At 41.1% G+C, this 72,089-nt stretch overlaps 2 protein-coding genes across 18 annotated transcripts; both read right to left on the bottom strand.

Moving 5' to 3' along the window:
• Positions 1-21,797: 21,797 nt before the first annotated feature.
• Positions 21,798-22,701, bottom strand: LOC143712099 (NAD(P)(+)--arginine ADP-ribosyltransferase 2-like). The gene is made up of 2 exons (XM_077204316.1): positions 22,654-22,701; positions 21,798-22,577 (listed from the first exon to the last, which is right to left on the bottom strand). The coding sequence occupies exons 1-2, from the start codon at positions 22,699-22,701 to the stop codon at positions 21,798-21,800; spliced, it is 828 nt and encodes a 275-aa protein (XP_077060431.1).
• A 16,692-nt stretch (positions 22,702-39,393) lies between these two features.
• LOC143712228 (E3 ubiquitin-protein ligase DTX3L-like) lies at positions 39,394-71,859 on the bottom strand. Of its 17 annotated transcripts, XM_077204544.1 has the most exons (16): positions 71,337-71,404; positions 70,658-70,743; positions 68,354-68,428; positions 60,985-61,095; positions 60,721-60,798; positions 60,132-60,215; positions 59,917-59,955; positions 59,686-59,763; positions 59,068-59,172; positions 50,384-50,428; positions 49,518-49,631; positions 48,980-49,208; positions 45,789-45,943; positions 41,312-42,745; positions 40,378-40,595; positions 39,394-40,230 (listed from the first exon to the last, which is right to left on the bottom strand). In XM_077204544.1, the coding sequence occupies exons 4-16, from the start codon at positions 61,015-61,017 to the stop codon at positions 40,161-40,163; spliced, it is 2,682 nt and encodes an 893-aa protein (XP_077060659.1). In that variant the 5' UTR covers positions 61,018-61,095; positions 68,354-68,428; positions 70,658-70,743; positions 71,337-71,404; the 3' UTR covers positions 39,394-40,160. The 17 variants fall into 17 exon arrangements, with proteins under 17 accessions (XP_077060659.1, XP_077060649.1, XP_077060651.1 ...); XM_077204534.1 differs by lacking the exon at positions 60,985-61,095 and having other exon boundaries at positions 59,917-59,958; positions 71,337-71,752; XM_077204536.1 differs by lacking the exon at positions 60,985-61,095 and having other exon boundaries at positions 71,337-71,456.
• Between the last annotated feature and the right edge of the window lie 230 nt (positions 71,860-72,089).

Below are 72,089 nucleotides of genomic sequence, written 5' to 3'. Positions count from 1 at the left end.
GTATCGACTGGCCAGCTGATAGACAGGTTTCTAGAATTAAAAGCAATCTAGATGATAGATTTCTGTCTGCACAACCTCAACCTTCTAGCCGGTGCTTACCGTTCTTCCCAGATCTTCATGCTGAGGTTTCAAAGACCTGGGTTAGACCGGTTTCAAGCTGAATTTACACAAATCAGTCCAATGCTTATGGTAACATTGTTGGTGCTAAATCTGCTGGTTATGTGACGATACTGTAGGCGGAGGAGACGCTCGCGAGCTATCTCTCTCCTGCTTCATTGTCTTCACTTAAAGCACCGGCTCTTCCACCAAAAAATACATAAATAAATAAATAAATAAATATATATACCTCTGTGCTGGTGGGGAAGGCTTACTCGGTGGCTCGGCAGGCGGCTGCATGTTTGCATACGATGACTTTTATGCAGGCTTTTCAGGCCGACCTGCTCAAAGGAAATCTGAGGGGGGTCCCCGCCGAGAGAGACTTGCGTTCACCTCCCTTAAGGCTGCCCTGTCTCTCCCGGCGCCCTCAGGGGCCCGTCCTAATAACCCTGCCGAAACAAGGCGTAGAAGGGTCTGGCGAGTGCTTTCCCGAGGGACGCTCGCCGCCTCTAAGGAGGGTTCTAGTGTGTTCAGACCAGTCGTTCCCTGCCGGTGCGCCGTTACAGGGCACTGTGTCTGTCACGCAGAATGTTCAACCAGAGCAAAGTCTTTCGTCGAGTTCGTCTTCCAAAAGAGCACAGCAGAAGCGGAGTGTCACGTCTCGTGCCCCCCTGCAGAGAAACTGGAGGGACGAGGCGGGGCGCTCTCCGGCGCGGCCTTCTCGGGGCAGGACTGATCTGAGGACAGTCATTGTCGCCAGAAAGGCCGCGTCGAAAAAGTCCTGACGGGCTGAACGTCAGGACTCTGAGGGTGGTCCCCATCGGGAAAAACTTGAGTTCACCGCACAAAAACACGGTGCCCTGTCTTTCTCGATGCCCTCAGGGGTCTGTTCTACTAACCCTGCCTATACAGGGCGTAGAGAGACTCGGCGAGTGATTTCCCGAGGGACGCTCGCCCCCTCCAAGGAGGGTTGTGGAGTGCTCAGACCAGCTGTTTCCTGCCAGTATGTTACAGGGCGCTGTGTCTGTCACTCGGGATGTTCATCCGGAGGCCACCCTCGAGAGGCTGGTTCCCTTAGTAGAGTTCCTGGCGGAATGGGTCCCCCACCCAGCAGGGAGTTAGGATACTACTTCATCGAAAAAAAAAAAATCCTGACGTGCTGAACGTCAGGGTTCTGAGGGTGGTCCCTATCGTGAAAGACCTGAGTTCACTGCACAAGAACACGGTGCCCTGTCTTTTCCGATGCCCTCAGGGGTCTGCTCTACTAACCCTGCCTTCACAGGGCGTAGAGAGACTCGGCGAGTGATTTCCCGAGGGACGCTCGCCCCCTCCGAGGAGGGTTGTGGAGTGCCCAGACCAGCTGTTCCCTCCCAGTACATTACAGGGCGCTGTGTCTGTCACTGGGGATGTTCAAATCAGATCCGAGGACTGGTTTTTCATGATAGATCTAAAGGACGTTTACTTCCATGTATCTATCCTCCCTCAACACAGGAAATTCCTGAGGTTCGCTTTCGGGGGCGAAGCGTACCAATATCGGGTTCTTCCGTTCGGCCTAGCACTGTCACCCCGAACATTCACGAAGTGTACGGATGCTGCTATAGCCCCGCTGAGGTTACAGGGCATCCGCTTTCTGTACTATATAGACGATTGCTTGATTCTAGCTCAATCGGAACAACAGGCGGTTCGGCACCGAGATGTCGTTCTTGCTCATATCAAGTGACTGGGGCTGAGGCTCAACGCCAAAAAGAGTGTTCTTTCTCCATTACAGAGAACCACTTTTCTAGGTGTAGTGTGGGATTCAACGACGATGCAGGCACGATTGTCACCTGCTCGTATTGCTTTGATTCTCGCTGCAGTAGATCAGGTCAAGCTAGGCCAGTCATCCACTGTAAAACAGTTCCAGAGACTGCTAGGTCTCATGGCAGCTGCGTCCAACGTGATACCTCTTGGCCTCTTGCACATGAGACTGTTACAGTGGTGGCTCAGGACCAAGGGATTCTCCCCGAGGGGAAATCCGCTTCGCATGATCGTGAGTTTGCGACGGTGTCATCACGCCCTGATCATGTGGAAAGATCCTTGGTTTCTGTCCCAAGGCCCTGTGTTAGGAGCTCCTTGTCGTCGCATTATGCTAATGACAGATGCCTCTCTCACGGGTTGGGGGGCGATCATGGATGGTCGCCCGGCTCAGGGTCTGTGGGAGGACCATCATCGTCTGTGGCACTTAAACTGCCTAGAGATGTTGGCGGTGTTTCAGGCTCTGAAACACTTCCTCCCAGACCTAAGGGGCCACCATGTTCTTGTCCAGACAGACAACACATCGGTGGTTTCTTATATCAACCATCAGGGGGGTTTGCGTTCTCGCCCGCTTTACAAACTGGCACGTCAGATCCTTCTATGGTCCCAGGGGAAAATTCTTTCTCTGAGAGCTTTTATCTCCCGGGGTATTTAAATCAGGGGGCAGACATCCTGTCAAGACAGGGGCCGAGGCCCGGGGAATGGAGTCTTCACCCCGAGGTGGTGGAACTCCTATGGAAACATTTCGGTCTTGCCGAGGTAGACCTATTTGCTTCTCGAGAAACATCACACTGCCCGCTTTGGTTCTCTCTCAGCCATCCAGCCCCGCTGGGGTTGGATGCGATGGTACATCCGTGGCCGAGGTCACGCTTGTACGGTTTTCCCCCGATCGCTCTGCTCCCAGGAGTTCTGGAGAGGGTTCGCCGGGACGGGCTCAGTCTCCTGCTAATAGCCCCGTTCTGGTCGGCCCAGGTATGGTTTGCGGACCTAGTGTCTCTCCTCAACGGCTCTCCCCTAGAGATACCGATCAGGAGAGATCTGCTCTCTCAGGCGAGTGGGTCGATCCTTCACCCCCGTCTAGAGCTAGGGAGGCTGTGGGCTTGGCCTCTGAGGGGGCCCAGCTCATAGATTCTGGTCTCTCGGCTGAGGTCGTTGAGACCATCCTCCGATCCAGAGCTCCCTCCACGAGGAAGTTATATGCAGCGAGGTAGAAACTTTTCTATATAGGCTATCATAAAAACAACAAACGATAAGCCTATGTTATAGACGAAATATGAAAGACATCATTTTGTTGACTAGTTTTGGATAGATTATAAAGTTTTTACGGTAAAATAGACTAACTTACTGCTACATCAAATAAGCTTTTGTTCACCAATTTCTGCTCAAATGTTAAATATATTAGGCTAGGTTTGTTTTGTCAAAAATAAAAAACGTGCCGGGTTACGTATGTAACCCTAGTTCCCCGAAGGGACGGACGCTGCGTGTCCTGCCATACTCTCGGCATCCCCTTGGGTCGCTGCTTCAGTAACTTTTAAGCTGGTGTATTGTGTACTCAGGGGATATTTATAGCTTCCTGGTCGATGACGTCACTCGCCGTACGCTCATTCTCTCCATTGACTGATTTCATTCATGCTTCAGACGCGTCACGCTGAGGGCGTTCCCACTGCGATTTCACGCAGCGTCCGTCCCTTCGGGGAACTAGGGTTACATACGTAACCCGGCACGTTTTTTATTTTTGACAAAACAAACCTAGCCTAATATATTTAACATTTGAGCAGAAATTGGTGAACAAAAGCTTATTTGATGTAGCAGTAAGTTAGTCTATTTTACCGTAAAAACTTTATAATCTATCCAAAACTAGTCAACAAAATGATGTCTTTCATATTTCGTCTATAACATAGGCTTATCGTTTGTTGTTTTTATGATAGCCTATATTAGGGGATATAAATATTAATTTGCAGTTTAATACGTTGCTTATACAAAGACATTTTATTTCAACATATTTCAGTCAATTTTTACTCATCTCAGTATAGCAATATAGTTTGGTAAAAGCTGTTCAGTTCATTCATTCACACACAGACGCGATTCATATTCAAACAGTCTTTTTGCGGTTTACATACACTAGGATATCGCGATTAGAACAATAATAAAAAAAAAACTACTTCTCAGATGGATCCGTTGCTCCTCGAAATGAATTTCAGGGAGAATATTTGTTTTTATTATGAATTAGATCATTTAAAAGTACAAACTTAAACTATTATAAAGATAAATTGCTCATGCCTGGGTGAATAGTAGTCGCTGAGTTTTGTTTAAGTTTAGAGACGTGCTCAAAAAAAAAAGCTCACTGTGACGGAGAACCAGAAAGCACACCCTGTTTATTTTCTTTATTTTACAAAAGCACAATTTTTTATTTCAATTATAATTGGACACATAAAAAAGTAGACATTTAACAGTTAATTTTTTCATATTTCTTAAGTCTGTATGACCAAAAAATGACTGAGTATTTTAGGCCTATTATGCTGCTATGTGAAAAAAATCGAGCAAAACGCACCGGCGCGTTTTCAGACCCACGAGGGTTAAACCAGGTACTGGTAGCTTTGGCACTGTGAGCAGGTGCCAAGTCCTGTTGGAAAAAGAAATCTGCATCTCCATAAAGTTGGTCAGCAGCAGGAAGCATGAAGTGCTCTAAAACTTCCTGGTAGACGGCTGCGTTGACCTTGGACCTCAGAAAACACAGTGGACCAACACCAGCAGATGACATGGCACCCCAAACCATCACTGACTGTGGAAACTTTACACTGGACTTCAAGCACGTGGATTCTGTGCCTCTCCTCTCTTCCTCCAGACTCCGGGACCTTGATTTGCAAAGGAAATGCAAAATTTACTTTCATCAGAGAACATAACTTTGGACAACTCAGCAGCAGTCCAGTCCTTTTTGTCTTTAGCCCTGGTGAGACACTTCTGACGCTGTGTCTTGTTCAAGAGTGGCTTGACACAAGAAATGCGAAAGCTGAAACCCATGTCTTGCATACATCTGTGCGTTGTGGTTCTTGAAGCACTGACTCCAGCTGCAGTCCACTCTTTGTGAATCTCCCCCACATTTTTTGAAAGAGTTGTGTTTCACAATCCTCTCCAGGGTGCGGTTATCCCTATTACTTGTACACTTTTTTCTATCACATCTTTTCCTTCCCTTCACCTCTCTATTAATGTGCTTGGACACAGAGCTATGTGAACAGCCAGCCTCTTTAGCAATGACCTTTTGTGTCTTGCCCTCCTTGTGCAAGATGTCAATGGTCGTCTTTTGGACAGCTGCCAAGTCAGCAGTCTTCCCCATGATTGTGTAGCCTACAGATCATACTCGGTTACTAATGTAACCTCGGTTCTCTCTAGAGAGGGAACGAGTACTGCGTAATATCTTACGCTATGGGGAAAACCTCTTTTCCTCGAGATATTGAAGCCAAAAATTATCCTTAATTTTGAATTCATGTAAAACGCTGTGCGGCAGCATGCAGACATAGGCAAGACGGCTCGCACGCCTATTGGCTGCCCTGCGGCAACACCTATCGAGAGAGGCCCTGCGTGACACCATATCCAATGGGGGCACATCACGCCCATTTCGTCACGTCCCGCCAGAAAGGGCGGGGCCTCGTCCTATAAATATAGCTCGATTAGGCTGATACAACTGGTTTTCATCGCCGAAGCGAACCAGAGCTGTTGTATGCACGGCAAGATACGCAGTACTCGTTCCCTCTCTACAGAAAACAGAGGTTACGTAAGTAACCGAGTTTGTTCCCTTACGTGAGTATCTCTCGTACTGCGTAATATCTTACGCTATGGGGAACACACTGTAAGGAACTCAGCTTTTTGGAAATATTAATAATCAGTAATATCTTGTTATTATTAATTATAAATATTTGGGTCAGTTAATTGGATTAACTTGATGTGGCTGAATTAATATTACAATCAATTAATCAGTTCTTCCAACGAACTCTTTTGATTATTAATTTATTCTAAGAAAAGGGTATCTTCCCTGGCCACAGAAGAATAATTATTTCTTCGCCTGTACAGTACTTTGAGCCAGTAGCAAAAACCGTGATCGTAAAGTGACTTGTATTGCAAACAAAACAGAACCAAATACATATTATGTACAAGTTTTATTAACTAAATATAGATATTTATATGAATATAAATAAACTAAACAACATACACACATGAATACATAAATAGGTTATTGATAGGATGAAATTGGAAACCGGAAGAGGGTCTATGAGAAGAACCATCAGAATTTAATTTTCACATTTCATTGAATTGAATACTTGCATTTGTAATGGGAACAATTCTTGAAGTTGTTGAAAATTGAAGTCGTTGATGGTTCCGGTAGTGTCAAGTGGAAGTTGGTTGAGCGTTCTCTTTCTCCAGGAACGCATGGCTGGTTTGGGCAAGGCCTGGGACTCGGTTGAGGCCACGCCGAGCACCCAGGAGAAGTCAGGAAGTCGGAAGGATGGGTGATTGGAGTCGTTGTTGGTTGGAGTCTTTGTTCCAAAACTCTTGAGATTGTCCTTGGTTCTTTGTGAGAGAGTCATCTCTCTCCTGCCTGAGCCCATATCTGGTTGGAATCGAGGCCTGCTGGGCCCTGGGGCCCCCGTGGAGGGGGAGGGGGCTCCCCAGTATCACCAGAACAGTGTTGCGGCTGGATGAAAGAACTAAGAGAGGGAGGTCACATGTGGACTGTCTCTAATAAGGCCTGGAAAAGATCCTCCCCTAAGGGTTGAACTCGACCAATCAGAAAGGGGGCATGTCTGAGAGGGAAAGTGGCTCTTAGTTGATTTACGGATCTTTGTCCCTAGCATGATTATACCTTCATTAATGCTCAAATAGCTATAACACATCCACACTGCAATCTAGAAGAAGGGGATGTACATCAAAGTGTGAGTCATTAAATGAGGATTAATTAGGTAGGAGGCATGATACAGGTGAGGTTACATTGATCGTTAGTTGGTTGTATACCAGGATACATACCATAATATATACCTAATAGTACACGAGCCAGTAAACCATTTACACTGTTTCTTTCACAGTTTTATGCATGTTCATTTATAGATCAGTTAGTCTATGATTAATGCAGCAAAGTCTGTTTTAAAGAGGGTTTCTGTCTCATAGTCTCTCTCTTGAGTATGTGGCCACATTCCTCGGAGGTCGTAAAATCTCCTTATCATGCCCTGTAACATGACACTGTTTCTGCCCTTGTGTTTGTTCATTTGGGCTGTGTGAGGAGTTTCATAAACCTTTGTATATAATGAATAATTAGTATGTGTCTGATTGGTCCATACCCTACAGATCCCCCCTTTCGATCGTTGTTGTCCCCCCTCAAGGACAACCACGAGCGAAGTTGGAAGTGAAGAGAGCTCAGTCACACACTTGTCATAGAAGGCTGGAAGGCCATGGTGGCCTCTGGTTGCTCGTGTCTTCTGGAGCGGTGGTCGTTCCACGGCTGGTGATGTGGACAGTAGCCAAGTCCAGGTCTCTGCAGCAGGTGTTCAGGCAGCAGGTGTTGGGGCATTCTGAAGTTCATTAGTTTTGGGGCAGGTGTTTCCTTGTGGTTGCAGGAAGTGGTTAGGCCTCTATGTAGCATAGAGAGGTTTTCAAGCTGACCTGGTGCTGGTGGCCGGGGGTCAGAAGGTGGTTGTTAGCCTCTCAGTCACGAGAGGTCTGAAGGATTGAAGTGTTGTTCTGTCCTTATGGTGGTGCCGACACAAGCTTGCCTAAGCTGGGGTGGGCAGGGAGTCGGAAGCTTGTACCTTACAGGACTCCTCGGGTGAGTCCTGTGCAGGGAGCTATTTTGCGTGTGTCAGCGGCTCCAGTAACTCTGAGGCAGGTGCGTCCAGCTGTCCTTGCGGAGCCTCAGATTGACACCTGTGTGAAGGGTATGGAAGAGGATGCTGTCGTTGACAGCCGTTGGTCCTCCTGTGGTGTTTGCAGGTTGAGGGTGCTGTCCTCCATGGCTTCTCCAAGGGGCTTGGCTGGTACCTGGGTTGTTGCCATGGTGACAGTTCTCTGCTGGTCCTGGGCATGCTCAGTCCAGCTGCATTGAATCTGGTTCGAACCTCAGTCTCTAGCTGGTCTGTAAGGCTTTGGGCACAGGTTTGCTCCTTGTGGGACGCTGTGATCTATTATGTGAGGTTGTTTACCTTCTGTTTTATACCCATAAGGTGGGGTAAGGAGATGAAAATCTTGATCACCCTGGTGTGGCTGTAACTCTGGCCGGGGTCATGGGTCGTTTGTCCTCTTCTCTCATGGTGCAGTTCCGTTGGCTCTGGTGCCGTCGGATGTCAGCAGCCATGGGTGGAACAGTTTTCCTCGCGATGGCTTGTCAGTCTTTTCGGTCTCCTGTCCGGTTAAGGTCAGGTTAAGCAGAGGATCTGCAACATTTTGGCACACTTGTGGAGAGAGATTAATGCATGACCCTAGAAAGTTCAGAGCCACGGTTTAATGGGTTCGCTAGATATGTAGCATAAAGCTAGGTATTTCATGTGTAGCTAGCTAGTGAAGTGTGTATTGTATCCTTATCATCTTAGCTGTGGATGTTAGGAGGCTAAGACTTGTGTGGTTCCGAGAGTATTTCCTGGAAAGGGCATAGCCGAGATGAAATAAATGACTTAAGATGGTTCTTATGACTAAAATATTTCTCTGGACTTAACTGGTGGTTCACTACGGCTTGACGAAGTGAAGAATAGGAGGAAAAAGGACAGCTTTCCTATTCAAATTATGCTTATTATCAATCCTCAGGACTATAGTTATGCCCTAGTAATCGTTGAAATTACTTGTGTTGCAGGGTCATAAAAATTAGTGCACTTGTTGAAAATAAACAAAATCACAAATAAAGGTGTCTCTGGTTCCTTTCTGGGCCCTATGGGAAATGGAACCACATTTGAACAAGAGAGGAAATGGAAATAAATCATATACATGACAGAATAGACAAGTGAATAGCTGACTGCTATTATTATCGAAGTAAAATAAAAATAAAAAGGACTTAAGTAAGTGATCAAAACAGCGGGAATGATCTGAAATTGAGAATAATCAATAGCACTAGTGACTAACCTTTAGATTTGCCTGGACCAACACTCCATAGTGGGTCACAGCTGTTGCGTGTTTAAGACCACACCGTGTGTGTCCCTCCAAAGGTTTAGTCAACATGCTGATGAAAATTCTCATAACTATAAGAATTCTTCTCTAGCTACACAGCTTACATGTTATTAAACTTGGGTTTAATTGACAGGGCATCTGCAAATTTAGCCTACAGCGCTCAGCAAGGACTATGCCTAAACTAGTGAAGGTGAAATTCAGCTGAGAAGAATTGAAAGTAAGGAAAGAGAAAAATTAGAAACCCTAAATGGGGTTAAAGAAAGTATTTTAGAATACTTTGCGCTGTATACATTAAAGCTGTAATTAAGGCTCCAAGTAAATGATGCTAACCGCTAACTGTAGAAGTTATTATGTAGCTTAGCCTAAGCTGGATGGATGCTAGGTTAGCTTAGCTTAGCCTAAGCTGGATGGACGCTAGGTTAAGTTAGCTTAGCCACCTAGGCTGGTTTGTTTACAAAATGACGTCACGAGTTAGCACTTCCTGTTACAAGTCGTTGTCATGGGAACCAGTGCATGTCAGAACAATTCCACAGTCCATGAAGAATGTCTGCACATTTTAAATGAGTTATGCATGTTTAATGAGTTATGCATGTTTAAAGTTATACACTTAGTTCTTTGCATGTTAAAAGGGGGCGCCTATACTTTAAGTCTTTCAAGAACTTGATGTTACATTCAGTAAAATGCAAATGTGGTTTGGATTTGCAAATTTTACTCATGGAACTCTTCTCTTTACTTTACGCAACTTATTCTATTTGTTTACAGAGTAAGGAAATAGATTTGCTGTAAGTCAAAGCTTGTCTAAGCCTATATAGTTACTTCCATCTCGTGCATAAATACTGACTTTTCAGCGATTGAACAGTTTTGATCGCTAGGTAGCTCTCTGCTTGTAGATGCAGCCAAAATTTAGGTGAATTACATCAATCTAACAATAATTTGTAAGGTCTTTACTTTGTAGAAAGGGGAGCATCACCCAAGTCTACGTGTATATAACACTGTTCTGTGATTCCTTCGTCAGAAACAGATTAAGCAATACTGCAATTTGGATTCCTTCAACCAAAGCAGACTAATAAATACCGGTACAGTTTGCATGCCGCTGAGATGAGATTCCTTTGTCAAACAGACTTACGCTTTAATGCTGAAATTACCGATACCAGTTAAGACCCCTTTTTTTTTAATTATTATTATTTTAAGTAGAGATGTCAATTCCAGCTATCGTTTTATCTGCATTTAGACAAGCCAGCAGCTAGTGATCAAAATGTGTATCGCATATCATGTCCCATTTGGATCGGAACGATCAAATAAGCACTTTTAGGATAACAGTAGTTACGAAGGGGCTCTAGGTCATGCTAGTTTTCCCAGCTTAGGTGGTTTGCTTACTATCTGGCATTAGGGTGACGAATGCCCTATTTGGAGTTTGTATTTCCTGTAACAAGTCATTGTCATGGAAACTAATGTGCAGCAGTGTATATTTCAACCAGCGGGTGGCACAATGTCTGTATGTTTCAAAAAGCAGTGCATAGTCTGTTGGCACATGAGGCTTACACCTGCTTTCAAGATTTTCTTTAAATCAGTAAAATTCAAATTTTACTAATGCAAACTCTTGCTTCCTTTTGAGCACACATTTTCATCTACTTTAAAAGTTTTATGTCCTATGCTGACTAGGAACTTTGTAGCAGAGTCGTGCATTGTGGTCATGCCGTGTGTCTTCTGGGTTTTGAAGTTCAGAGTCAAAAGGTTCTTGAAGCTGGTGTCTTCCTCCATCACAGGTTCGTTGCACGCTCCAAGATAGCTCGCTTGATGTCTGTTGTAGTAGCACAGGGACTTTCAGGGTTACCCTGGTTGGTGTCTGGGACCGCGCCCAGTCTACATTCAGACTCTTAAGTCTGAGAATCCTGTTGTGATGGCTTGTTCCAGCTGCTGGTAGTTAGACTGGATATTTTCTGGCTGCCGAGCCAGAAAGCGTCGCAACTCTGGGCTGGATGTGATCCAGATCAGATAGAGTCTAGCAAGCTCTGGTGTAAATGCAGGGATATGTCTGGCCATTCGGTTGAGGTCTTTGAGTGTCACTACACGCGTCGTTTCAAGATTCTTCTGAATCAATCCTTTTCCTTCCACGGCTGCAGAAGCTTTAAGGAAATTGTCTGATGACATGTTAAGCAGAGGGGTTTGTCTCCCCCCTCCCTTTTGTGCAGGGCTGGGGAAGCCTACGCTGCTGACGTGAAGTTCAGCAGGGTACATCTTTCTCGTGGGGTCCATTTGCAGTTGGTTGGACTGTTTCAGTTCTATTTGGACCACATCGAGCTGGTCTATAATGTTGCAGCATCGCTGAGTCAGTGTTGGGACTTCAGCTCTGGCTGCAAGCCGATGGCTTCAGCGTCTCTCTCTCTTTGAGTTCAACCAGTTCCTCTCTCGTCTGTTGGCAGGTGCTCAGCAGCTGTCAGAGCCGCTTGAAAACTGGTGATCTCTTTCAGTTGCTCCACGCTGTCAGGGTCTCTGCATCTGTCCTGTGCCTTCTCCCGTTAAGCAGGGTTCGTTCTCTGTGGAGTCCTGTGGCTGGCAGCGTTAGTTCATTTACCTCCTGTTTGAGGCCTGCGGGAGCATGTCCAAGGAGAAGATAATGCTGGTCAGCTCTTGGTGGCTCAGGCTGGGTGTCAGACGTCTGCTTTCGTTGTTGCCTAACTGTTCCTTCCTCTGCCGTGGCAGGTCGTTGCCTGCTTCAGGCTGAAGGATGTCCATGACACTGCTCTGCCGGGTCTTCAGGTGGTCCTGGTGGCAGGGCCGGGTGTCTGAGGCCTACTGGCACACTTGTGGGAACACGAGAGAGAAATGGCAAAGGCAAATGCAAGTTTCTACAGAGGTGGTGAGCTATCTGTGTGGGAGAATGGCTATGTGGAGCAGCTACAATTTAGTGTTGGTGAGCACACACAACAACAAAAAAAAGTTTTGAGTATCTTAGTTGACGTGCTTTAAGCAGCATCGACTGATGACTGGGCTCTTACATGTCATAACCTATTACTCAACAATGCTGATGGTTCTTCCCACATGTTGTGCTACGAGAGTAACAGATAGAGAAAAACCAAAATAAAACAATAGGATGAAACCAGAAAAGAAGAGGAAGAAAGGAGTGTTTTACCTATTTAGGTTTAGCTAGGAGACATAGGTAAACAGGAGTCCCTTATGGGTTATGCTGCTGTTAGACTAAGCTACCAGGGACACATCAGACATCTCTAGGTCGAAAAGAAGAAGAAACAATGGGAAGTGTTTCCAGTTCTGTCTGGGGCCTACTGTGCGTTTGTGTTTAGCCGTACTTCATGTATTTAGCTTGGTGCTAAGGAGTGAGGATGGGTAAAACACAGACAGGAAGTAGGATATTAATGACCTGTGTAACTCACTATGGAGTTACACAGTCGCTAGATATTGTAATCCTATAGAGAGAGAGAAGATGAGGATAGTGACTAGTGATCTAAAATAAGGTAAAGGTAAAGTTAGAACGTTCTTATAGCTCTAAGAAAACTAAAAGGAAAAGGAAGCGTAACAAGTAATTTAATTAAATTTCAAATTTAGTTAAGCCCTTTTTTTTCTTTAGCTGAATATAAGAATTTAGGCTGAAACAAAAGTAAATAACTAAATTGAAATAAAATTTAAAAATGTATGTAAACATTGTGTGTTCTCATAGCTCTGGTAACTAGGGGGGAACTTGAATAAGCAAATTGATTTAATTAAATTCCCAATTTAATTAAATTCAACTTAACTGAATAGGACGATTCAGGCTCAACAGGTGTAAATACACAAAATAAAATAGGGGTAGATTTAAGTAAAAATAAAAGAAACACAAATAAAAACCCAAAGTATCTGGGTTTCAATCTGAAAATGAAACCAAGAGGAAGGGGTCGAGAGAGAGAAAGAGAGAGAGAAGAGGGCGGTTTAACCCTCTTATGAGACGTGCTTCGTGAAGCTCTGACACCAGGGTGAATCATTCGTCTCAAATCATTCGAATTGTGTAATGTGTATCACTGCAAAGGTCACGTGATTTTATTAAACTGGGCTCCGTTACGCGTCATAGCTGTTTCGAAATTGTTTTAAATTTCAACGGTTCGTGAACCAGTGTGTATCTGATCTCTATGTGATCTCGTATCACTTTATAGATTCGTACACATTTAATGACGCATTTGATAAAGGGTCTGATTGACTTTCAAGTCAAGCTTTCATAAAACGAGCCCTACAGTTTACTAAGATATTGTGCCTTGAAAGACACCTCATATTAAACAATATTAGGTAGCTCGCGGATTGCCATTACCTGATTACACCTTTTGATAAAACCTTTGCGATTGGTTTGTAAAAGGTGTTCCGTTGATTTGAGATTCCGCTACACTTCCACTGTTTTGACCAGCAGGGGTCGCCAGCGAGGGCGCTTCAAACAAAGAATCATTTGTGACGCAGTTGACTCCTTTGATTCAAAGCCTCGAAGAGCTTTGACTCTCATTACTCGTGTTCAAATCACTCCGTTCAAATCATGCAAAATCTATAGTCTTTGGTTTAAGGTTACACTTTACGCTCTAACGTGTCTAAGTTTTTAGGCGGTGCTAAAACTATCACTCGAGGTAGAGGGTTTTACTTGTAAGTAAGGATTGAGGGAGCTATTGGCTACAACCGTCGCTTGTTTACACGAGGGTCTGTGAGATTGGTGCTGTTGTCAGAAAAACTAGATAGGAACGCCTGCTCGCGTTCCGGACGCAATGCCAACCAACAACACAGATCGGCCGGAGCAGCGGGAGAGCTGTGCTGACAGTTTGCACTGAGTCTCTCGCTTAGACACGACGTTGCGTGTGAGTGACTCTTTTTAACAAATCAAAACAGCACCGTTCTTTCACAGACAATGGCAAATTACTAGTTAGCTGATTGTTCTAATACGAATTCGACGCGATTGTTTCATATGAGCGCTTCAGCGGTTTAATATGAATACAATGACGTAACGCATAGTAAGGCCTTAATCGGTGATTGAGGAACATCGCTCAGTTCACATTCAAAAATGCTGAAAATGGAGATTTCTTCGTCCATATCAGGTTAATTTGTTCTGGTACCATTTATGCGCGCGGCTAATCTGAGATTTCTTCGTCAGAGAAGGCTTATGCTCGATTTATATATGAAATTATGCTTTCTTCGCTAATATCAGGAGTTTCCTATCGTACGATTTAAATATGCATTATAGCATTTGTGAACTTTCTGCCATTCGTAGGAAGGCATATTCAAGCTATAGTTTTGCTGATTTACCCAGAAACTTGTACGTGCATGTATGAGATGTTAATAAAAACTTATGGGTCAAAATATGATTGATTACTGTCTGCTTGCATACAATGTTTAATACGATGCCTTAAAATTCTCCACCATATATGTAAGGAACTCAGCTTTTTGGAAATATTAATAATCAATAATATCTTTTTATTATTAATTATAAATATTTGGGTCAGTTAATTGGATTAACTTGATGTGGCTGAATTAATATTACAATCTATTAATCAGTTCTTCCAACGAACTCTTTTGATTATTAATTTATTCTAAGAAAAGGGTATCTTCCCTGGCCACAGAAGAATAATTATTTCTTCGCCTGTACAGTACTTTGAGCCAGTAGCAAAAACCGTGATCGTAAAGTGACTTGTATTGCAAACAAAACAGAACCAAATACATATTATGTACAAGTTTTATTAACTAAATATAGATATTTATATGAATATAAATAAACTAAACAACATACACACATGAATACATAAATAGGTTAGTGATAGGATGAAATTGGAAACCGGAAGAGGGTCTATGAGAAGAACCATCAGAATTTCATTTTCACATTTCATTGAATTGAATACTTGCATTTGTAATGGGAACAATTCTTGAAGTTGTTGAAAATTGAAGTCGTTGATGGTTCCGGTAGTGTCAAGTGGAAGTTGGTTGAGCGTTCTCTTTCTCCAGGAACGCATGGCTGGTTTGGGCAAGGCCTGGGACTCTGTTGAGGCCACGCCGAGCACCCAGGAGAAGTGAGGAAGTCGGAAGGATGGGTGATTGGAGTCGTTGTTGGTTGGAGTCTTTGTTCCAAAACTCTTGAGATTGTCCTTGGTTCTTTGTGAGAGAGTCATCTCTCTCCTGCCTGAGCCCATATCTGGTTGGAATCGAGGCCTGCTGGGCCCTGGGGCCCCCGTGGAGTGGGAGGGGGCTCCCCAGTATCACCAGAACAGTGTTGCGGCTGGATGAAAGAACTAAGAGAGGGAGGTCACATGTGGACTGTCTCTAATAAGGCCTGGAAAAGATCCTCCCCTAAGGGTTGAACTCGACCAATCAGAAAGGGGGCATGTCTGAGAGGGAAAGTGGCTCTTAGTTGATTTACGGATCTTTGTCCCTAGCATGATTATACCTTCATTAATGCTCAAATAGCTATAACACATCCACACTGCATTCTAGAAGAAGGGGATGTACATCAAAGTGTGAGTCATTAAATGAGGATTAATTAGGTAGGAGGCATGATACAGGTGAGGTTACATTGATCGTTACTTGGTTGTATACCAGGATACATACCATAATATATACCTAATAGTACACGAGCCAGTAAACCATTTACACTGTTTCTTTCACAGTTTTATGCATGTTCATTTATAAATCAGTTAGTCTATGATTAATGCAGCAAAGTCTGTTTTAAAGAGGGTTTCTGTTTCATAGTCTCTCTCTTGAGTATGTGGCCACATTCCTCAGAGGTCGTAAAATCTCCTTATCATGCCCTGTAACATGACACTGTTTCTGCCCTTGTGTTTGTTCATTTGGGCTGTGTGAGGAGTTTCATAAACCTTTGTATATAATGAATAATTAGTATGTGTCTGATTGGTCCATACCCTACAACACTGTAACATGCCGTGCGTACTGGGATCCAACACCAAAGTCCCAAGGGCAGTAGCCCGGGGCACGTATAGTGCACAATCACCATAGACTCACAGAGAGTCGGAGAAGAGAGGCTGCAAGCATCATTCCCCATGAAATAGCATCCCACAGGAGCTAGTTATGTTAACAGTGTTTCACGCAGACAGGGTGAACGTGTTCAGCCTGAACTGGGTATAAGTACCGGTTATTCAACACCCATGGAGCTGTTCTATCGATCATGATCCCTGGGAGGTTAGCGGGTACCTGTTGATGGCCCATGCTTGTAGGGATCATAAATCCGGGCGAGAATGCCAAATCGAGCCCTTTGCCTGAGAGAGGAGGTCTCTCCTCACCTGTATCGGCCACGAGGCAGTGCTGGTCAGCCGCATCAGGACTGGGAACCAATTCTGGTTCGTCCAGAGCGGAGCCACGAGCAGCAGTGGGCATCCGTTTTCCCTGATTCGTTCCAGCACTTGAGGCAGGAGCGAGACGGGGGGAAAAGCATAGAGGGGGCAGCGGGGCCATACGTGGGCCAGCGCATCCCTGCTCTTGGAGAAAAAGTTCGGACAGTGAGCGTTTTCTTGGGACGCGACCAAGTCCACCTGCTGAATGTCTCCCACAGCAGTTGGATCATCTGTGGGGGCAGCGACCATTCCCCTGCTGGGACATTGTTTCTGGACAGACAGTCTGGTCCCAGATTCAGGCAACCAGGCACATGCGCTGCTTTCATTGAAAGCAGGTTGTGCTGAGCCCAGACCAGGAGGCGTTCCGTCAGCCTGTAAAGGTTTCGGGACCTGAAGCCACCCTGGCGATTTATGTATGCCACCACTGACATGTTGTCCCACCGGACTAAGACGTGGCGGCCTTTTATCTGGGGACAAACACGCCATAGCTCATTGTCGACTGCCAGCATTTCCAGACAGTTTATGTGCAGGAGCTTTTCCCGTTCTGACCACTGGCCAAAGAATGGTCTGCCCCTGAGCAGCGCTCCCCATCCCGAGCTGGAGGCGTCCGTGGACACCACCGTCACACTCGAGGGAGTCCCCAGACTCACTCCTGACTGACACCAGTCGGCTATTTTCCAAGGTTCCAGAGCCGAAACGCATTTCATGTCGACCCTGAGGCGAAACAGAACAGAGGTCCATGCCCGGGGTGGAACTCGTGCTTTCAGCCGTAACTGCAGTGGGCGTATGCGAAGCAGGCCCAGCTGAAGTACCGAAGATGCCGAGGCCATGAGGCCCAGCATTTTCTGAAACCTTTTGAGCGGGACTATAGAGCCACAGCGAAAGGATTTCACGGCGCGCTCTGGGACTCTGGCTCTGGGACCCGCTGAGTACGCCGCTTTACGGCGCGGCACTACAGCGGGCGGGAGTGCAGACTCGGAGAAAAAATGCCAGGCGAGTCCTCAGAGACACCATGGCAATAGCTCGCTCAGCGAGCGCGAGAGCTGCATGATCCTTACCCAGGCTGGAAACGCAGATGAAATGGCGGTCCCCGTTGCTGAGTGCGGCTCGGCACGAGCCACACGAACGAAGCATCTTAAAAAAGACGCTGTTCTTTTAGATAAGAGAGAGAGAGAGAGTGTGAGTCGCGACGGCGAACACACACTCTCAGCAGAATGAATATAATATCCAAATTTCACTTTTTGAATGGAATTACTGAAATAAATCAACTTTTTGATGATATTCTAATTACATGACCAGCACCTGTATATAAAAAAGTGAAATCAACTAAATGTCAACTAAATCAACTTACTGTTAATCCAATTTATTTGTTATTTTATTAGTTTACAAGCCCTGCGCTCGGTAATTAAGCAACACATTGTTGTACCATTACAGAGGCACACAATTGCTTTCAAGGACGTTTTGATCCACTGTTTCCTGCAGGTGGAATGATCTTCCCAACCCTCTCTGGACTGCCGAACCCCTGAAAATGTTCAAGAGGCATCTGTGAGCACTTAACAGCAAACAAATAATTTCACTATCTACTTCACTATATTACTTTGTCTATGCTAACTATTTCATAATCCTTAGCTTGTTCTATTTTGAGTGATGGCTGAAACTGTGTATTACAAGCACTTCTCGTGTTTATTGTGTCTTTGAGATGATTCAGTTGTATTCCTCAATTGTAGATCACTTTGAATAAACGTGTCTCCTAAATTAATAAATGTAAATGTGTTTGTTAACAGAAAAATTAAGTTTTAACAAAAAATGTAACCTCCAAGAGTATCAAATATATAATTAGGAAATATGATTCTTCATAAACTCTTATCAACCATTTAATTTTGAAAGTGTCATTAAGTGTACTATAAGGCCTAAAGTCCTCTGGCTATTTTGTACCTCCTTTTTAATGTGTCTTTTTTTCCGTTATAGATTATCCTTAATCACCACAGGAGGCACATTTTTGACTGATCTTTGACAATAATAGATATATCCCTCATTAACCACAAATTACATTTCTTTTTTGTTTTCTCAATAATCTAAAATTAACTTGAACTTGCCTCCAAAATGATGCAGTGATGGATCATGTGGGCTCCACAGACTCCACTACTATTGGTTGTTGCTCCTGAAAGTGCCCCTCATTTGCTTAAAGGTAACATTTCTCAAATGTGTTGTTATGTGGGTGGCTGATGAACCCAGGCGCAGACAGTATGCAATCAAAGAACGTTTAATGTAGACAGAAAACAGGGAAAACAAAACCCACGAGGGGGTAAAACGAGGACAACTCTGACGAGGGAAGACTAAACTAGCCTAACACTTGACAAACTAGACTATAAACTAATAACAGAAACAGGATCAGTAATACACTAGACAAAACTTTCAAAAGGTACTCACAGGTAAGTTAGCAATGACTCACACAACGCATGACAAAGTCAAACATCAAACAGAGTCAAACAATGAACCGACACAGGACAGCAAACACAAGGGGATTATAAAGGGAACACTAATGACAAGGACAGGTAAAACTGAGTAGACAATAATGACGAGACGTGATAACAAGGGGGCGGGGTAACGTAACGAGACAACACAAGCACATGGCCCAAACAATTGCCCATGCGCTTGTACACAAAACATGATTCTGTCATGATCCTGCCTCACGACTAGGAAAATCAAGGATACTAAGGCAGAATCATGACAGAACCCCCACCTTAAGGAGCGGCTACCAGATGCTCCTCTAGGGGACATTAAACACGGGACATGACAGACTGTGACAAAGACACAAACCAACAAAACATGGAAAACATTAATAATGGCAAACATGAAAAAACAATAACAGGGCTGGGGTGAAACATCAAATACAACATACAAGGCAAAGGAGGTGGAGGAAACACAGAGTTCATGGGGGGAGGTCCAGGGTGGATGGGAAGACTGGGGGTCTTGGGTCCACGGGATGAGGGCTGAGGACAAGGATTCTGGGAAGGTTTAGACGGAGACACACGAGGAGAGGTCTTGGGGGAAACAGTCCGGGGCTTAGTGGAGACAGGGAAAACAGTCCGGGGACTAGTGGAGACAGGGACAAACGGGAAAACAGACTGGGATGCTGCATTAGAGGCAGCAGCAACAGACTCAGAGGACGAGGAAACGGCATTCCTGACGGGGGACATGGCAGGCGAAGGGGCAGGCTTGGGCGCAACGCTCACAGGGACAGGATCGGGTGCAGTGCTCACAGGGACAGGATCGGGTGCAGCGCTCACAGTGGTAGGCTTGGGAATAGATCTCACCGACACAGTGGGCTCGGGACAAGACGGGCACATCGAGGATCTTGACAAGCTTGGCAAGGTAGTCTGCTAGAGTCTCGGCCGCAACAATGATAGGCATCCTCTTACTAGCAGACACCGCTTGCAGGACTGCTTCTGCAGCTTGATCGGCCGCAGCTCTCACAGAGGCAGATTCAGTAACCGGGCGACCAGCTGCTGACTCAGGGACGGCGCTTGCAGGAGCGGGCTGTGGGACGGCGCTTGCAGGAGCGGGCTCTGGGACGGCGCTTGCAGGAGCCGGCTCTGGGACGGCGCTTGCAGGAGCCGGCTCTGGGACGGCGCTTGCAGGAGCGGGCTCTGGGACGGCGCTTGCAGGAGCGGGCTCTGGGACGGCGCTTGCAGGAGCGGGCCCTGGGAAAGCGCTTGCAGGAGCGGGCTCTGGGACGGCGCTTGCAGGAGCGGGCTCTGGGACGGCGCTTGCAGGAGCGGGCTCTGGGACGGCGCTTGCAGGAGCGGGCTCTGGGACGGCGCTTGCAGGAGCGGGCTCTGGGACGGCGCTTGCAGGAGCGGGCTCTGGGACGGCGCTTGCAGGAGCGGGCTCTGGGACGGCGCTTGCAGGAGCGGGCTCTGGGACGGCGCTTGCTGGAGCGGGCTCTGGGACGGCGCTTGCTGGAGCGGGCTCTGGGACGGCGCTTGCTGGAGCGGGCTCTGGGGCGGCGGTCGCGGCTGCAGATTCAGGAACAGCGCTTACTGTTGCAACCTCAAAAACCGCGCTCGCGGCTGCAGAGTCAGGAGATGGCGATGGGAAACAGTAAGCTCCCTTCCTTCTCCTTCTCTTTGGCCGCGGGGCAATGGTCACAGCGGGGCTCGCGATCGGCTGGCCGGGCTCAATGGGGGACGAAACAGGAACAGAGAAGACCACTTCTGGTTGGGTGAGCTCAGATGACGATGACTCCGAGGGATGCCTCTGGAGTCGAAACAAGGTGACTCTGGTCTCCCAGCGTCACGACGCCAATCATACGACCCTCTGGGATGACAGGAAAACAGGCAGAAGGTGAAGAACTCGAGGATGCCGGCTGTGGCTCCTCGCGGGAGAAACGATCAAATAGTTGAGCGTAGTTAGACAGGATCCACTCACCCTGGGGCGAGTATGGAAGGTTGACGCTCTTCCTATTGAGGGGAGTAGACAGCCAGCATTGTTCACGGGGATCCGGTTGACGCTTGGCAGGAAAGGACAAACTGTCTGCTGGGTTCTTCTTTGGTCGGTTCATTCTGTTATGTGGGTGGCTGATGAACCCAGGCGCAGACAGTATGTAATCACAGAACGTTTATTGTAGACAGAAAACAGGGAAAACAAAACCCACGAGGGGGTAAAACAAGGACAACTCTGACGAGGGAAGACTAAACTAGACTAACACTTGACAAACTAGACTATAAACTAATAACAGAAACAGGATCAGTCATACACTAGACAAAACTTTCAAAAGGTACTCACAGGTAAGTTAGCAATGACTCACACAACGCATGACAAAGTCAAACATCAAACAGAGTCAAACAATGAACCGACACAGGACAGCAAACACAAGGGGATTATAAAGGCAACATTAATGACAAGGACAGATGATACTGACTAGACAATAATGTCGAGACGGGATAACAAGGGGGCGGGGTAACGTAACGAGACAACACAAGCACATGGCCCAAACAATTGGCCATGCGCTTGTACACAAAACATGATTCTGTCATGATCCTGCCTCACGACTAGGAAAATCAAGGATACTAAGGCAGAATCATGACATGTGTTGCACCGCATTAACTACTGCAACATTTCCAATATCTCTTTATGCTGGAAAAAGCACTAAATGTTAAAACGCTAAAAATCATAAAATGTTTTATCAAAAATAATTATGAGAGGGAAAAAGGTGACTTGAGAGATTTATTTGGTTGACAGAAGTTGAATCTGAAAAAAAAACATAAGCAATCTAGTTTTCTGAAGTTTACATTGTGAAGCTAATCGTACAGTAAGACAAATGCTGGGATTCAATAAAGCAAGATCATCAAGGCTCAATAACAACAAGAAACATGCCGTAACTACAGGTTAACTAAACACATAACAAAATAATATTAAAAAACTTTAGTACAAAGTTTAAGAAAGCTACTGTACAGTTCAGGTCCAGATCTTCTCAAAGTGAACACCAGAGATGTTTTTCATGTTGTTGGTCTTGGTTGGTTTATTGAATAGAGCACAGTTCAGGTCACTTCTTATTCCAGTGCTGTTCAACACAAACACTGTCTCACACCAGAGATCTGGCTGATCAGTTCTTGTCTTGACCTCAGTGACATTAAACTTCTCAAATGGAGGAATCAGCACCTCTTCCTCACCAGGAAGCCAAGAATATTTTGTCACATTAGCACCTTCACACGTGCGGATTACAAAACAAGTTTTCGTTCCAAATTGTTTTGCTTTGTTTTGATTAAGAGAGGATGATGCAAATGAGCTAAAACGAATGTCTGTAAAAACACGCCCATTAAAGTCGGCATGTGAACCACGAAAAGTATCAAAGCACCTGTTTTGTTTTTTCTTCAGAATATGTATTGCTTCTGTTAACAGAAAGTGAAGAGAATACCATTTGTATGTCATGCCTATGAAGTTTTGTTTGCCATTACGAGTGTCTTTATTGAATATATCATATACTGCGTCAGCAGTGTACACATATATGGCAATTTTATGTTTTCTTTTTAGTTTGCAGAGAATTTTCCGTCTACTGATAACCTTTTCACCTTCTTTCCAAGCATTTTTAAATTTGTGTGTGTTTTTAAATTCCTCCTTCAGATATTTTGTCTCCACCAGATGTGACATGCTCTTTCTACAGCCGTAATACTGGTCATCAACAGAGTTTTTTGCCTTATCCAATGATATGCTGTCTTCAAAAGCAGCTCTGCGATCCTGCAGTAACAGGAATCATAATGATCACATCATCAGTATTAATGTCTGTAATATTCATACTGGAATACAAGCTTACCTGTCTAAGAGCAGCTAAAATAAGAAGAGCTTCAATGATCAGGAGCATCTTGATTTAGTCAAATCCCTCAGATGCTAGTAGATGTAGTGAAGAACAGATTCTGAAAGACAGATCCAGAAACAACATACTACATCTATAATTCAAAATATAATGGAAAGGAATATGTACATACATTTGTACAATTAAACTGTGCTCATCAACTTGTTACATAATAGGCTACAAGTTAAAATTAATATGGTACTTTCATACAAATAGAAGAAGTTGTAATCATATATAATCACTTAAGCTTGTGATGTTCACAGATGGAAGTGTTATATTGACCTTGTACCTTAAGCACAAACTTACCTTAGAATACTGTTGTCTCTTTGTGTCAAAGGAGAGGAGAAGATCAGAAAAGTAATTCGCTCACAGCCGGACGACAACGACTCTTCAAACTAAGAGATGAAGAAGATGCCTTTATGTGCTGCACCAGGGTCATTTAAAGGTCATCTGTTTATTACTTGTGAAGATCTGGTCAATGTGGTTTCACACTACAAACCTGAGTTCCTGTCTGTCTGAGATGGAGGCCATTTTTTCCCACCTAATCTCCTCAGATCGTGTAATAATGTTAGTAACAGTAGTAATGGTAAATAATAAATAAATAAAAAACAGTTTTTCAGTTCGGCTTATTTTCAAGAAGCATTTCCAAACCGCTGTGCTACTTTTTGATCAATCTAAGAGATACAAATCAGCTCAAACAAACCTGTTTGTTTTTCTGATTCAAATTTTCAGATTTGCGATACCAAAAGGTTAATCTTCTAAATTATTTACTAATCAGATTAGCTAGCAACAATATATTTGACTTCATGTAATGGGATGAACACTTAAGGGACATATAACTTCTCAGGTTTCAGCAGAGCAATTAGTCATTTTGCAAAGCATCTTGACATTAGTAACACCATTCACAAAACCACAAGCTTCACTCTTCTGCACAATGAAAACCTCAAAAACTCCAACATGACAGGGGCTCAAGATGCAAAAAGATGCAAGTGCAAATGAAGAAATGAATTGGAGAAAAATAAAATCATTTTGAGGACACTGAATTGGTACACTTAAAAATAACTTTATTCCTTTACTTTGAAACCATGTAAAAAAAATAATAAAAAAGCGAATTCTGACAAAGAATTTTTGAACTAACCCAAAAAACGAACATGTTGCAACTCATTAAATCATGGAAATTCAAAGCATTTTGTTCAGCGCACAACATCTGAGCTGGCACAAGACGTCAGTAAGATGTTGGACAGACGTAAAATTTTGTTTGAAAAATGAAAATTGGGTTCACGTCTAATGCCGAAGTTTGTTTGATGTCAAGCTCTAACATTGGACAGACATCAAAAGCTAATATTGATTTGAAATTAAAACCTAATGTTGTATCTACAACTCCATCGTTGGGCAGACGTTGCATTGTGGTTGGAATAAACACTAGAAATCTCTCAAACCTTAGCTGTCAATTCCAACTTTAAAGAAAGATGAGCATGTATGACCCAAATTTTAACCAAGCCAGGTTTTTGTTGTAAGTGAAAAATCAAATAACTGTGAAACTTGAATAGCACACTCGAACAAAGGTTTGTCACACCCAGTAAGAAAGAGGATTCAATTGCGATAGTTTATTGATAAAGTAAGAGTAGCCGTAATGGGTCAGATGAAGAAAGATGCCGGGAAACAGTCTCTCTGGGCAGCGCAGGGACAAGAATGGGCAACCCGTTCCTCCATGGAAGATGGAGTGACCAGGGATCCAACACGAACCCAGGCACGAACTCAGGAACTAAAACGCAAAATCCTCCGTGTAAGAAGGAAGAGCGATCAGAAAGATCCAAATAATCCAACTAGAAACTCAGAGACAGCCAGGGGACAAGACACAAACACCGGGAACATCCACAACGATCTGAAAAACACAAGACGAAAGACCATGAGTATAAATAGGCACTGCTGATCAGATACAGCTGGCGCCGTTGATCAGATAAGTGGTGATCAGCGGCCACACCCACACAAACACCCACAAAAATACAGATCAAGTCAGTAAATTCATGAACCGTGACAATGTCAAGATCTACTGTCAGCCAGACCCAAAGTATTAATTTTAAGACATCAGCAGAGAAAGTTAATCAACTTTAAAATCTTAGTGAAAGTGAAATTCACAAATGTTTGGTTTAATTGGATTAATGAGGCAAGCAATGAATTATCAAAATAAACTTTTATTAAAATACACTTTTAACGATTCTGCTTTTTAAAGTGTCATGCTCTGGTTGTAATGAGCACAGGAAGGAGGAATTTCAAAATAATAAACAGTCTTTAATAATAAATAGGGCTCTCAGAATCTATCTGGAGCGCTCCGCCACATTCAGACAGTCAAAACAGCTCTTTGTATGTTTCGGTGGCCGCACTAAAGGTCTGCGGGTCACAAAACAGAGACTATATGGATGGATAGTAGACGCTTTCTCTCTAGCCTACACTTCCATAGGCCTTCAATGTCCCATAGGTGTTAGAGCTCATTCCACTAGAGCCCAACCCTGCTCCTGCCGATCGACTGTCTTGCACAGTTCATCTCCAACCCTAATCAAACACACCTGAAGCAACCAATTAAGGTCTTCAGGATCTGAAGCAACCAATTAAGGTCTTCAGGATCACTTGAAAATTAAAGGCAGGTGTGTTTAATTAGGGTTGGAGATAAACTGTGCAGGACAGTCGATCGGCAGGAGCAGGGTTGGCCACCCCTGTACTAGAGGCACAGCCTCCTCATGGGTTTGGTCCAGTGGCGTACCAATCGAAGACATCAGTGTGGCGGCAGGCTGGTCCTCACCGTCCACATTTGTGAGATTTTACAAATTAGAGGTCCCTGCTCTGCAGGCACAGGTATTTTCTATCTAGAGACCTCTGCCCCGAGGGCTCCAAGCCTCTGAGACATTATACCTTAATAAGGGGCCTGACTGTGTCCAGCCCTGGGGGGAATTCAAACTCTACTGTTGACCTCGGGCCACTTAGCCCCAGGTAATGGTTCAGGGTGAAGTCAGCAGCCAATTTTTAAAATGGGTTCCCACTGCGTATAGCTACTCAACACAAAGTTACTAGCTTAACCTCGGTTCCCTGAGAGTAGGGAATGAGTATTGTGTAGCCTAGAGCCCTGCACGGGCCTCAAATCTAGGCCCGAGCCCGGCCCTGGCCCGAAACGCTCAGGCCCTAGCCCGACCCGTGTCCGACAGCTCATCAGAATTATCAGCCCGAGTCCGACCCGAGCCCGTTTTTTTTTTTTTTTATGACACAGCGGCAGCCTGCCCTATTTGCAGCCATTAAAATAGGTCAGTTTTGTTAGTTATGTTTCTTTTTATTTCTTTATTAAGTTAAGACAAATGTTTGGAGCATTTTTTTTTTTAAATGACGACCAAGCAGCCGCGCCGACAGCGAGTAAAACATGATTAATTTAGCCTCTCAAATCAACGCTAATAGGCTACTTTACTTGGCTACAATAAAAACCATAGATATAAAACACTTCAAGCATATCACACAGACAGTTAGTTTAATAAATGTTTATTTATTAAACCACAGTGAGTAAAACACCTTTTTTAAATAGCCTACTGAGGCAAGCTCAGGCTGCTCGCAACATGGCAAACGAAATGAGCATAGCCTACAATCTAAACAAACTAAATTAAATTAATTAAAAACAGACTCGCAGGTTATCTTACCTCAAAAATTCACCACAGAACATGGCCATTCTTTTTTCCAATAGTTTAACAGTTAAACGAAAATAAAGTCCAATCAAACGAAAAACATCAGTAGTTTACAACAGTTAAACGAAAATAAAGTCCAATCAAACGAAAAACATCAGTAGTTTACAACAGTTAAACGAAAATAAAGTCCAATCAAACGAAAAGTTAGAACGGTCTCTTACAGAGCATCGTGGAGAAAAAGAATAGCATCCACAGTGGAAGGTTTTAACCCAGTCCTCCTCTCTTCTATCACTCTTCCCGCGGCGCTGATTTGCAGAGCAGCACATCTCGTCCATCACCTTCCATGTTGTGATTGAGGCGCATGTATTGCTGTACTTCATCGCCGTCATCCTCGTCCTGCTCCAGAATGTTTTCCCACTCTTCCTCAAACTCGGCCAGCGCTCTCTTCTTTGCTGCATGGCCCGCAGCAACAGGTGTACGTGCAGACACAGAAATGCTCGCCGCTGCATGAATCATAATTATTTTATAATTATTAGTTGGCCAAGTAGCTATGATTAATACATTAATTTAGAGGCCTATAATACCTACCTACTATAATAAGTGACTTGGTTGCAGGTGAAAATAAAGTGAAATAATAAGAATAATAATAGGCCTGATAACAATAATAATAGTAATACACACACACTTAAAATAAAATCTCACCGGCTGCTTGATCCGCCGTCCCCTCCTCTCTAAAGCGGGCTATCTGACGTTTGGCCAGCTGAAAGATGTCATCCCTCTCGGCGTTGGTAAACATTCTTAACTGACTGAACTTTGGCCATAAGAATATGGCCAGTTTGTGAAGTGGCTGGATGTGGACTTTCTTTATTATCCACTCAAGGTGTCGTTGGCGGATAATTGCTTGGGAAGGAGTGTCCGACACATCTGGCTGGCAATGGTGTTTCAGCTTGTGAAGCCAGGGCACGACGAGGTTCAGTGTTGGGTATTTATCCCCCACCAACTCCCTTTGTGCGTCATAGAATGGGCGCAAAAATTGAATCAGGAAAGACAGCACATCAGGGGACACATCGTGTAGTCTCTGGCTCTCACCACGGCTCTGAAGTATCTCCTGTAACTCTACGTAGACTGACTCAATTGACTACAGGGTGAGAAATACGGTGCTAAATCTGGTTTCTGCCATCTGTTTGACAGTTTTTGACAACCGGCTTGTCAGACCTGACTGCTTTAAATATCGCACTAAAGCCTTGGCGGCCTGAAGGGTCTCTGCTACTTCTGGGACTGTTTCTGAAAGCTCATCGGAGTTCAAGGCATGCCGGAGGACAGTGTTGTACAGGTGGTCTTGACAGTCCAGGCGCCGGTATGGGCGAAGAGCGGCAACATAATTAGCGCCTTGATCGGTTACCCAGACAACAGAATTCATCACCGAAGCATCGAATCCAAGGACTGAGAATTGTTGCTGCAACTCTTTTCGAATATTGTCTGCTGTTTTGGCCTCGTTTGGGAAGCTTGTTGTGGTGAGTACCCTGCTCTTCATGTCATATTGTGGTGTGACATAGTGACGTGTGATTGACATGTAGATTATTTTACGGTGATCATCCGTCCACATGTCAGTTGTCATGCCCACATTTATCAACGACATGACCCCCTTGATTTCTTCAACCACGTCCCCTCTCTTAGCAGTCGCCAGTTCTTTGCACTTTCGGGAGATTGTGGTGGGGTCAGGGAGTAAACTTGTTACTGACAGACGTCCATGGGCTGCGCCTACATTTATTAGCTCTTGCGCTAACTGGATGAAACCGTTCCCTGCTACCGTTTCAAATGACCGAATGTCCATACAACAGAAATTCACGCATTTATCTGTGATCAGTGATTTCACCCTAGAAGGAGTTGGTTTAGCAAGGAAATCACTCACACTCATTTGTTTGCTGCTGCTGGTTGGTGCGCTACCGTTACATCCACCACGCTCAAAATGTCTTTGTAAATGAGATGATCCCGTCTTCTTACTATCGTAGCTTAGCACAGCCTTGCAAGTTGTACATTGTGCATAACCAGTTGGCTCATCATTTAAGGTTGTCACGATTTGAAAAACAGCCCAGAAGTTTGCCTTTCCTCTGGTGTTTTTTACCGTTTTAAGTTGGCCATCTGCGATTTTTCTCTTAATATTCTCCATTATTTGCTCATGAGGTGAATCGTGGGTCGCGCCGCTGACGGGAAACCTTTTGTGTGTGTGCGTGTGTGTGTGCATGCGTGAGACTGTCATGTCAGTCATTTGTTTGTGTAATTAAAAGATTATGAAAGTTATGAGGTTATGAAATGGCTTTTTATGTTTGTTTTTCTATCGTCGACGTCAACTTCATATACATTTTTAAATTAATGTCTAAAAATATAAAAAGAAGGATAACCCAAAAAAGGCCCGAGGCCCGGCCCGCATGTGAACTATGACGTGAAAATTGGCCCGAAGCCCGGCCCTAGGGGCGTAAATAAGTCGGGGCCCGTCGGGCTCGGGCTGAAATGCAGGGCTTTAGTGTAGCCTGCCGTGCTATTACGCTTGGCTCAGGTGCTGTCACTTCAGTCGATTTAACCTGATTCTATGGAAAAACGGTCTGCTTATATAGGCATAAGCCACGCTCATTCTAGCCGGCTCTGATGTGCACTGGGCGCGGAGCGACCCTATTGGTTCATGTATCTCAGCCGCCTTGCCATAGGTTCGTGCAGCTGCCGCAGCAACGGCCAATGACTGAGCTCGATGCTCTGCTCTGTGCTCGCTGTGCAGCTGCACTGCATTTTAAAATAATGGCTTCAATATTCTCAAGAAAAGGAGTTTTCCCACAACGCATAGTTATGCAACACTCGTTCCCTGATCTCAGGGAAGATACGTTTTCAATTGAGACTTAAAAATTTGAATTGTTGGAGCTTGCCGGATATGAAGAGGAAGACTGTTCCACAACTTTGGAGCCACAACTGAAAAAGCTCTTTGACTTTTTTTTAGAATAAGGGACAGCCAGCAAACATTGGTTTGTTGATCTGAACGTCTTACCTAAAATGTAAGATCCTAAAAGGTCTGCAATGTAATTTGGGAACATGTTATGCAGTGCTTTAAAAAACCATTAATAAAATCGTATAATCGATCCTGTACTGAACCGGCAGCCAATGAAGAGAGGATAATACTGGAGTAAAGTGGTCTCTTTTTATTTTTTTTATATATTTATAAATATGTGTCTATTTTACAGTTCTCCCTTAGTGCTTGTCTTTTTCATGTTTTGCAGTGTGTGTGTTCACGACTTAGTGCTCCTAACTTGTTTGCACTAACTTGGACAATTTCCAACTGTGTGTTACCATAATTTGCCTTTCATCACTTTTTTTCCTTTTCCATCTCCAAACCTGTTCTGCTCACAGGTGACTGGAGGATAGTGTGTGACCTCCAGCTTTGCAATTTGATGTTTTTAACATAACATGTTATGAGTGGTTTAATATGTTGCAAGCTCATTTATTGCTAATAAATAATATTGGGCTTGTTTTTGAAGCTGCAGTTGCTTATTTGTCTCACGACAGTGGGCAACACTGACGTGTGAAAACACCAGCAGAGAGGTGTAAAAAAACACACTGAAGTTTAGGTGTAGACAAAAAACCCTGCAAATATCACTTCCAGTGTGGGAACGGCTACAGAAGTGAGAAACCCCTTGGTAGGTGATAAGTGTTGTCTCACGGCATGTCCTACGCAGGAAAGGTCTGCATCTGCAGGTGCTCATGAGCTGAGAATGATCTGTTAGTCTATGGGCCGAGTTTGTCCAGTGTTTCTATAAATGTTGAAAAAGCGTGTGATATTGAGTGTATTAATGTTGGGTGCTGTGTGTGTGATATTAGTTGTGCTGACTGTGTTGTGTTGTGTGTGCGCAATTAAGTGCGTTTAACAAATATTTTTGTGACTGCTTAAGGATTCTGTGGCATGAAAAAAACTATTTAAAAAAATGTAAAAAGAAAAACTATTGCATGGAAGATAAGGGGATGTTAAAGAGATTAGAAAAATCACCCCCAGATCAAAAAATGCTTTTACCAAACCGTGCTGCTGGTGTCACGATCGCGGAGAAATTGGTGGATGATGATCCAAACGCAGCAACATGGTAATCAGGGCAATGCAATCCAAATCATTGTCATCCATGCAAGAGTCAAAGTCCAAATAATCAGAATCGTAGTCATCCATGCCAGTGTCGAAAACCATTTAATCAGTCAGAGAACAAATAAAGAAAACAAGCAAAAGCAAAAACGAGAACAGACTTGAAACCAGACCTTAGAGTAGACGAGTGACATACAATAATGACTCCCTGACATGAACTAACACAGACAGGGTATTTATGCACAGACACTAATGGTGCGTTCTATTATTTATCCGTCTCGGAGATCCGAATCGGAAGACAGACGTTGCCTAGCAACACGCCCCCTTTCCTCGGATTTCTCCTCTCGGACGTCGGACAACCGTGAGGACACCGAGCAAGAATTCCGTTTCGGAATTCAAGATGGCTGCGCCCTGTGTGACTTGTAAGTATGAATTGTTTTCATTGTTTTTGAACCGCTTTGGTATTTTAAATGACGATTACAATCACTCGTATTACTGCGTCCCTGTAGGTATGGGAATTGGTTGTTGTGAGTGCAATTACTAACGTTGCTAGTGATGCTAACAGAAGATTAACATGAAAAACATGAAATAAAGTGAACATTTTCAAGTTCAAATTGCTGCGTTTTGATAAGGTGTAGTCATAATATATTTTTTTAATGTAAAAATGGCCAGTGCTACCATTACAACAGCTTTCCGGGTGGCGTCCATTTTTTTCTACGACTCGGAGGCGCAAAACATAATAGAACGCTTGAAGTGTGGACGTGCCGTCATATCCGAGGTCCGAGTCGGTTCGTTGGCTATAATAGAACGCACCATAACAACATAAATGGGAACAGCTGGGTGCAATCACAAATGATGGGAACAAACAAGGATTATGGGAAATGTGGTTCCAGGATGAATGGAGACAGGAAGGAAGGGACATCTTGTGGACACCCAGTGGAAACACAACAGAAACTGTGACAGCTGGTCCAATTTTAAATTGTAGTAGCAATTTGTTTTGTCACTGTCCCAAAAGAAGAATGTATGAAAAACACATTCAGTAAAATACAGAACAGATAATAAGGTTGACATTTTATCACATCTTTGTTGACGGATCAATTCCAACAAAGGATATTTGGTGAAAATACCTTATTGTAAATAAGGAAAAACACTGAATACATTCAAGAAGTCTTCTGCATAACAGGATATCTTGTTGTGGTGAAGAAAAGCGGCACTGCATAGGTTAAAACCTGCAAACAAAAATTAACATTAAATGACAAAGCTCCCCTTCATTGCATCTGGCAAATGACAGAGAGGTAGTTATATGACAAGGTATAACAAAGATGATGTAACGCTTAGTTCAAGGAAGATGAAGACGATAATTAAATAACAGAAGATTTAATATAAATCTCAGAGTAAACAGCCAACATACAAAACATTGTGTAAACACGAACAATATCTGAGAAAAAAACTGAATTAAAAGGAGGAACTTAAATGTATGGTGGTTTTCACGATCACCAGCTGGAGTGCCCTTGAGAGCCAGCAGGGGGCCCTCAGACTAGTGTTCATAGCATTTCATCAAAGAATATTTCCCCCATAATCCTCTGCAGTTTCATTATCACTGATTGTCTAAAGCTGTGTATCATTTACTTGTTTGTCCCAGCCTATATTTACTATGTTCCCTATCATTCACTGCAAGGTTTTGACTAGTGTTACTCTGAATTTCTGAGCATTCTCCCTGGTTTCATGTCTCTTGGTTCTTGGATGTTTGCCTGTTTCTTGGATTCCCCTTTTGCCTGCGTCCCCTGCCTTTTTATTTGCTTGTTTGGACTGCCGTCCTGTGCTTGACCCTTTGCCTGTATTTGGATTATGATTCTGGAATACTCAATAAAAGTTACGTTTGAATCTCCAACCTTTCAAGTCTCGGAGCAGTTTCATTACAGAGGTGATGAGTAGTGATGGCAAAATGAGGCTTCCTGAACCACTGAGACCTCGCAGCCCATTGCTTCACCCAAAGGTTCATTACTCGAAGCATCATTCAGCATTGCTCACTAGTGACACCTAGCTACTGTGCAAAGAAGTAGCAGACAAATTAATTAATTCTGAACCAATGACCTGAGCAGACTTATGGTATCCATATAAAGCCACTACCCACCCCGTTCTGTTTCATTTATTTATTTATTTTCTTCTCACTGTTAATGTCTGTAACTTTTCATTTGCGATAATAAAAAGACCTGAGCAGACATTTGTCCATTGCCTGGGTATAAAATAAAATATGTAGCCTATCTTTCTCTGTCTGAATTTACTTGTGCAGAGACAACTGTCACACACACAGTTAATTAATTATTCATAAATTGTTTGGATAGTGAACAACAAAAGTGACACTGTGTTGCGTGCAGTGCTTATGGTGGAGGGAGTGTAATAAAGTAAACTGCAACAGAATAGTCTGGGGTGGAAAAAGTTAAGAATTGTCTCTGGGGGGTTTTGTGCAGTGAACTGTTACTAGATTTAGTTGCAGTGTTGTGTTTATGGGACTGGGGATTTAGAGGAGCAAACTGCAACACTGCAGATTGGGCTGGGTGAAGGATTACAATAGATTTTTATTGCGAAACAGAATTTTTTCAAGTGTGTTGGGGTTTAGATGATTCCTCTTCTTGGACAAAACCTCTCCAGCCTTGGAAAATATCCTTTCACAAGGAACAGAGGATGCAGAGGAACATAAAAATGCCAGTGCCAGTTGGTATAAATGAGGATACTGAAGCTTCTTTTGAGCCCAGACAGGGGAGGCGTTCTTCTTTCTTGCTGGCTCCATTACCAGGAAAAAGTAAGAGTCGCAAAAAGCAAACAAATCCAAAAGGGCGATCCAAAACAAAAAGCAGTCCAGATCCAAAAATCCAAATAATCTTATCTCATTAATATAACAGGACTATAATATAGCTACTATAATTAATAATAATAATATACGTATTCTAACCTGATATAATGTAATAATATACAGCCCTAACACATATATGACTCAATAACGACAACAACAATGAGAGTTCTTTGACTCTCTGACACTACTACAACTGCTTCTACTACTCCTAACACCCACAAGGTTGCGCGAGTTTCGAATCCCCTTTATCTGTAGCGACACTCAGACCGAACCGATGACGTATCCACACAAACCGAGGCCTCGTTTGTCATTGGTCACGTGATTTTCAATTGTGTTCAACAACACAAGCCTCGAATCGCGGCTTCATCTGGCACGCCCATTTTTTCTCGTCACAAGCTCCGACGCCTCGGTTCAAATGTCGCATCACTAGTGATGAGACAATGACAAACAGCTGTGATGATTTGTGTTAGTGTCCATAGTAACTGATGAGAGGTGGAAAACTAGAACAAAGGAACACGTGACTAATGAAAACAAACTAGTGTCAATGAAAAGAACTAAAAAGGAACATAACGTGACAGATGAGACTTGTGTCAGTCGATGATTTTGCTCTGTCGTTTGTTTCGTGGTATGTGCATGTATGGATGGATGTATACCGGGTGTCGTCTGGCGGCACTGTGTTCGGCAGTCTTATAGTGCATGTGTCGCACAGGTTGCAGGTGTTTTGGACATGTATGACATGAGGAAGGTGAGACTGTTGGCTACCATTAGATGGTTTTGTGGTGGTGGCTGGATAAACGCGATTGTGAAGCCAATGAGTACATGAACTCACCATTCTACAAAATGCATTTGAACTTTGCAGCAGGTCCTGGGGCAGGACTTTGGAGAGTTGTTTTTAGTGCTCAGTGCTCACAGTGGTGTCTCTGAACTTGTGGCAATGGGTGTGTTCTCTTGGGAATGTTTGTTTCAGTCTTCAGCACCAGCTGGTTCGGCTCTGCTTGCTCTCCTGCACATCCGAATTTGAATCCGGGCTCATTTTGTGCATGCGTGTACAGTTTTTTGTATTTGGCACTTGTTCGGCCGGCACAGATTTTGTCACTTCGAGTTGATGAATTGACTGAGCACAGTTGGATATGTTTGGTGAATATAGGTTTTTGGTTTTATTTTGGATGAGGACCTTGGGGCTGTGAATGGTGCAATGTGTCTTTTTGCATGGGGATGGTTGTTTTGAGGTCATTTGTTGAGCTCGTGTGTGTGAGCTATTGTGTGGTTGTCAGTTGTGAATTTTGTCTGAAAAGTTTTTCAAAATGTAATATTTTACAGTGTTGCATAATTATATGCAGAGGTGCTCATAATTTTTTGGTCTGGTTCTCAGGGGAGCACCATGAGTTGCTGCTTGGTACTCACACTTTATGCGGCACACTTATCCTATAACCTGATGTCATCACTTTCCTCCTGACTCTCTTGCTCTCGTCACTATCATCTTTTCTCTCAAACATGGTAGATGATGATGATGATGATGATGATGATTTATTTTATTAATATTAATATTAAAGACAGACAATAGCAGGAATATTAGGCTGCTGTCGCATTTTAAGACCGAATGCATGGAACCATTATACTGACACGCATCCGGTTTCTTCCTCAACTGTTCACGTATGACATAATCGAGAGAATACTTGCCGAGATGGGTATTTTGACATAATTTTGTGTGTATGTGTCCATTCAAGCGCAAGTAAACGCGAAAGAGGGATCAATTCAGTGTTCGAGCGCTGTCTGAAACGCGCCTCTCTCCCTCTGCATGTGTGCCCTTCGGGTGTACGCACCGATAACAGTGCACAAGTCCCAATTTACGCCTCTTCTACTGCGTTTAAAATCGTTTCAATGTGTAAATTAGCAAGACAAAACACGTCCATAAACTTTCACTCTATGATGGTTAAACTTATTAGTTAATCCACGAATCACATGCGTTCCGAACCGTGGGGCCTGGTCCGTGTGGATCTGGGATCAACTGCGATCCGTTGCACCCCTAATAAACACAATTATCATCATGATCTTACCAGAGATGGGGAAAAAATCCTACTCCAGCAAGCAAACATGTCGCTGTCCCTGAAAAAGACAAAAATGTTGGTGCGCAAAAGCGCTTCCCTCCACATTTTCTGCTGCGGATTGTTTATTGTTATTGTTTACCATAGATGCGCACCAGTTACTGTATATGCACCCCTGATTATATATTATTTAGGTAGGGATTCAGAACTCGAAAAGAAGAGGCTAAATTACTCAAAAGGGGCAGAAAGTCCTGTTAATTCCATAATATGTAATAATAAGCCCGCATGGGGCAGCAATGCAGGTTGAAGGACATTTCTTTGAAAATGGTTTCAAATTCCAAATTCAATTTCACATGTCACTTTGTATACAAGTAGGACGCCACAAAAACTTAGGGACCAAATGTTGAAACAAGTGAAAAAAAGTGGGAATCCATAGACAATTGTCTCATTTTCCAATTGACAGGAAGATTTTTATTAAAAAATAGCTGAGTTAATAAGAGAAATGGAAAACAAGTACAGATGTAGGAACGGTGAAATCAGTTAATCCAGTCAGAATTTAAAGTAGGCCAATATCCTACATTACCAGATTTCAAACATTTTGCATTTTGTTAACAGATTGATTGCAAAAATTACTGATGTGCACCTTGAGACAAAACAATTGCACTGGTATATTTTAAGATATGTCAGATTGTCAGTGCAAGTTGCTTTCAGTTAAAACAGCTCAATAATGCATTTTAGTCTGGGACTAGCTTAAGCCTTGTCTGTGAAACCGGGAGTTAGATGTTTGGATTGTTGTAGCAACCGGTTCTCAAACCGTGGCCTCCGCCGTGGGAGGTGGGCTCTAACAAGGAGGCTATAGACCTTATGTAGCCCCGCCCCTTTTCAGCGCTGCACTCATTGTCTTTTGTCTTCCGGTCTGTATTTTCACAGTGATCTTGCATATTTATGAATGATCGGCTCGTTTTAACATCTTCCCGGTCGATTGACATTTGTTAAGACATCTGCTTTAAACATTACAATCCTCATGATAACTTTCGTTAACTTTACATGAAGTAAATCCACTTCAAAAGCTAATTACTCCTGGACAGCGATGCCATAGAAATATACAGAGCGACCGCAAAAACGGAAGTTCAAAGACAATATTCTAAAGATGGCGGCGCCCTTGTTTCTCTGGTGCATAAGGTCTATGGACCACAGCCTCTAGCATCGGGCGCTAGAGCGCCTCTTGAGATCAGGGGAGGGAAAATAAGGTAATCAAGACAGATTGAAACGCTGCTGTTCTCTGCATTCTGCAAAGAAGAAAAGTGCTTGATGCTCAAACAAAAGCCAGACTGAGGAGAGGCAGAGAGACAACAGCATCCAGAGGCAAACCACTTTGTCACACCATGACGCCAGGCCCTTGAAAGCCATCAGACCAAATGCATTGGATGAGGAGGGAGACACTCAAACAGCAGTCCATCAAGTTGAACTGATCACTGGTCCAAGCATAAGGACTTCATCCTTTCCCAAGTCGGCACAGGTGATACATTTTCAATAAACACTACAGAGACTGCTTTTAATTGTATTGATTGGCCATATTAATTGCCTTTTTATTATTCGCTGGTCCAACAGCAGTTCTCTGTATTCTGTTAGGCTAACACTCTCTGTTTCTTTCAACAGACATCAGTCCAGCCATAATGATTATAGAAAAAGAAAAAAGGAGGAAGAAAGGAAGAAAGTTGAGTGTTTGCTTAACAATTAACTAAAACTAAAACTAGTGTAACAGCGCAGCGCTTCTGTGTTGTACGTCACACGCATCACCCACATGACCAGCGTCGGCCAATAGTGAGCCTGCGTGTGACGTAGCTCTACGCCATTACACTAAGTTAACTGACTCGAGGCCCACAGAGAAGGAAATGAATAGTTGAAATAAAGTCGTTATTTTTGTTTGTTTTTGCGCACCAAAAGTATTCTCGTCGCTTGATAAACTTAAGATTGAGCCACTGTAGTCACTTGGACTATTTTAACAATGTCTTTAATGACTTTTCGGGGCTGGCAAGTTCAATCCCTGAAGAAGCCTATGGAGGAGTGATCCAGCTCTCAGATTTCATCAAAAATATCTTAATTCGTGTTCAGAAGATGAACGAAGGTCATACGCGGTTGGACAACATGAGGGAGAGTAATTACTGACAGAATATTCATTTTTGGGTGAACTACATGTATGTCTTTAACCAAAAAGTGGTTTATTTTTACGTTCTATTGTTCAGAACTTTTATTGTAATTTTTTTTAAAGTAAGGGAGTCAGTATATCCATTATATTTTCTATAATCTTTAGATAGTATTTTAGTCTTTGGGTAGCATAAACAGGAAGTTAGAGAGTGTCATGTTTGTTATTTTGTATACCCCTTCCTGAATTAATTAATTAAATACTCATATTAATTAAGAATTTGTTCAAATCAAGATATGTAAAAGTAAGGGAACGATGAGGGTAAGAAGCAGCAGATTGCCTCTTTTACTAGGTAATGGAACTAGATTCAAGAGGACGATAAGAACGATATTTGAATTTATTTATATTACATAATAAATATCATTTATTGCCTGAGTCTATTTTGATTAGAAGCTAGATACATTTTAAGTGTAGTATGATGGCCAGAGACTGAGAAGGAAAGAGTCAACGAACTCAGTGCTTAACAGCAAGAGCAGACTCTACTGGTGGATTAAAACCCTGCTGTCTGCTCCAACAAGGGACCTCCATCAGATAGCACCTCAGACTACTCTGAAGTACAGTAGATGATGTACCTCTGGTAACGCAGGAGGACCTCAGACTACTCTGAAGTACAGTAGATGATGTACCTCTGGTAACGCAGGAGCACCTCAGACTACTCTGAAGTACAGTAGATGATGTACCTCTGGTAACGCAGGAGCACCTCAGACTACTCTGAAGTACAGTAGATGATGTACCTCTGGTAACGCAGGAGCACCTCAGACTACTCTGAAGTACAGTAGATGATGTACCTCTGGTAACGCAGGAGCACCTCAGATAGCGTTGCAGGCTACTGCAAATGTCTGGAGTTCCTCTAGCACTGTGGGAGAATCAGTGGATCAAAAATTGATTAAGCATCTTATATTAACTGGAATAAGTCTAAATCATGACAAATCCACATGCCTTAACACAAATTGTTATTGTTATGTTATTGATCCCCTAGACTGTTTAGTTAGGGAGGTGGAGTCTTTTACACCGCCCTAGTAAATATTGTAGGCGGTGATGTTTGGCTGCGACATCTTCTGAAATGCAGTTACACAAGGCAACCGTTTGTTAGTGAAAAAGAGGACCACTACTGGTCCTTAGACCAGTGTAAGGGGCGTTAAAAATGTATGGGGCGGACTTGTGGAATTGCACCCTGAGAAAAGACCGTAGGGTGGGAATTAATTATGATGAAATATTTGTTCATCATATAGGAAACAATTGTAGCAGAATTTACAAAGTCAGGGGATTTCCCTCAAACAACAGATGGCTGTGAAAGACCAAAGTAAATATCAAACCATTATTAAGAGAGTGAAATAAAAATGTCACTTTGAGGCTTCTTGCCTCTGGGAAATAGAACTCTAAATCATTTTGTATTATAAAAATTGTCATTTTAATCATGACCGTACAAAAGTCAAGATTTATCATATGAGACGCAATTGTATTTTTCATTCTGAAATCAAGAGCTAAATCGGAGAGATTTACTGGGAAAAATAAACAATTTAAAAGGAAAAGAATGACATTTCAGAGGCAGCTTACAAAAGATAAGATGAAACATCAGACTGAATCAACTTATACCATTAATCAAATATTCATTCACAAATTTATAAATTTACTAATTATTTTAGCATTCATTTATTATCAAATTATTACTAAAGTTTTTTCATAGTCCCATATTAAAAGTAGTAGTACACATGACCAAGACAAAAACACAAGTCCCTTCACATCTACTTTACAGCATATGTTCACTTGACTGCTCAGCAGCATATTAGCATGAAAATCACAAGACAACTCTAGGCTCTAGGCTAAAACATTTTATTACAATTAAACATCATGAAAGCCCATCACCTTAATTAAAAGCATTCATATATTTTTAATCTTTTTTATATAAATTGATTCATACACATTTTACCAATAATTTGTTTCGTATTAATCTGCTCTAAGTGAAGCCATATGAGGTGTTTCCGAGTAGATAATCAAAAGAAAATGAAAAAATGCATAAGATGTCGCTGCATAACTTCCATAAGTATTTAAACCCTTCATATTAATATTCAATCTAGCCCCCTTTTGCTGTACTAACAACAAGTTGCTTGGCTTGACACTGCAGATTTGCTCCAAGACTGTCAGGTTGGTTGTAGACTACAATTTTAACATAGCACCACAGATTGTCAATAGGACTCTGATCAGGACATTGACTGGGCTACTGGGTAGTATATAACCAGGTGGGATATTCACCTTTTGGTTAACACATTCCACTGTTGCTTTTGACTTTAGCTTGGGATCTTCAGCTTCAGCTGTGTAAACAAGGAACTCCAGAGCAGAGGGGTTGCATTATTTCCAGACCGTACGTAGATTTTTAATTTGTTAAAACCAACGTCACTTTAAAATAATTATTTTTGAGAGTAAAACATTTAAGAATAGAGCTGCATACAAAACAAAAGTTAAATATATAGATTGTTTTTAGTAAACTGCTCAAGGGGCGAATAATAAAATTGAATAATCAATAAATGGTTTATTTGTAAATATTAGGCTTAGATGTTCATTTGGGAACATACAAATCAAATGCTCATGCAATTCCTTTGGCCTTTAACTCATCTTTCACTCTCTTCAAGTAGCCAGGATCTGGATAACCATAACTGTGGACAGAAAAAATAATAATAGATATACAAGTTCAAATATACTGCTGCTTTTACATTAAAAGCCCAAATAAATATGTAATGTTTGATTAGTGGTTTTGCAGAACATGATGGACAACTGAAAGCAGACTTTAAATGAACTCATACCTTTCAGGCCCACCGGATATGTTGGTCTTATGATGAATATCATTCCAGGTGACAGCATTCTCTAAACCCGTAGTTGTAGATTTCCCGACAGTAAAGATCAGTTTCTGATTAAAAGCCCTTTGCAGCAGAGAGAGCACCTCATTTCCTTCACGATTGTCTGGCAAGTATGCTTGACGACGTGTCCCATAATAACGTTTTCCCGGGTTTGGATGCTTCTCCTAAAAATGATTTCAAAAAGATGTATTACTGTACCATAACATTAAACAAAACTACGTAAAAATAGAAAAGGATCTACAAGAAGGTCATAGATAGCAGAGAGGATTCTGGTTTATAAAAAAGAGCTAATTGTGAGAAGTGTAGAAGCTATTTATACTTTCTATTGAGTGCTTTTTTTTCTCTGCAGTTCATGCGATTCCTCGACAGCAAAAATAAATTCTGTTTAGCTCCAACCTGCCTGGATGTTTCTAGTAATCCTGAAGACCTTGATTATCTGGTCCAGGCGTTTTTAATTAGCATTGGAGTTAAACTCTGTGGCCATGTATAAAACTTTCTATAGATTTCCTCCTAAAAGATTGTGCGTACATGCATCTCCACCCCATCTCCTTCCCGTAAAATATGCTCCATATATGGAAATTACAAAACCTAGTTTTACTATGCATAATGTTCATCTGCATATAATTTCTATAAGCATATTCACATCCACGTGAGACCACATTTATTGGTAGGCTACAAGACATTAGGAAAATATCAGATACAGACTGTAAATGCAATTAGTGCCATCTTATTACATTGCTAAAATGAGTCAGTATCCTTGTCTGGTTTTAAAATAAATACTAGAGGAATGGTTTATTGGGAGCACAGTCTGTAAACCTTCTGCAGAGTGCTTTGATTTTTTTGATCAAGTCAATTGTAATTCAGTTTTACATGTTCTTACCGTTTGAAAACCATCAGGTATGTCATAGTAGATTTCAATTCTGCCACAATCTGGATATCCAGGGAGACTCATTTTGGTCTTTGTTGCTTTCATTGTTCCATTCGGTTGGTTTCCCTCCAATTTACCATACACTTCCTTACACACAGGACAGATGGATCCCAGAATCTTCTCTGACTTACTTATACAATCCCGACAGAATTCATGCCCACATTTCAGTTTTTTCTTGTCTGTGAAACTGTCCATACAAATAGAACAATTCTCCTCTTCAGCATGAGCGTCTTTACTGTGATTTCTAGAACTGTCTTTTGATTCTTCATTGAATCCAGTGTCTGCTTCACTTTGTCTTCTAAAATTCATTCCCTCATCCCGTACTGATCCTCCCACTGCTCCTGGTCCATAATCAGGCGTCTGATTCCTTAGGATTCCTCTTGCATGAGGAACGTCCCCTGAGTAACCAATCGATTTCTTCTTCTCGTCATCAAACACTCTTTTCTGGAGCCTCTTCTCAACTTCATCAATGGCAGGACCGAGGTGCTCTGGCAGTCCAACGAGCCTCCAGCGACCCAATGCATCTTCTGCAACAACACAATGATGCTCCTGCTGAAGTTTCTGCACTGCTGATGCCAGAAGAGTTGCGTCTGTAGGGTTTTTGAGTTCACAGGTGACAGCGGCTGATGCAAGTTTCTGGTAGAGTTGTGTTAAAGCTCTGATGGCATGACTTTCAAGATTAATATGTTGAACTCCTTTGGATCGAGCTTTTACCTTTATGGTTAATTTTTTCTGGTGTTTTTCTTCATTAAATGACACTCCATACTTTATTTCAAGCTGTGATAATTGCTCCTTATAGGAAAGTTTCATCAGATCCCAATGAACCGTGTCCATCTCAAGATGAGTTGGAAGGTCCTTTATGTCCATGTCCAATGAAGACCTGCTTTGTTGAGAAAAGTTGTCTTTATTCATTTGACTTGATTTGTTATTGAATTGGCTTTCCATTCTTGTTCCTTCAACCTCTCTTTTAATCACGTCTGTAAGTTTCTTCGGTCCAAGGAACAGGCAATCACTGGCAGACATGGTGAACATCATCTTTGCCTCCTCTGACTGGATGTGACGAAGGGCTTGCTTCACAATATCTGAATCCATGTGATTATGATTAATGGCAGCATCACTAAAACTACCAACACATCCCTGAACAAGTTTCTCAAAGTCCTCAGTGGCTTTAAACACAGAATCAGGGCTTGGGCTCTTGGTAGGTTTGATTGAGACTGACACTTCTGCTCTAATAGAGACTCCATACTGTTTCTCAATTTGCTCCAACTCCTTTCTGTAAGCGTGATGCATGTACCAGAACTGATAGAGGGGGACAGTGGACTCACTGTTAGTTGCAGCAACTTCCTTGACGCTGTTTTTGTCTCCTGATGGCACAGCGCTGTTCACCTAAAAACATTAAATGGGATTTTTTTAATCTACCCACAGTGACATTTAAAATAACTGAATTAAAATGGCAAACTATTGTTACATGTCATAAATGAGTTCTCTCCACGAGAGGATCTACCGGGGTGACAGAAAGAGCATTGCCACCCCAGCATTTGGTATCCCAATGTATAATATATAAAAGGTAAGGCCTTGGACACACTAGACTATTTCAAACATTTTAAAACTGTGGGAGACCACAGATATAAAGGCAGTTTCAACTGATTTTTAGCATTATAATCCTCTGAATGCACACACTAGAAGATTCGTCCGGACCGCAAGACCAACCTGTCGATTGTTGTAACATTTTCACAGACTCACAGAGTCTCGCAAAATCAAACGTGACTTGAGAAGAAAAACAAATAGAGGACAATCTATGTCGTCAACTGAGTTTTGTTTTACGGGAAGAAAAACAGAGTAGAAAAAATGGGGGGTGATTTCTTTCTCAATACGTCCACATTTGCATGTTTAGTGGCTGGCAGGTTTCCGCTATAGAAGGACGCAACATCCGGTTGCAAACCGGTAGATATTTACGATTTGGGATCGTGCGGGCTCCGACGCGATCGGGAACAATAAAATAATCTTAATGACACCACACAATTGCAGATTTTTTTGGGACAAAAAGTCATTTACAACAAGTATCAAATCAGGCCATGCATTTGTGCAATTGGGCTCAAAATCAGCCTTAAAATCTTATAAAATAATTCAACAACGTATACATAACACTTTACTCATATGGAAACTGTAATTCTAGTAAAACGCCATAGAACTTGCACAGTCTTTAAGAGTCTGTGCAGATGTTGCTCAATCAGGAAATAAAATACACGCACGCATCATAACTTGTTTAGACAAATAATGCTGACTGCTTTATTTCCAGGGTGATACATGGTTTAAAAAGGAATTTTAAAACAATATAGTGCAATTTAGTAACAGAAGCTTGTATTAATATTTATTGTATAGGCTCAATTCGAATCCATTCCTGCAACTAAACACAGATATATGTTCATTAATATTTCCTCCATAATTACGTACATAAACAAATATATTTTGTGTTTGGTCAGTTATCTATGTCAGAAGTGTGGTGTAGATATACCCACATTAATGATTTCAATATATGACTTATACTCTCCGAAAAGACCATAAACATTGCAAATAATGTCTGAAGTAACAATTAATTTCCAAACATACTGTATATCATAAAACTAGCCTAATCCTGTGAAACTGAGATGCTGCAAACCGGGGGATTTTAGGTCATTGTTTTGGCTGTAAATCAATAGTGCCCTCTGTTGGTAGGGAAAAGTAAGATGGCCGCCCAAACACTTCCGGTGTCTTCATCGCCTGATAACGGTTTACAACGCAATGAGCAATCCAGTCATTTATATAGATCAGTGAACTATAGCCATATCGTTTTAAAAATCACCGTAACTCTAAGAGAATAGCTGAATCCATCAATTATGTAATTATAACACCCCAGAGGAAATATGTTTTTAGACAATAAAAATAGAAACACTAATAAAGTAAACAAAAGCGTTTATACATTTAAAATTTATTTACGGCTGAAATGGTGCACACATATGTAACAAGCAAAGTATTTATCATAACGTACTTTAAATAACATTACATGTAATGTCAGAAAGATATCAGCTCTGCTGTTGTTCATAAATACCAGTAATGACATTGTACAATGAGGATGTTGTCACGTCGCCGGAAATAGAGTCATCAGTCTCCCAATGTGTAGTGAGCATTACTGTCCTTACCAGTGCCCGAATTCGGGAACACAATGATTTATGAGCTCGGGAACTAGGGAACTGACTGAGACGCACCAGAGGCTGCATCTAAAATCACATACTTCCCTACTAAAAGCATGTGAGAAAAGTAGTATGTCTAAATTCACAGTACTCTTAAAAGAGCAGGCAACATGTACCCGGATGACAGACTACATCCGCTGAGATTCTGAAGTGTGCATATGATGAACACTTTACCATCCCATGAGGCCACGGGAGAGGATTTATGAATGACAGTGAAGTGGTGCAGTCATGTAGGTCACATGATAATGACATCATGGCGTATGTGCGTATTCATACTACACACATTCATACTATATGGAACATATTTTCTTAGATGTCGTAAAAGTAATTACTTATTCAAAATAAGTACCTAATCAAGAGAGTGAGCGATTTCAGAGGCAGCCCTAGGAAACCACGGAAACAAGAAATAAGCACAGGAAACTAGAAAACACGAACAACAAAAATGAAAATAGCATAAAAATAAGAGTCCTCTAAGCAGGGGTTCCCAAACTTTTCCATTCCAGGACACACCTACACAAGTACAGTATAATCCATCTCAAAACCCACCAAAACGATTTTAAAGCATGAATATGGGGTGGGAGGTAAGGTATTATCCAAAATTTTGATAACAATTAAAATAGCAGCCTAATGGCTGAGGAATTATGTGAAGTATATTGAGTAGTTTTAGTCTGCTGCCTCAACTGATTTACACAGACATGGCAGAACAAATTAAAGGAATGAAAAAGTAGCTTACTGTAAGCTTAATCTTAACCAAAAGTTTGATATGACAAAAAATCTGAATAAAAAAAATTAGACTAATAATTTTATTTGATAGTATGCCCAGACAAATGTAAAATTTCATTACTAATATTTATGCTGCGAGTGTTGTTAAAATTATTACGTTGTTCAGCGCAGAAAATGCTTTGAGCTTGAGTGTGTCCATGTGAAATACTTTTAACATAAATATTTTCCTTGTGTTGGTAGGTAGCAAAATGCACGCGAGGGAACGCAAACAAAGCACTCGTACGTTGACCCCATCTCTGAAAGACAAGCATCGTGCCTAAGTAGATCGTAGAACCACTGCCACCAATGGTCTATAATATAATTAATAACGCGCACCAAACCGCGTCACTCTGAGACGCTGAAAATAGCACAGACAGAACATGACAAGGAGATGATTGTGCCCTTTGCCATAATTCAAGATAAAGCAAGCATGTTACCTGTGGTGATGAAAATCTGTCCAAGTCCAGCATGGAGGGGTTTTGTTGTCCAGTCACAGAATAAATATCATCTTGACAAACCCATGCAGTTACTTCCTTTTTTTCATGTTTAAAAGTCAAAGGTATAGACTTTAACTTTTTTATAGCTTCCAGAGCTACAGAAAAAAACAAGAGTACATTGAATGCACAGTCTTAAAAACAATAATAAAATATAAAAGTAATAATAAAAATTTGGCAAAAAAGATTTTGAATGGAAAAAAATCATGGACTACTTATACTATGACTTATGAACTAAAAAAGAAAAACTCTTTACAAAACTAATGAAGCAGGACACGATAACAAAGATCACTCAACTTAAATTTGCACAACAATATAAATGATTTGTGATTATTTTAGAAATGTAATACATGAGTTTTTAAGCTTACACTATTTTACAAACTGTAAATGTGTGAATTTTGATGTGTGCAAAATATGAATTGCAGTGTATACTTTTGAGAACATTTGATACTATTAACTGTATTAATGCAAAAAAAACTAACTGGACAGCCTGGTCTCATTTTAATACCAATATATTAATGACATCACTGAATTGTTGCGCGACAGTCAATCGCTTGTTTGCGGATACCAGAAATTAATGAGAAATGCCATACACTGCATCATTTCTGTTGTGCAATAGTCCCTGACTTCTCTTTTAAAATAGCATTTTTTTTTTATTTAAAATTAGATTTTTAAGATCAGTCGATCGGCCATTTCTTCATTAAATGATAAGCTACTTCCTGTCAAAAGAGGTTTATTCAGCGTTGTTAAGCCTCTCCTTCATTGACATCCATTAAAAAAGCGACCTCTGGTCTGCTTCCCTGTGTACCGCAGTGTTGGCAGACATTACACTTTTTTCGGCTAAGGTTGCAGACTTTCCTTCAAGTGGCTTTCACAATTTTTGAATTTATAACGAGTGCAGGATTTGATGTTAACGGTTGCTGCTGAGAACAGAGGTGAAAGGTGATGATACACAGGGCAACTTTTTGAGCAATGTTGCTGAGCAATCTTGCCTAGCGATTGTTGCTAGGGCACTTTCCCATTGAAAATGGGCAATACATTTTTATCTGGATAATTTCGATTGGTCGTGGTTATAACTTTTGAACCCTTTGATCTAGAGACATGAAACTTGGTACACCTGATTCCACTCATCATGCTGATTACAACCAATACCTTACATTAGGACCCCGCCAATTACAGTAGTGGCCATTTTGAAATGTACAGTATTCAGTTTTTTCGCTACTCCTCTTTCAAATTTTGTCCAATTTTCTCCAACCATGTGCTCAAATGATCTTCGGACTGAGCCGCATAAAAGTACTGTTCCCGATTTTTTTTATTCATCTTTGTTCAAGAGTTATGGTGTCGCAAACTTAACGAGGTCCACCCAAAATTGGCTAAGAGGCTGTATCTCAGCCAAAATTTGATCAATCGAAACGAAAATTGGTACACTTCATCGGAAGCATGTTCTGAGGTTCCATGCCAAAGTTGGGAATAGCGCCACCTACGGGTCATGAGATATGAAAAATTGCTATTTTGGCCAATAACCTTTGAACAGTTTGTCAGAAAATCATAATTGTGGTATCTATGGATTCCTTGCATCATGCCGAATCCGAGGATATCGATTTTGCCATGATGGGATGTACCACATGTCCGCCATTTTGAATTTTGTCATAACTTGCAATATCTTTTAAACTATTTGAAATTTCTTCACCAAATTTGGTATGGATCATCAATAGCATGGCCCGAAGTTACCTGAGAAGTTTGATCACAGCGCCACCTAGTGTTCCAGAGATATCATTGTTTTTTGAAAAAACACGAATTACTTTTGCTAACATTGCTTGAAATTTGATTTCTTTATGTCAATATATTCCTTGGCTTATGCCGATTTCAACGATATCTCATATGTTATTTTTCATCAATGTGACTGGCCGCCATATTGGAGCAAATGTAAAACAGTTTTTTCGCTACTCCTCCTTGAGAATTGGTCCAAAATTGTCCAAAATTTGCTCAAATGATCTTTAGTCCGAGCCGCATAGAAGTACTGTTCCCGATTTTTTTGCTATACTGGAAAAAAAAGTTATGATGTCGCAAATTTAACAAGGTCGACCCATAATTGGTTCAGAGGCTGTAACTTGTGAACAGTTTGTCACAAACTCATAAAATTGATGTCTATCGATTCCTTGCGCCATGTCGATATCCGAGGATATCTATTTTGCCAGGATTGGATGTACCAAGTCATAAGCTAAATTAGCATTAATTAGCTTAGCATGCTAATCTGGTTAACATGTCATGGAATTTTTTTATGAACTCATTCTCACACTGAAGCCTCTCCTCTGCTGCTTTGAAATTCGCGTCCTCTGAGTGGCGCAATCGTCAAAACCATGCATCTCGAATCCCGAACCATTCTGGTCGTGGGTTCGAGTCCCATGTGGGATGACTATAAAATTGCGTATGAAGTTGTCATTTCAATTCCTTCTGGCTCTGCACTGCTGTTGGTGCTTAAATGCTCTCTGTGCTTCATGTACATGTATATTCAATTTCTGCTGTTTTTGTTCTTGCGGCTCTGCACTGCTATTGGTGCTTAAATGCTTGCTGCGCTTCTGTGCTTACAGTACTTGCTATACTTGATGTGCTTGATGTCCATTTACATGTACAATCAATTTGTGCTGTTTTTGTTCTTCCGGCTCTGCACTGCTGTTGGAGCTTAAATGCTTGCTGCGCTGCTGTGCTTACAGTACTTGCTGTACTTGATGTACATTTACTTTCTGATGTTTTGTTCTTCAGGCTCCACACTGCTCTTGGTGCTTAAATGCTTGCTGCGCTGCTGTGCTTACAGTACTTGCTGTGCTGCTGTAATTGATGTGCTGCTGTGCTTGCTGTATTTGTAGCTAGAAGTACTTGGTCTGCTTGCTGTGCCTTGCAGGGCTTGGCCCCGTATTGCTGCTTGCAGCTATATTTATTATAGTTATTGTTAGTCATCGCTTTTTGGTATGAAACGGCCTTAAACAGTTTTACTTAATACATTACTCGTTATTTCTTAGGATGTAATCTGTAATTGCTAGTATTTCAGATGCTAGGGTCCATGAGGTTTAAATCTCATGGATCCTTAAAATTGAAAAGAAATGAAAGTGAGTTATCATAAATCATAATATCACCTGTTGATGGTGTTATCTGCACCTCTGCACAGGACGGATCATCCATGAGTTTAACTAAGTAGACAGATGCTGTTTCTTTCAGGTCCTTTGACAACCAGCTCTGAATGGCTTTCTCCAATGTAAATCTCCATCTCTCTGGAAATGGTTCTCTCAGGTCCACTCTGATTATAAATTTAGCAACATCCAGTGGTGCTGAAGGCTGTGATTCATTACCAACTTTACAATTGTCCTGTTATTGGGAAAATAGTCATGAATGCAGAGTCATATTTCTATGTGAAAAGAAACTCTAGTACTGTTTATAAACTATTTTATGTTAAAGAATAGTAAATGCAGACCATAAACTACACCATAGCATGAGTATTTAATGTTTTCATATTTTATATTGTTTCTACCATAAGAACATTTAATTTTGTAAATTAGTTTTTTAATTGGACAGCTGGCTGCAATAATAAAGAATTAAGGTACATTTAAAATCAGACAGAGTAGTCCATAATAATTTAATAATGAATGACTATAAAAGCTCCTCTTCAGTCAGTACCTCTTCTAGCTGCGAGTCTGAACTGTGTGTTCGATCCGTTGAGCTGATCCTGCTTTGTTTCTTCATGTCACTCCGAGATGAGTTTAGACCTTCAGCTCCTGCTGTATGTGAGCCCTAAAATTCAGAGAAAATCTACATGAAGCACCGTGTTAAAAATAATTGAAATGGTAACACTTTACAATAAGGTTTAACATTAGTTAACTACTTTAGTTAACATCAACAATACTTCTACAGCATTTATTAATCTTAGTTTATGTTCATTTCAACATTTACTAATACTATGTTATTAAAATCATATGTTGTATTTGCTAACATTAGTTACTGTACTGTGAAATAAAATTTGGTTTAATTGATTCTTCTTTTTCAGAGTTTTTATTTATTAGCTAATTACATTTGGCAGATGTTTCCAAAGTGTCTTACATTTTATTCGAGATACATTTGACATTTTAGAAACATTTTACCAGTTCTTGCATTTTCCGTGAATCAAACCAATGACCAAACCATGTACCATACAACATGTGATTGTCATATCTGTAATACATATAGTCCTGTAGCAGCTTATCGCAAGAGGCGGACTCTCTTTTCTATGGACTGACAGGTTGCCTGAAGTCATGTGACAACTGATAAGGTCAGCAGTGTGTTTAGTGTGACGGAAAACAAATCCCTCTTACCACAATTACCCATTTATTCCTATATTAGGGTGTGTTTTAGAAGAAACACAAGTCTATAAATCTTATAAATAAAAAATATATATATATTTCTCTAACCAAGCAAAAAGAACCATTTGAAAATGAATTACACGAAAACTATAAACTACATTTAATGATAAACTGTATATTTCAGTTGAGAATGTTTCTGTTACTCACCTTATTATTGGGAAACTGACAATCTCTGTTTGATGAAGGTAGGGTCTGTTGATTTAAAAAGAATGTTCCATGTTTTAATATCAATACAATCAATAATAGTAATTTGTTCTTACTGACTGCAACAAACTAACAACCATTCTCAATATGTCATGAATGTATTTTGCTATTTAATGGGACTCATTATCTCGGGCCAATTTCTGTTCTTTAGTCAGTACCTCATTTCTCTGTGAGTCAAAGTTCCCTCTAAGCTGCGCGCGTGCGCGGCCGCGCACTTCTGATGCTGAGGCCGCGCACTTCTGATATTGAGGCCGCGCACTTCTGATGCCGAGGCCGCGCACTTCTGATGCCGAGGCCGCGCACTTCTGATGCCGAGGCCGCGCACTTCTGATGCTGAGGCCGCGCACTTCTGATGCCGAGGCCGCGCACTTCTGATGCCGAGGCCGCGCACTTCTGATGCCGAGGCCGCGCACTTCTGATGCCGAGGCCGCGCACTTCTGATGCCGAGGCCGCGCACTTCTGATGCTGAGGCCGCGCACTTCTGAAGCCGCGGCCGCGCAGAAAAGATTAAAATGCCATGCAGAGGACTGACGCGAAATGTGTAGGGAAATCCATTTGATTGTAGTTTAAGTGAGAAATAATTTCAGTGCTCTGGTCAACCGCTATAGAGTGAAAACTGGTGAATGCAGTTTACAGGTTTCATAGAAAGAGAATGATGTGAGCACGTGTGATTGGCAGTGAGTCTTTCGTGCGGACCAAATAGCTCAATACGAGAGGCAACGAGAAACGCAGACATGTGAAATAAAATCACATCATAATGTTTTAAAGAAGAGTGGTTTGATTAAAGTGGTAGAAATAACTGTTGATGGACACAGAACGGTAACAATTACACACCCACCCGCGTGCAAATTCAAAATAGGCTATCATTAGTTTAAATCTATGTTTTTGCGTGGGGGGGTGGGGGGGGGGGGGGGGGGGGGGGGGTTCAGGCATGGTTAGATTACTATAAAAGAGTTCACATATTCACTTGTCTTGAAAATATTTAGCTATTCGATCTATTTAAATGCTTCAGTTTGTTATATATTCTAATAATATAATATGTAAACAACACATTGAAGCATTTAAACTGATATATTATATCACTTCAAATACTTCAATTCGTTTTTTTAATATTATATTATATTAGGCCTATATTTTATTATATTATAAGCCTAAATAAAGAATATCACGGGCTCATTGCCATTAAAAACTTTGAAATCCCCTGCTAAAGAAAATATTGGAAATTCATAAGAAATAAATATTCATTTCACTTTGATGGTTTAATGCTTCCTGTACACAATTAATTGACTGTACAAAAACACTTTATGTTTTTCCCAAACCATTTCGGTGTAACAGCTTACTTTTCTTTCATACTATATTCTGTTATTGAAAAGAATTGAACTGTCCTGCAGAAGATTTTGTAAATTATTTTTCATAGGATTTCTTGGTAAAGACTGTACAGTTGACAGCACTGTGAAAAAATTCTTAATTAACTGCTTGTTTTTCAAAAATATGATTTAATACCAATAAGTTACATCTAGGGTCAAATAAAATAGAAATGCCACATTCAAGTTAAAAGTTACAACTGAATGTTGAAACCATTGTGTTTCTACGTATGCTGTACAGGTCAGGTATAAAGAATATTTTTGCTCAGGGGGCGAAATATGTCTGCCCAATAGAAAAAAGTTTTGCTCAGCAAGAAAAAAAATTAGAGGGAACATTGCTGTGAGTCTGAACTGTGTTTTCGATCCGTGGTTTTCCTCGAGTTTATAGGCTTCATGTCATCCGGACAGTGTTGGGGGTAACGAATTACAAAGTAACGGATTACAGTAACGATATTACTTTTTTGGGTAACGAAGTAAAGTAACGCAGTACAGTAAAACTATCGGTAACTACATTACTTTACTATACTATAGGAACGCGCTTTCCTGCGTTACCCAAGCCGTGTTTGCCTATGTGTAAAGTTCTGTCTGTTTAAGTGGCGCGTGCGTGCGTGCTGTGTGTGTGCTTGCCTGCGCACCGTTGCCATAGAGATCGATTTGAGTGACGTAGCTACTGGTGTGAAGGAGAGAGGCAAATGGAGACGGAGACGGAGATAGGGGGTTTCGGCCAGTGGCGATATGCACATTACTTTAAATTTATTGCTCGAAAGGATAAAAATATTCGTGTGAAATGCACTCTATGCCCAGGCGACAAGTGTCTTTCAACTGCAGCCAACTCAATGAGCAACCTGTCGAAGCATTTGTCAGCCCAGCATGGCAATACCAAACTTGTGGCGAAAGATCCTGCTCGCCGGTCATTTGAAGTCACTGATCAGCCAACCCCGCCTAAACAGGCTAAGCTTTTCTCAAGTCTTGGAGCGCAGCAGGTAACCCAGAATGAAATGAACAGGCTTGTTGCAGGGTTTATTGTAGAAGACATGCTTCCACTGTCGACCATTGAATCGCCCAGGTTTAGAAAAATACTCGATAAAATACCCGCGACTCGCAAGCCAACGTCCGACAGGAAAACATTTTCCCATTACCTGGACAAGTGTTATTCCGACATGGAATCAAAGCTCAAAAGAACTTTCGAGTCCCTGGATCATGTGTCCACCACCGCGGACATTTGGTCAGCCAATAACAAAAGTTACTTAGGGATGACGGTGCATTGGATAAACAGCGTTAGTTTTAAACGCGAGAAGGCTGCTCTTGCCTGCAAGAGGGTGAGAGGAAGACACACTTACAATGTCATAGCTAGCGAAATAGAAAAGGTTCATTCAGCTTTTGGACTTTCACATAAAGTAACTGCATGTGTCACCGATAATGGCAGCAATTTTGTAAAAGCCTTTAGAATGTTTGAATCCCATCCTGATGATGGGTTTGACTCTGACGAGCCATCTGATGAGGAGGAGGAGGAGGTCACTTTTACTGATGTTGCTGAAGCACTCTCCACAGAATCAGATGAGACATTTTCACTGCCACCTCATCTGCGCTGTGCATCACATACACTAAACCTAATCTCAAAAAATGACCTGGAGAAATGGCTGACCAGTAACAATGACTGTAAAGCAGTTTACAGAAGTGCTCTCGCCAAGTGTGCAGCTCTCTGGACAAAAACTAGTCGCTCTACTGTGGCTTCAGACCAGGTTGAGGATGTGCTAAAAAGAAAGCTCATCATACCCACTGCTACACGCTGGAACTCGACTCATGATGCCTTGTCTCTCATCACAGAAATCCCAATCAGAGATTTAAACACCATTTTCTCTAGACTGAGTGTAAAGGGCATCACTGAGCGAGAGTATCAGTTCCTGAAGGAATATTGTGCCGTGTCAAAACCTCTTGCTACCGCATTAGATATACTACAAGGAGAAGATGATTGCTACTACGGCACCCTCCTGCCAACCTTGGAGATTCTCATGTCAAAGTTGCTTGCGTTGAAGGATGGCCTTTCCCAGATGACAGCTGGCATGCCTGGTGCTATTGTACAGGTAAACACATATTGAATATTACAATTAATTGGCCCTACACGGAAAAAAAAAAGTTAAATTTACTTAATTTTTCTTTGGCAAGTTTTTGCACGGATATTTTTAAAGTAAATTTCACATATGGAATTAAGTAAACTCTACTTAACCGTTAAATGAAACTAAAAAAGAAATGAAGAAAATTTAACTTGGCTAGAAAAAGGTTGAAAATCTATTTAGTTGAAGTTTCCTTTTTTAATACATTTAACTCAAACAATATAACATTGAATTAATAATTTACTTAGTTTTTTTATTCTTGCCTGAACTAACTTTTTCATGTAAATTTATTACATGATTTATTTTCTGTAGTATTTACTTCACCACAAAATCATTTTTTTCAGTGCCGCCATAAATAATAGCTTGGAGTGTAGGCTATAGGCCTACAGTTTAATATAGCTGATGTAGCCCAAATTTATGAGGCTGTAAAAGCTGATAATTGAACTGTATATGTTTGTCTAATGTAGCCTACTATTTCATATCACAGGCGATCAAAGACAGATTTGCATCTGTCTTGGACAGCAAGGATGCTCTGATGGCTGCTGCCACAATGCCCAAATTCAAGGTCCGCTGGCTCAAAGATGAGAAGAGAAGAGATGCTGTTAAAACCATGCTAATCTCTGAGTGTCGTGGCCGGATTCCTGAAGAGCCACTGATGAGTCGAGCAGTTGAGAGCCCTGCCACCTCCAGTCACAATGACTTTTTTGAATTTGAAGAGGAGTTTTCCTACACAGCAGAGACTGAAGTCATGGAGTACTTAAAATTGCCTGGATCTGAGTGGGATGTTCTCTCCAAGTTCCCCAGGATTAAGGAAATTGCAAAGCAGTACAACACTCCAATACCGTCAAGTGCACCGGTTGAAAGGCTTTTCAGCCTGGGCAGTATTGTTCTGACCCCAAGGAGGAACAGGCTGTCAGATAAAAGATTCGAAAGACTTTTACTTATGCGATACAATCGTTATTTCGAAGAATAGAGAGAAAAATTTATTGAATAGGATAAAGTTTATGAGATAAACTTTTTGTTGCACTTTCTGTTTTCACTGTTGCACTTTCTGTTTTGTGTATTGAGATAATTGCAACACACAAAAATTAATTAATAGGTTCAAGAGTTTGTGACTTGGTATGTTACCGCCTCTGGAAGCCACATCTCCAGGAGTCAGAGGAGAGAAAAATAATGTTTTGGGATATTTTGTTTATTTAATTTATTGCATTTTCTGTTTCCTTTTTATGGGCTTAAGTGCATTTTAAATTAAGATTTAATTTTATGTGATAAAGTGACCTTTATTTTTATATTTTTCATTGACCACTTTTTTTTTTTTGTTGCCATGAGTCAAATAAAAAGCTGGTTTTGTTCTCAGGAGAAGAGTTTTATTGTCATGTTTCCCAAAGCCTGTGTTTTAAAACTTGTGTGTTGACCCCATTTTAAAATGACCCCACCATAGCTTCCTTTATCCTGTTGTTTGTGGATTTTACAGTGAGGCATATTTCTTTGTGCAGACAGGTATATTGTTCTTTCATATGGTTGTGCATGCCATTTTGTATACATTTATACAATAAACACTATGCAGACAGGCTAAGTGATGATAGGGGTATGATATTTGTCCATGTATCTACACGGTAAATTAAGAAACAGGAAAGTAAAGTAATAAGTAGTGAAGTTACTTTTCAAACGCAGTAACTAGTAAAGTAATCTTATTACAATTTACAGAAGTAACTAGTAACAAGTAACTAATTACTTTTTTTGAGTAACTACCCCAACACTGCATCCGGAGACGGTCTAGAGTCTTGATATCCAGCGCTTGTATAGGTCCTTCTCAAAAAATTAGCATATTGTGATAAAGTTCATTATTTTCCATAATGTAATGATAAAAATTAAACTTTCATATATTTAAAGATTCATTGCACACCAACTGAAATATTTCAGGTCTTTTATTATTTTAATACTGATGATTTTGGCATACAGCTCATGAAAACCCAAAATTCCTATCTCAAAAAATTAGCATATCATGAAAAGGGTCTCTAAACGAGCTATTAACCTAATCATCTGAATCAACTAATTAACTCTAAACACCTGCAAAAGATTCCTGAGGCTTTTAAAAACTCCCAGTCTGTTTCATTACTCAAAACCGCAATCATGGGTAAGACTGCCGACCTGACTGCTGTCCACAAGGTCATCATTGACACCCTCAAGCAAGAGGGTAAGACACAGAAAGACATTTCTGAACAAATAGGCTGTTCCCAGAGTGCTGTATCCAGGCACCTCAGTGGGAAGTCTGTGGGAAGGAAAAAGTGTGGCAAAAAACGCTGCACAACGAGAAGACGTGACCGGACCCTGAGGAAGATTGTGGAGAAGGACCGATTCCAGACCTTGGGGGACCTGCGGAAGCAGTGGACTGAGTCTGGAGTAGAAACATCCAGAGCCACCGTGCACAGGCGTGTGCAGGAAATGGGCTACAGGTGCCACATTCCCCAGGTCAAGCCACTTTTGAACCAGAAACAGCGGCAGAAGCGCCTGACCTGGGCTACAGAGAAGCAGCACTGGACTGTTGGTCAGTGGTCCAAAGTACTTTTTTCGGATGAAAGCAAATTTTGCATGTCATTTGGAAATCAAGGTGCCAGAGTCTAGAGGAAGACTGGGGAGAAGGAAATGCAGAAATGCCTGAAGTCCAGTGTCAAGTACCCACAGTCAGTGATGGTCTGCGGTGCCATGTCAGCTGCTGGTGTTGGTCCACTGTGTTTGATCAAGGGCAGGGTCAATGCAGCTAGCTATCAGGAGATTTTGGAGCACTTCATGCTTCCATCTGCTGAAAAGCTTTATGGAGATGAAGATTTCATTTTTCAGCACGACCTGGCACCTGCTCACAGTGCCAAAACCACTGGTAAATGGTTTACTGACCATGGTATTACTGTGCTCAATTGGCCTGCCAACTCTCCTGACCTGAACCCCATAGAGAATCTGTGGGATATTGTGAAGAGAAAGTTGAGAGACGCAAGACCCAACACTCTGGATGAGCTTAAGGCCGCTATCGAAGCATCCTGGGCCTCCATAACACCTCAGCAGTGCCACAGGCTGATTGCCTCCATGCCCCGTCGCATTGAAGCAGTCATTTCTGCAAAAGGATTCCCAACCAAGTATTGAGTGCATAACTGAACATAATTATTTGAAGGTTGGCATTTTTTTTGTATTAAAAACACTTCTTTTATTGGTCGGCCTAAATCATCAGTATTAAAACAATAAAAGACCTGAAATATTTCAGTTGGTGTGCAATGAATCTAAAATATATGAAAGTTTAATTTTTATCATTACATTATGGAAAATAATGAATTTTATCACAATATGCTAATTTTTTTAGAAGGACCTAAGTCCTAACATTCAGGGGGAAAAAACACCATTCAAAAATGTATTTATATTTTAAATAAGTAGGTCTGGGGTTTGTAGTTAAATTCACAATGCTCAATTGATACCTTGTAATCAAATACAAGGTTTTGTTTTAAAAAAAAAAGTTATTCCAAGGCACTCGAATACTGTTGAAAACATTAAAACATGTTTGTAAATTACACACACACCCTGACGAAGGCTTGTACGCCGTAACGCGTAGGTGTGTACTTGTAACAAGTTTTTAAATGATAAAGCCATGATTAAATAAAGGCTTTTTAACTTTTTCAACATTATTCTAAAGCCTTGGAATATCTTTATTTTTTTGAGCTGAACCCTTACATCCAAAGAGCACCGAGATAAGGAATCCACACCCCGTGTAGCACTTTTTTATGAATTCTTTGCTTTTGGTTTGTTTACGTAAGTTTTTTTTATTGACCTATAGATTTATACGTCTGCATTAAAGACACGTACGATTTTGGGATTAAAATATTTTTTTTAAAGAACCGCTAGAATTAGTGATGGGCGCTTTCGAAATACTGCTACATGAAGTTTCGAAACCTTTACGAATCCATGGTTTACGACACGTGATTTCCGTAAAAACAAACAGTGCCTCGTTACATCATTAATGTTAATCAGCGTTTCACTTCTGGGGTCGATCATCTCTGTGTCCGAAAACTTCGACAGCTGACCTGCAGTGTTTGAGCACGAAGACACCTCACGAAACTGATTTCAGACAGAGTTATGAGGCAGCGAAACAGTTTAATGATCTACAGCAAAATAGAGCGAGCTTTGGTGATGACTAAGCGAATATTTAATTACTACAATAGTAATTTCTCGCTAGAAATGCCATCAGAAGTGGTAAACGTTGGTCAAAAACGTACATTTACAAACAAACTGACCACTAACCGCCACTTTCAGACACCATCTTTATTTTTTAGCTCACCTGTCTACTGTCACAGAATATAAAGAATCAATGCTGCCTTCAAACATCAAGTGAAACTAGCATTGTATTTGGACGTTCCTTGATGCTTTCCTACCTTGAAACGCATCCTCTGAAGGCAGCGTTTGTGTTTTCAGACGCAGCGCATGAATCATGCGGGTTCACTGAGATCGCCCCCCAGCGGCGAACCACTGAACAACCGCCCATGTTTTTTACCTGATCGGGTTTATACATGTTGATGTTGACGTTTAACAGTTTTTTTTTCAACTGCTTACACTCAAAATCCTTACTTGTCACACAATTTCTGAAACCTGACACTCAAACACCAGAATCACACACCATATCTGCAAAACCACACTAATTCCCGGCCTTCGACACGTTTTTCAATTTCATTAAAAAACTTTTTGCAAACCAAAACACACAATTCTCTATGTTTGTGATATTTTGAATGCATTGCTTCATTTTGCAAGAGATGTGAGGCACTTTTTGTGTAGCTGAGCCATCCTTAGAACAAACAAAACAAGCCCTGAAAAATGATAAAACAACATATAGCCTACAGACACTTATTTAGCTCAACACAGTCTGTTTGAATCTCTTGTTTCCTTGATTTACCACGAATAACATGTTTGTACCATGCCTCAGAGACAATACTATTTTGTCAAATGGCTAACAGCCACAGTATTCATAAAGCATACAGCATTTTCTCCATCATACATGCAATATATTTTAAATTTAATTGCATGCCATTTAGCAACACAGTACTATGTCTTATTTTGTTATCCGCCACAAGACTCAATATCTACGGGTCAATTTCTGTTCTTTACTCAGTACCTCATTTCGCTGTGAGTCTGAACTGTGTGTTTGATCTGTTGGGATGTTTTGATGCTTCATGTCATTTTGAGGTGGTCTAGACTCTTGACCTCCAGCGCTTGTGTCCTAACATTCAGGAGAAAAAACATCTTAAACACCATTTAAAAATTATTTAAAGAAGTGGTATCATGCAACTTTTTACAAGATGTAAAATAAGTCTCTGTTGTCTGTTGTCTGCACTCTGTTGAGTGTGTATGTGAAGTATTAGCTGAAAATACCCCACGGATATTTTTTACAGCATGTTCAGTGGCAAACAAACAAGGAAACACACTGTCTAAACCGAAGTCCTATATCGTTCAAAACATCAAATTAAGCCCAAACATCTAAAGATGACGGGTAAAATTATTTACTTTAGTTGTATATAGATGTAACTCTGTTTGTTCAAAATACTGTTAAAATACAGTGCATTTCATATATGATTTAGTCATCTGTTGTTGGACAGAAAGGTACCGAAAATTAATTGAATCATAAATAATAATAAAAAAAAGGAATGGAAACATAATCTAGCCCAACCCATTTCTAGCTGTCTTTGTGATGCATTTCAATAGTAGCTACATGTCCTAGAAGAGCAGTGTTTACCGGATGATCATGACTCTGCGTGGGAAGCTGTTGTTCACTGGAGCTGGGTTGTTTAGTGACGACAGGGCCACTGGTACCCTGAGAGAGTGACAATATTACTCAGTTTGTGGGATTACAACTATAAGTGTTTTTTTTAAAGAACGACTTCAAACATATTTCATTTAATACAATTACTTTCTCATACATTTTACTAAAATATGTGTTAGAGGTGATAAACTGTTTATTTCTCACCTGACCATTAAGAAAATGATTGTTTTGCATCAGTTGAACCTGCTGAATCAAGAACAAATGTTCTCTGTTTTCATATCAATGTAATAAATAATAGCCACTTTATTTTGTTCTTATTGACAGCTACAAACTAACAACCATTCTCAATATGTCATGAATGTATTTTGCTATTAATGGGACTCATTATCTCGGGCCAATTTCTGTTCTTTAGTCAGTACCTCATTTCTGTGTGAGTCTGAACTGTGTGTTTGATCCGTTGGGAAGTTTTGAGTTCTAGAGTCTGGATCTGTGTATAAGTCCAACTAACATTCAGGGGGGGAAACAACACCATTCAAAAAATATTTTAAATAATACATTTTAAAATTAAAATGCAATTTATTTATTTAAAATCCTATTTTTAGTAAAATTCACATTGCTCGAGTGATACTTTGGAATCAACAAGTTTTAGCGATTATTTTGTTTGTTTCAAAGTTTTATTAATGACCTTTAGATTTCTACATTTTACAGACACTCATCCAGAGCAACTTCTGCTTTAAAGGAACACATTTGATCGGCTCTTGTATTCCCTGGGAAAGTGGGAATCAAACCCGTGACTGCTACAGGGATCATGTCCCATTTCATGTCCACTGATGCTGTGGGTTGTTCAGTGACTACAGGGCCACAGATACCCTGAGTACCTCTTTTTGTGAAATTACAATAAACTTTAAATATACTGTATTGTTTTTATTTATTTGTTTTATTTAAAATAACTTCTATTTTCAAAAAATTCTCTATATACATTGCTACTGTGCTGTGACTGGTACTCACCTGATTATTATTATCCTGACTCAAATCCCCCATTGGATAATCATCACTGCTCACAGGAGTAAAGGTCCACTGTATCCCCTAATATTAATATCAATAAAATCAATATTTATTTTTACTTGCCACAATCCAACAACATCCATGCTCAGTATATCTTAAATTCAACATGAAATCAAAATGAACAATTCTTGTTTTTTAATGGAATGCTGCAGTATTTATTATAAATGATTTCTCTGTGCACATATTTATTGTTTTAAATGTATGTGCCTTGTAATCTTTTCCTCCGTCTTGCAGTGACATCTCTTCTCTTCTCTGATGACGAGTGCGAGGAAACCTGTCACATCCGGAAAGGCTATTAGACTGCCTTTATTTTAAGACCTAAGACATGGATCCAATATATTGACATCGATTTTCTCCCCTATAACCGACTATTTACATTAACACTTGCTGAACAGGCATTTTGACCAAATTTTGGGTGTATTTGACAGTTCATGCACAGTAGATCACAAAAGAAAACGCAATTTGGACCTTGTACTTCAGTATTAAAGGGATAGTTCACTCAAAAATGAAAATTCTGTCATTATTTACGCACCCTCACGATGTTCTAAACCTGTATGAGTTTATGGGACAAAATACTATGGAAGTTAATGGGGTCCATCAACTCTATGGTTTCCGACATTCTTCAAAACATCTTCTTTTGTGTTCAGTCGAAGAAAGAAATTCTTACAGGTTTGGAACAACTTGAGGGTGAGTAAATGATGACAGACTTTACATTTTTGGGTGAACTGTCCCTTAGTCATTTTCACTGTTTATTTACATCTCCTTTTTAACATCAAGCACATCATGAGCTTATTTTCTCATTCATGCATCTTTCTTTATTACTCTAGAGTGACAAAAACTTTAAGCAGTCCTGTGCTGCACGGATATATTTACATACAACCATATAGCAAAATCTCTATTGACTGACACTTTATATCATCACAACTATATAGTCATATCATCCAGCCATTGTTGAAGTTGCATTAAGAGGACAGTAGCTGTCCTCTGTAAAAAATAAAAAAATAAAAATAGCAACACAAAGCAAACAGGTATGGAGTTTAATATTTATTCATTTTACCAGGGATGCAGCCATAATTTCAGAAGTTTTGTTTTCAGAAAGCTCTTAATATGTTTAAATTCAAATGTACTACCGTATGTTTTAAGAAAAAAAGAAAGAGGTGTGCATGGTGTGTACTATATATTGCATGTTGTATTGTATATTGCACTGTATACATAGTTCCCACAGGCCAACCAATGTCACGTGACCTCCCCGGAGACGGCATCTCTGAATGACTAATCTGGGGAGTTTTACCAGCAAATTTCGAATATTTCTTTCTATTTATAATGTTACGCAAATCATGAAGAGACAAAAGAGACATAGCCTCCACAATTTAATTCCTATGTTCCCCTTAAAACAGTCATCGGTGCTTTCTGTTATATGCATGTACTTATTTGTACACTGAAGAATAGGGGTGGAACGGTACATGTATTCGTATTGAACCGAAACGGTACGGGCGTCAGGGTTCCGTGCATGAATCTAAAAATAAATGCGGAACTACTTTATACGCGGGTTCTTTAGGGACATAATCTGAGATTGCAATGCTGGAATGTGCGTTTGTGTGTGAGAGTGAGAGAGAGAGAGGCGCGATCGCGATCAAACAGTGTAGTAGGGAGGTTAAGTGACTTTTGACTTCAAGTCATGATGCAAAGGTCCCCTTTGGTATGGAAGTACCTTAGGGGCATAGAAATTGATTTATCCTAAGACACAAGTGAGATCACATTTTGTATCTTATATACGCACATTTTTTAAAAATGGCCGCCGACCATACTTGAGAGGCCCATATCTTTGCTTCTGTTATAGCTATAATGACAAATTTGGTATCAACGGGTACATTTTTGTGGTCAAGGAGTCCAATAAAATAGGTTCCAAGACTAAAAAACAATAATGTTGTCCTTAACATGACAATTGGAAGTAAATTGTCATAAAAAAAAAATGCAATTTTTTATTAAAAAACGCATGCCAAACACACAGTCCATTCACAACTTAATTTCTTCGTTTAGGTCTGCTTCGCATGCGCCCTTTACAGCACTGGTTGAAGATGCGGGTCCTGCGTCAAGCATGGGCATCCGGTCGTTTACGTCTCAAGGTAACTCAGAACTGTCACAGCTCTGGAGCCCTGGAAGGCGGTCGACTGGTATCAGACAGGTGTAAAACTGGGAGTAATCTCTAAACTCCATCTACTCGTGCCTCACCCTGGTTCACTCCCGAACTTCGGATGATGAAAACTGAGGGTCGCCGTCTAGAAAGACTATACAGGAAAACTGGACTCATTGTGCACTCTTTAGCTTTTAAAGAACACCTGCTCAACTACCGGACCGTCCTTAACAATGCAAGATCCACTTATTTCTCCTCCACTATTAGAAATTCCTCGTGCAGACCCAAATCACTCTTTGCTATGGTTAACAAACTAACAAATCCACCACAACATGTTATGTCAGGCTCTGTGGAGCTTGTAAATAGCTTCTCTAAATTCTTTTCAGACAAATTGATGTCTATCACTTCTTCCATCACCAAAAACAAGCATACAAGCGACTCAAACTTAATGATAACTGGACCAGCCCACTTGTCAAACCCTCTCTCTACTTTTACTCTGACTACTCCTGTTGCCATAAGTGACCTAATTGTGAAGTCAAATTCTACATCCTGCCGGCTCGATCCTACACCTACTGTTCTACTTAAGAAGTGCGTCCTCGAGGTCGCACCATTCATAACTCACATGATAAACTGTAGTTTAGCCCGTGCCATTGTCCCAGCGGAATTAAAAACTGCTGCAGTGACTCCCATTCTTAAAAAACCTGGCCTTGATCACCTAAACATGGACAATTACAGACCGATATCAAACCTAACATTCTTAAGCAAAATCCTTGAAAAGGTTGTTGCTTCTCAATTACGCTCTTATTTGGATATGAATGGTCTTTTTGAACCTTTTCAGTCGGGTTTTCGCCCATCTCACAGCACTGAAACTGCTCTTCTGCGTGTGGTTAACGACATTCTCTCATCGATGGATTCAGGGTTAATAAACATCTTGATGCTCCTTGATATAAGCGCCGCTTTTGACACAGTCTGCCATGAATTGCTTATTTCTCGGCTTTCTGATATTGGTATCACTGGTTCCGCTCTTTCCTGGCTTATTTCCTATATCACTGACAGAATGTATTATATCACCATACAAGGTCATAATTCTGCCACCAATTTACTTACACGGGGCGTTCCTCAAGGTTCGGTTCTTGGTCCACTCTTGTTTATCATCTACATACACCCACTTGGTAGCATCATACGCAGGCATGGACTACAATTCCATTGCTATGCAGATGACATCCAAATTTACCTCACCACCAGCTCCGATAGACCATCCCTGCCTGACTCACTCACTGCATGCATCAGGGACATAAAGCATTGGATGTCCCTTAACTTCCTCAAATTAAATGATAATAAAACTGAGATATTAGTGATTGGTTCTCCAGTTTCAGTCAAAAGGATGGACCAGTCCTTCTATATTGATGGTTTCCATATAAAGCCTTCATCACTGACTCGCAACCTCTGTGTCTTATTTGACTCAACTCTGTCTTTTGGCTCTCATATTTCTTCCATTGTTAAAAACTCTTTCTTTCATCTTCGAAATATTGCTCGTCTAAGACCATCTCTCACTTTAGCTGACGCCGAACTCTTAATTCATGCATTAATCACATCACGTCTGGATTATTGCAATCCTTTATTTCTTGGCCTTCCCAAAAAACTTATTGCAAGATTGCAGTACGTCCAAAACTCAGCAGCAAGAGTTCTCACCTCCACCAGGCGTTCTGCTCACATCACTCCGGTGCTTCATGACCTTCACTGGTTACCCGTTTCATCACGTATCCACTTTAAGGTATTGCTTTTAACATATAAGGCATTAAACGGTCTTGCACCCCCATATTTGTCTGATCTACTTTTCACCTACCGTCCTGCACGCTCTCTCAGATCAACTGAACTTGGTTTACTGTCCATCCCTCGTTTTCGATTATCTACAGTAGGTGGAAGGTCATTCAGTGTTAATGCGCCAACATTATGGAATTCACTGCCCCTTTCACTTCGAAATATCTCATCAGTGACTGCTTTCAAGACACAGTTAAAAACATATCTGTTTAACATGTACTTCGCCTAAATGTGATTATATGTGTCCTTTGTGATTGTAAAGTTGTGCGTCAGTGTTAAATGTATTATAAAGGTACCATGTAAAGCGACCTTGAGCTTTGGAAAGGCGCTATATAAATAAAACTTCTTCTTCTTCTTCTTTAAACTGATAGTGGTTTCGACAGACGCCTCCAATTCGGGCTGGGGCGCCCTCTATGAGGGCAGACCGACTTTTGGCCTGTGGTCAAGCCAAGAAAAGAGCTTGCACATAAACTGTCTAGAGATGAAGGCGGTCGAGAACGCCTTGCGGTTCTTCCTTCCCCTTCTAAAGGGCCACCATGTCCTGTTCCGCATGGACAACATGTCGGTGGTTTCCCACATAAATCGCCAGGGCAGTCTGAGATCACGGAACCTTCATGCACTGGCAGAATGCATCCTTGTATGGGTTCAGCGCAACCTACTCTCGCTGAGAGCAGCGCATGTGCCAGGCCATCTTAATGTGCGTCCAGACAGGCTGTCCAGGGACAACGTTCCCCCAGGGGAATGGTCCCTCCACCCTCAGACAGTTCAGCTGTTGTGGGACACCTTTGGCACAGCAGAAGTCGACCTCTTTGCATCTCAAGACAATGCTCAGTGTCCAATATGCTTCACAAAGAACAAGGACGCGCTGGCCCATCACTGGCCCAGCCGCCCTCTCTATGCTTTCCCTCCGATCATGCTGTTACCACAGGTAATCAAGCGTATAAGGGAGAACGTTTCCTGTGTACTTCTAGTAGCTCCGTTCTGGCCGAATCAAGTTTGCTTTCCGGAGCTGATGCAGCTTCAGAGCTTGCCTCCGTGGCCTGTCCCGTTGAGGAGAGATCTCCTCTCATAGGCCGGGGGTACGATTTGGCACCCACGACCCGAGCTTTGGGCTCTGCATGTGTGGGCCATCAACGGGTACCCGTCAGTCTCCCCGACGGAGTGTTGAACACGATTACGCAAGCTAGAGCGCCCTCTACTAGACGGCTTTGTGCTTCCAAGTGGTCAGTGTTCTCAGGTTGGTGCTCAGCTCGCAACCTGGATCCACAAGATTGTGGGGTGTCGGAGGTTCTCTCCTTTCTACAGGAGCTCTTGGATAAGGGTAGATCCCCATCCATCCTCAAGGTATATGTGGCGGCTATTGCTGCGTTTGTCAAACATTCGCATGGCCAGTCACTGGGTAGGAACGACCTTGTAGTCCGCTTCCTCAGGGGAGCTAGAAGGATGAACCCTCCTCGCCCCCACTCGGACCTTTCCTTGGTCCTGGAGGCCATGAAGGGTGCCCCTTTCGAACCTCTACAGTCTGTGGACCTTAAGTATTTCTCATTGAAAACAGCCTTTCTGGTGGCTATCGCCTCAGTCAAGCTGGTGGGTGACTTACACGCACTTTCTGTTAGCGCGTCGTGCCTTGAGTTTGGGCCTAATGACTCAAAGGTCATCCTCAAACCAAGACATGATTATGTCCCCAAAGTACTTGCCACTCTTTCAGAGCACAAGTCTCTGTGGATCTGACAGTGAGTCTGACATTCTATCGTCACAGGCGATTTTTGAGATTCGCCTTCGAGGGCCAGGCATATCAATACACAGTCCTACCGTTCGGCCTGTCCCTGGCATCCTGTATATTATGATGTGCATGGATGCTGCTCTCGCGCCCCTGAAACTTCAGGGCATACAAGCTTTGAACTATTTGGACGATTGGCTGATTCTAGCCTGATCTCATTCAGAGCTCATAGAACACAGGACCATATTACTCGAACACCTCGAGAATCTTGGTCTCACAGTCAATTGTGCGAAGAGCTCGCTGTCCCCCAGCCAGGAAATATCCTTTCTGGGCACAGAGCTGAACTCGCTGTCAATGACAGCGCGATTATCGCCAGAGCGCATACTGAACATTGCGGCACTATAGTCCCGCTCAAGAGATTTCAGAAAATGCTGGGCCTCATCATCATTAGTACTCCAGCTGGGTCTGTTTCGCATGCGCCCACTGCAGTGGTGGCTGAAAGCACGAGTGGCGTCTCGAGCTTGGGCATCCGATCTGTTTCGCCTCAGGGTCAATCAGAAATGCGTCGCAGCTGCAGCAAGTGTGTTTTAATTAATAAAAATTATAAGGATAATTTTTGGCTTCAGTATTCTCGAGAAAAGAGGTTTTCCCTCTTAGGTTTTTTTTCCATAGTCAACTAGCTAGCTATTTATTAGTCATCTAACATTAAAAACACTTTTCTATTTAATGAGAAAGTCATACGAACCTCAAAGTGTTCACCTGTCACCTCTGACCTTCAACAGCTGTCACAGCTCCTGGTGCAGATGGGATGTGTTGTTGCAGGAACTGATATGCTATAGGCTACTCCAGACTGGTCGAAATCTCATGCTACTTAGGACAAATGTAATGTACAGAAGTAGCTGCACTGCTTAAATACAAAATTAAAGTTTTTGAACGAAAAGATAAGTAAAGTCACTCTGATGACAATTTTTATGTGAAATGTGCATATTTACCCCCAATTGTCATGGTATGGGGAAAATTATTATTTTTCTAAACTTGAAACCAATTTTATTGGATTCCTTGACCCCAAAAATGTACACTTTGACACCAAAATTTTTAATTATAGCGATAACAGAAGCAAAGATATGGGCTCTAGAGTATTTTCGGCGCATTGGCGGCCATTTTTGAAAAAACATGTTTATTTCTGATACAAAGTGTGATCTCACTTGTGTCTTAGGATAAATTGATTTGTATGACCCTAAGGTACTTCCATACCAAAGGAGACCTTTGCATCATGACTTGAAGTCAAAGGCCTATTTTTTGGGCTTAACCTCCCTACTAGTGGAAACAATAATGTTTTTGTGTGTTTTTAATACCTCGTCATTTTGTTCATAAAAGACAGCATTCAAACTGCAAAGTGTTAACTTATATTTGTTTTGAGGGAGTTTCTTTCCTGTTTATCCTCGCCAGCCATAACCTCTGTCATTGTTCTGAAAAAAGCTTAGTCTTCTCACATTCATGAAGTCTAATGACGGCTGACGGTGACGGGTATACTGTAAAATCCAAATTTAACTGAACCTCCGACACGATTTGGACATCCATTGACCCAGCAGGAGATGACCTTTTTCACTTTTTATCACGGCATTAACTCGTTTCAGCTTTTTTTTCTAATGTTCTGCCCACAGCCTGCCAACAGAAATGGCGCCGGGTCTGCAAATGCCCGTATGTTGTGACGTCATGTAGGAACTATGTATACATATTGAAAATTGTGCCCATAGCAATAGATACTTGCACATACATTACACACTACTTTATTTTATTCTATTCTAGTCCACGGTTCAGGAATAGTCACTCATTCAGCACTATTGCAAATAAACTAAAGGATCTGAATAGCAAGTGTTTTTCTTAAAAATTCTCCTCACCTGTGAAAAGGCTGTTGTTATGGTATGATGGGAATTCGCCTGCCCTGACAACCCGTGGCTGCCTGTATTTTCAGCCTATTGACAATACAGAAAAAAAGTTACATTAGAGCAATAATGAAAGAGAAATATATAAATAAAGACCAATATCAGAATGCCACATCTTAATTTTAAATAATGTTAAATGCTACATTTCCATCATATGGATTATATTGTTTCAGTGCTCAGCCTTTTGAATTCGGCTATATATCATGTAAAATTGCAGATATGATGTTTATAGTTATAGCTTACAGCTATGAGTCAGTCAATATTCAATAGTTGTCAGAGTGTAAAGCCGCGCTGGATCAGGCCAATGAGGGTCGTCCGTCCAGCACCGAAGGTCTCTGCGTGTTACTGTCTTTTCTCGTGGCAAAGTATTTTGGGTTAAATTTTCTCGTTCTTTCATCTGACTCAAATGAAAAGGTTTTAATGATATCTATGCATTATTAAGTGTGAGCGAATGTTTTACTATTCTTTTTAAACTCTTGAAAGAACATAATGTCAAAGTCAATTAGAATAATCAAAATGTAATAATTTATTATGTCAGGTAAATGTATCATGCCAATTTCATAATCAGTTCAATTATAATCAATACAATAACATCAAATGCTCTGGAATAAAGAGAAAAGATGCAAACCCGACATTAGGAAATACATGAATGCTGAGAGTCTAGGCCGCTCTCAACTTTCACGGGCTGATCTGAGACAGACCTCATTTCAAATGTAAATATGGGTTCACCGTGGAAAATGACCAGGCTTACTGGGGGCAAACACCTGCTAACAGCGGGACACTGTTAACAGCTTCTCAGAGCAGAGGGCCATTTACCTGGAAGACACACCCTTATGTGTGCATGTTATCTCTAAACTCTTAAGAACTTTATTACCTTCTGGTTTACTTCTTTGGGAATGAAACATTTGTACCAGTCGCACTGATACATTTAAAATGATATCAAACATGTATAAACTGTATGATAATTGTTCACATTAAAACCATATTGATTCTTGTGTGAGTTTGGGAGATCTTCCAGTTCTTCCAGTCTTACACAGAGTTACAAAACTACATAGAGAATAATAAATATATATTTTTTAAAGAATTCAAACATGTCTGTGTGAATTTTATATCTGGATTTATAAATACACATTGCCCCATGAAAACCTCTATAAGAAAACAATTGCCCAGTGCAAAAGTGTAGGGGATGAATTTAAATTTTATTAAAAGTGCAGAGGCCACATTCTATGCTCATGTACATTATCACATTGTCTCCAAAAAAAAAAAACGTATGCTGCGTCTCAATCAGTTCCCTAGTCATTTTAAGAGCTGTCTCAAATGCAAAATCCGTCCAGTGCATTCACTCCCTAAAAAGTCCCACAATACAGTGAAAAACCAAGGACACAGACTGTGATGACACATTTCCACATTTAACAGTATTGCAAATGCAGTACATTTTTTTAATATTTCCATTTTTAAAAAAAGTAATTTGTATTTATTAAACCCTATACTTTGTGTTATATTGCATTGCATTAAAACAAAGTAATGCTGCTTCGAGGGTGTTTCTAATACAACGGCTGAGAGAGTAATGGCAAATTTGACATCTATCTCTCTTCTGACCAACATAATACAATCTTTTTTCCCTGAAAGGGAAAGCTGTGGAAACAAATTTTCTTTTGCTATTGGAGCAAAATGGGAATAGAAAAATTATATTTGCTATAGACGTTTACCCAACTATGACAACGTTTCTGAGAACCCTGGAAATGTGAAAAGGATCCATTATTGCTCACTATGTTCCCTTACCGGAAAATACATAACATTTTCTGAAGTGTGGAATATAAATCTCACAAGCCAACTAAAGGTAAGCTCACACTATATGACTTATGGCTGAGTATTGCTTTTGCTGTGTCAAACGTCTCCGACAAAACTTGTCTGATATTATTGCCACGTGATCTTGTAATGAGTGCAATGCAATGACAACAAATCCAGCCAATCACAGTGCAGATGGCGAAAAATCTCATAATCAGTCTAAAAACATTTTAATAATCTAATTAACTCTTTTCAACCATAAAGATCATTTTGTGCAATCGAAAAGTTCCATTGTATGAACCATCAATGTCAATAAAGAACCTTTATTTTAAAATTAAAAAACAAAACAAAACTGAAAATTACCTAAATTATAAATCCCATTTGCTTTATGTGACATTGTCATATTGATATAGGTTATATAAGACCTGCATGTGATTCATAAATGAATAATAAAGTTACTCTGTTACTCACTGATGGGTCAACATCCTTCATTTCCACATCCGTCTGATCCTGTGACATGACTGCGAGAGAATCTCCGAACAGCAACTGAAACCAAACTGTGGCTCTGATTAATTAGGCCTAATACCCAAATTAGTGACAAATTAGTGTTTTTTAGTTCACAAACAAACTGTAAATGCTCCATATTTTTACAATTGTTATTGTTCAAACGTATAAGATAGACAGTAGGCCTAGTTTACAATCTTGGTGAATGCAAAAAAGAAAGAGAGAGGAAATTATGGGAAACATCAGACCTTTAAATTCGATGGTAAAAAAGTCGATGTTAAAATGTACAGCATTGCTGTCAAATGCACAATTTGTAGGCTAAGTAGCCTATCGTTGATAGCCGCGATTAAAGAGAATCGAGTTTAGTTTCATTTTCATTTCGCGTAGCTGCAGACATTTTTAGACATTTTGTTACAATTTGATAGACCTGAAGGTGAATGTCCATCTTCACACATATTTGCTCGCATTAAGCTTTTTATTCTTTAGACTGCAGAAGTCAGTGGCTTTCGATGTTCGAAATGACGATAAATATGGTTATTAAAATAACAGCGCAGTTCCAGGATTTTACTCGGTCACTCGACAGAAATATCGACACATCGAGTAGGCTAAATACAAGGACAGATCTGATGTTTAATCTTGTACTTACCGAAGACCGTGAGCTGTGAAGTGTGTTTGAGCTGTGAAGTGTGTGTGAGCCTCCAAACTGCGCGAGTCAACCTGATCCACTGGTTCTGCACTTCACAGAACGAAATCGAAAGTTACTGGAGGACGTGAAGGAGGCAGCATGATATATGACAACAATACAATCAATGTTTGTTTAAAAGACGACCCTGGGGAATGTACATCTAATACATATGTAGCATATTGTATCTCATATTAAACATCCACATGCTGTCTTTATACAGAAAAACATATAAAAACATAAGAACATGAAAAGTTATCCTTAGGCTATTGGCCTATTTAACTGGTTATTATCATTTCTTGAAGGATTTGTCCTTGCTGATATTTCGAAAACACTCAGTCCAAGGGAAAGTACTAGTAGAACAATACTGTTGATTTTTTCTATTCGATTAGACTCAACCAATCATGTAACTGGCTATTTTTTTTTTTTTTTTTTTTGTTTCAATAACTCTCTTCCTCATTCTCTGCAGCTGCATGAGAAAAGTTCCAGAAGGTAGAAATAAATTGTCTGGGTTTAATATGGCAGATCATGTCAATTGTATGGATGGATTACAATTCGGTTTACAAAAAAAAAATATATATATATCCATACTGTGTACCATAATACTCTCCATACTCCATTTACTTAAAGTCCTCCTGTAGTCAATAATTATTTCCCTTAAAACTCACCTTTGATTTGATCACCAAATGACAAAAATTCTTCATGCTTTAAAATAGT

The sequence above is a fragment of the Siphateles boraxobius genome, unplaced genomic scaffold (genome assembly GCF_051911475.1).
Source record: "Siphateles boraxobius isolate OS27281-9 unplaced genomic scaffold, OSU_SipBor_1 5, whole genome shotgun sequence".
Taxonomy (NCBI): Eukaryota; Metazoa; Chordata; class Actinopteri; order Cypriniformes; family Leuciscidae; genus Siphateles; species Siphateles boraxobius.
Note: the sequence above shows the minus strand (reverse complement) of the source record. Positions and strands in the feature narration are given on the sequence as shown.

Excerpts from the sequence above, each read along its gene's own strand:
- LOC143712099 (XM_077204316.1), bottom strand. The coding sequence starts at position 22,701 with ATGCTCCTGATCATTGAAGCTCTTCTTATTTTAGCTGCTCTTAGACAG. Across the intron at positions 22,578-22,653 it reads TTTTAGCTGCTCTTAGACAG|GATCGCAGAGCTGCTTTTGA; the intron begins GTAAGCTTGTAT and ends CTGTTACTGCAG.
- LOC143712228 (XM_077204534.1), bottom strand. The coding sequence starts at position 70,705 with ATGTCACAGGATCAGACGGATGTGGAAATGAAGGATGTTGACCCATCA. Across the intron at positions 59,764-59,916 it reads ATCATTTTCTTAATGGTCAG|GGTACCAGTGGCCCTGTCGT; the intron begins GTGAGAAATAAA and ends TCACTCTCTCAG. Across the intron at positions 40,231-40,377 it reads ATATCCGGTGGGCCTGAAAG|TTATGGTTATCCAGATCCTG; the intron begins GTATGAGTTCAT and ends TTCTGTCCACAG.